The sequence below is a fragment of the Camellia sinensis genome, chromosome 10, assembly GCF_055761805.1.
Source record: "Camellia sinensis isolate YWXY chromosome 10, ASM5576180v1, whole genome shotgun sequence".
NCBI classification, from domain to species: domain Eukaryota; kingdom Viridiplantae; phylum Streptophyta; class Magnoliopsida; order Ericales; family Theaceae; genus Camellia; species Camellia sinensis.
In genome coordinates, this window is record NC_138970.1 from 46,051,269 (window position 1) to 46,123,357 (window position 72,089).

The window sequence follows — 72,089 nt, forward strand, 5'->3', positions numbered from 1 at the left end:
CGCTCGCGCTGAAGATAGTGTGGAACCAATCTGGATCAAGCCAGGGTCCTTCCCAGTACTTACGCTGACAAGCATGATTTCATTCATAAAAAGGCTTAGCATGCCTCTCTTTTTCTCAAAATGATCAAAATTTTGCAAAACCCGAGGAATTCCTTCCTCTTCGTTTTTATCACCGCAGTGCTCGAAAGAGGTTTTTGAAAAACTTAGGTTAATGCAATGAGTTTGGCGCGCAGGAGAGCAGGCGAGATGTACTGTCAGCCCAATCAAATTCTCTGGCACTTATACCGAAAGCAAGCATGAAGGTGAGATAGCAACAGCTGTTTCATTCAGATTTGTTGGTGTAACTGGCCCCTCGGCAGAAACAAACTCAAAAATAAAAACGGGTAATTATAAGACAAAACGGTGTTCAGGGCAACAACCCCGGAATCACCGGGTATTCTATACAAAGGGGACTGACTCCCTACAACAAGACAGACCTTTAAGCAAAAAAGACTGACTCAAGACAAAGAGACAGACTCAAAACAAAAGACTGACTCGATACCCAAGCCAGGATTTACAAAGCTAGCGTTCACAGCCACTCAAAAATGCGTGCCAGACGCCACATTCAAAATATTTTCAGTTGCCGCCCGCAGGTGGTTCACCTTCTGATTACATACTTGCAGTATCTGTGTCCTCAAAATCCAATAGCTGGGTGGTAACGGACTTGGCTGAGGTAGGCGGAAGGATAACCTCATTGTCAATTAAATCTTGCACCTCATAACGGAGGCGGAAACAATTGTCGGTTGCATGGCCTGTCTGCTGGTGGTACACGCAGTACTGAGCAGCATCATGCGTAGCGGGGAGATTCTTCGAGAGAGGCCGAGGCTCCAAGGGTTTAAGGTGTCCCCTCTCGGCAAGGATCTGAAGTGCCTTGGGCAAAGGCATGTAGAGAGCATGAAATGTCCTGCGCCCCCGGGGCAGGTACTTTGGAGTCTGAGCACTCTTACTAGCCGCACAAGCAAAAGGGTCGGCAGGCGCCACCTTAGCTTTCTGATCTTTCCTGGGTGCAGGAGCGGGAACAGGAGGAACTGTTCTGGCATGACGGGGCCTATCCCGATTTTCTGACTGGCTTGAACTACCCTCAGGTGGAGTGGGGAAAGCATCCTCCACAGTTTTTGCCACAACCGCGGATATCTGTTGCTTGTTCATCCCCCCGGCTTTCAAAGCCTCGACTGCCCACAGCAGTTGTTCAATGGGATCGGCATCTGCCTTCATTTTGTCTTTTCCTCTGGCCTCAGCCTGATCGAGGGTTTGGGTTGATGTTGATATGTCGTTGCCATAGTTGGAGGCCATCTCCAGTTGGCTAAGTTCAATCACAATTCACCCCAACAGCGGAGGTTCCTGGGGTACAAAACTCCCGGCATATGGTGCAGCTGGAGGTGAGGCTGACATTCCGTAGTCGAGATCTGCCACAGACCTCTGGAGATCACCTATCATCCCCATTAGCTCAAATGTAGTAGGCTCGCGAGCCTGGTATAGTTGGGGGGCCCAAACCGGGTGTGCAACAGGCGACCTGGGTGGATGTGACACATCAATGTTGGCCTCACTTCGTGGAGTGATCCCTTGCTCTAATGCAGCTGTCATAATCACGATCTCTTCCGAATTCTGCATCATCACAAGTCCTGCCTCAGCAACGGGGGATACTAGCTATTCTGTACCAGCTGTCCGAACTGAAAGAGACAACAAACAGCATTTCAGCCCAAACAGATCAAACACGGGTGTAGCTGAACAACTGTACTCTACTGCTGATCACTGTTCCCAGAAATCACTGTCCTAAAAACCGAACCTGATACCCGCAGATAACTGATTCTCATAACTGACACTGATGTCCTCAGGTCTGATACTCAATCTTGCAAACTGATATGCATTTTCCCTGTAGAAATACACTCTAAAAGCACATAGCAAGTAAAGAGAGCCAAAACACCCCTATGTTGGGGTAGGGTTTCCCTGTCCTATTTTGTCAGGAGCTAGGGTTTCACTATGCACGCAGCAGTTTTCAAACAACCTAACATCGGGTAAGCAACCTGTCCTAACTTGGAATGGTCACTACGGATCCGAATATGCACTAGGTCGAATGGTCAAAAGGGTGCCCCGGTAAAACCGGGGTTTGCATTCCCATACTGTCAGAGCCCATAACCGGTCAGCCTTATGGTCATGCCTTGACAAGGCAAGCCTCCAGCAAACCGTTCAGGAATGGCAGATGGCAAACACTGTGTTCCTAGGCGCACCAATGCACATGCAAATGCAAAGAGACACATAAACGAAATCAAAATGGGATATCACGAGTTCGAGTCAAGCTCTCTAATTTCCCCAGCAGAGTCGCCAGAAACTGTAGACGTCCCCCGAACGCCCCGGGAGGGTTGAGCTCCCGTTCTGTTCGTTTAATGGCGTTTCGCTACAGTTCGGACTCGATTTGTGTCACGGTTCTTAATCTGAACCAAAGAGTCCAAATCTGGCAAATCGTTTTGAGAAACAGATTTTTGAAAAGAAGTGCCAAATATGGACTGCTTTGCCAGATACAGAGTCGCCACCTAAATATTTTTTATGGGGGAATTTAGGAAACCCTGACTCGGTGCCGAAGGCCACATGTTCGTCATCACCGGAGTTGTCTCGGCTCGAGAGCTTAGGTACGATCGGGGAAGGTCAGCTATGAGCACCCCCTTTCGCCCGGTCCGAAGACCGGCCTCTACTAACCATGATATCCGATTTTGAAAACGTTACATGTTCTTATTCCATTTATTAGCCTAGAATTACTATGTTATGCGCACAGCAAACAAGTATAGACTAGATAGCCTAATTTGGAAACAAGCATTGCATATCCGTTTGTTTTGAAAAGCGCTTTGGAATTTGCTACTCGCAAGTAGGCTAAAACATGGATCTCAACGAGTCATTCCAACTCAAACAATCCAACCTTCACCCGCAGGCACTCAAACAATTTATAACACATAAGCATCTAGCCACATGGTAAGCATGCTATCAGGTTAACATTCACACGCATGCGAGATGCTAAAGCATAAATACTTACATCATACTCCGTGCCAAAACAATAAACTAGTTAGCAAACATGCGTGATCCTAGTTCATGTCAAGTTGACTAATGCAGCACATGCAAGATGCAATTAGAGTAGGCTCGGCTAACCTAAACATGGCATGTGAAATGCAACCAATTAATGCACGTATTCAATTTGGGATTGAAATACAAATGCAGTTAGAATGATATACCGAGCCCGGTGCATGCAAAGCAAATATATGAATGCACTCATGCATTACATGAGGTATGCTAATTTAAACGTGCCCTAATACTAACCATCAAAGCAGGTAAATAAAAGGGAAGAAAGAAGTGGGGATTGGAAGACATACACACCACTCACACACACTTATTACAGATTTGCCCTCGCCCGGAGGGACCAAATAAATAATACAAATTAATTAACTACGCAAGCTAATTAAATATTATAAATTTCCTAATCAGCTAACAAACTAATTAAGCTAGGAAAAGTAGTAAACTGCCTCGGGAGGAGAGCCAGATGCAGCGCGTGCTCGGGTCTTGCTCGGAAGTGCACCGCCATGCATAGTCTTCCTCTGTTTTCCCTGCTCTGCCCCTCTGAAGACTGCCAAAGTCTCAAGGATGCTTCTCTGGATACTGGGAACCATCACCGACTGAATAAAATTGCCACTGGTAGTGAATTATGGTCACTGGCACAGAATGAATCCATCGGCTGGTGAATTACTGCCGGTCGGCAATGTACACTGCCGGTCGGCAAAGAATGCCTGCAGAACCTGCAACTCACCGCAGCAGAGGACAGAACTTGCATGGCAATACAATTCAAACAATGTATGCACCAATTATGCCCTCTATCATGTTTGTAACTCGAAGGGGCATGTGTCTCGATTCTCGGACCGCCAATCACGCATTTCCATGCATGACGGCCCAAAGAATCAAGTGTGCAATTTTCATGTCAAATGAAATGCAAACCAAACAAACAAACCAAGGCCCAATTCCTATCACCAAGTCAAGGAATAAGGAATGCATGCAAGATGCAATGCAACCTAGGCATGCAAGCTAAGGATGCAACATGGCATGGCAAGACACTTATGCAAGCATACAAGCAAACATAAGGCAATGCAAATTGATGAAAAGGTGGACTTATACATGATTTCGGCAACTCTAAATAGGCCTAAAACAGTATCCAAAATGACCAAAACAAAGGACCAAACACATACACACATGCACATGTTAAGGGAGCCAACACTTAGGCACAAATTGGACAACTCTCAAGCACACTCGAGAATGGATATCATGGACAATTAGCATGCGACATAAGCTCTGAAAATCATGTTAAAACATGGTGCCAAACCAAGCAACAAGTGAAGCTAAACATGCAACAAATGGCCTGAGCATTCAAAGTAAACCAATGGAGTATTGAACTACACTTAAAAAGACCAAACATGGCATGAACTTATTGACCAAAAACAGAGTTTTAGCATATTAAGACAAGGCCTAGAAATCACTTAGATGGCATCCAAATGACCTAAATTCAAAGGCATGCATAAATGCCAAAACAACGAGCATGCTACCTAAGCTTTTAAAGCTTCAAAGAGGTGTCCAAAGCAAACATACAAGCATGCTATAAGGTCTGAAATTATGCTAAAAATGATGCCAAATCATTAGAATAAAGCAAATAGTGCATGCTACAAACTCACATACTTGAGGCCAACAAGCCAAAATGCAAAGGGGGGATATAATGCATGCCATGGCCGACCCAAACAACTATGGACAGACCTCTAGCATGGAAAAATAAGCACACAAGCTTCACAAAATGAGACCTAAAACATGCTCGAGCAAAGGCTAACAACCTAAGGCATATTAAGGCAATAACAAGGCATTACATGGTAGGTATGCTAAGCATGCATGGTGTACCAAAACCAACATACAACAAGGTTATATCATGGCATAATAAGCATGGAAAACAACCAAGACATGATCAATACACACTCTAACATGATGCTCTCTCAAGAGGCCAAAAAGGGTCCCTTTCAAGGACAACAAGGAGAGGGGGTGGCCCTCCCCTTTTGGAGGCTTCAAGGCACCATCTCTACCACTGAAATCCCTCAAGATTTCAGTGGTGAAGAGGCCCAAACACCAAAGTCTCGAAACTCGCTCAAAATGGGGCCTTTCAAGGCCTAAGAGGGGTCAAACAGCTCCAAATCACAAAACGCTCTAAACAAACAATTTAGAGGGCCTAAAAACAGAACTTTTTTGTATTATACACCAAGCTCAAAAACGAATTTAAGACAGGTTGAAATACAATGCAAGATTGGGGAATAAAGAGGCAAAATTGTTACCCTTGAAGACCCCTTTAACAATGGTGCTCCAACAGCTCCTTCTAGGTTGAAAATAGCTCCAAAACTTCAAAACCAACCTCTTAGAACCTCAGTAGCTAAGTGAAGGCGAAACACTATGTGTTTGTGTGCAATAGTAAGACACAAATGCACTTTAACACACACAAGAGGGAGATATAGAGATAGAAAGTGTATGGTTTCTAACCCTAGAACTCAAAACCCTAAAAATGGCTGTCTAAAAATATCTAAGGTCTCTCAAGTGTCTAACCCTAAAGCCAAGAGACAAGGCTCTCTCTTATAGAGCTTCTTGTCTTGTAAAGCTTACAAGACAAGCTTCCAAAGAGAGAGATCCCTCCATACACGTGTATGGAGGGGAGCCAAAAGCAAGACAGCTGTGATAAAATATCTACAAAAGCAGATGCACAGTAGTCGGCCGGCCAAAAATGTCATTTTGACAAAATTTAGTGCCGACCAGCAACAAATAGTGCCGACGGGCAACAAAAAGTGCCGATGGCAGAAAAAACCAGCCGGTGACCTCTAGCCACTGCCGGTGGTGTGTGGGGATGCCTCACAAGGCATTCGCTACCCCTTCAAGGCAAAACACAAGTGTTTGGTGCAAAACCAGACACAAAACGGTCAAGTTCGGAGATCCTGAGGCAAGGCGCGCGTAGCCGAGACCCCCAGGAACTCTAAACGAACACAAACATGGATGATCACCGAGTGTTCAAACGGTGACGTCCAAGTCTTGAGGACGGTCAAAAATGGGGTGTCTACAGTGTCTAATAATTAAAATTCTTGCTACACCATTAGTTTAGATCACCATGTATGGAATATGATGTAATATTCCAAAACAACTCAACAATTACCCAATATGTAAGTAGAAAAGTATGTAGAGTTTATAAACGAAATGATGCAGTTGCATTAATGCTTATTATTTTAAAATAACTTGCCCACTAAAATACCATTTAATTATAGAAATGTCACCACAATATTATTTTGGTGACAAATTCCATATATATATATATATATATTTGGGTTAATTAGTAATAAATCCAATATATATATATATATATATATATTTGGGTTAATTAGTAATAAATCCAATATAAGGAAGATATAAAATATTAGGTCCAAGAGATTTTTTTGTTACTGAGACGTCCATACTTTGTAAACTAGTTTGGTGAGAAATCCTAGAAAACATTTTGTTTCTAAGTTTACCTCTTGACTTCTTTTTTTTTATCTGTTTGAATTTTCGTTGACTATCTGTTGAAATTATTTTTAACTGTTAAATTCCTATTTATTAAAAAAAAAATTATCTGTTTAAATTTTTTATTTGTTGGATTTTTTTTTATTTGTTGAAATTTCTATCTGTTCAATTTTTTTATCTGTTCAAATTCCTATCTGTTCAATTTTTTTTAATTTTTTAAGTTTTCTATCTGTTCATTTTATATCTGTTCAAATAGATCTGTCTATCAACAACAACAATAACAACAGCAACAGCAACAACAACAAATGGAAAAAGATTCAGAGAAAAAGACAGCAAGAAATAGAGAAGGATATAAAGAGATGAAGGGGAAAGAGAGAGATTCTTGTGACTTGTTCTGAAAAATCTAGAAATCCCCTAGATATTGATTTGTGATTATGTATCAATTTTAAACAGTTAATAACAATCTCAATCAAACAATCAAAGACAAATCAACATAAAGATTTTACGTGGAAAAAATCATAATTAGAGCGCCTCCAATTGTGATAAAAAAACCATGGGCAAAAGTCACAAAACAATCCACGAAGAAAGCATAAAAGAATTACATAAGTGTACTCTCAATTATTTAGTGAATCCACGCCCAAATCAAACCAACCCCTATGTGCCTCTTTCAACCCCGTCTTCACCTCGGAATTATCTTGCCCAACGTTGATTCCACAACGCCGATGTCGAATCACAACGATGAGCCACTCTGGAATCCATCAAAATTTCAGGCCCGAATTCCATAAAATTCACCAAAGAACAACACTTTCTGTTGTATTGAACGAAGCAAACAATCCTTTGATGTATACTTTTCAAACCATGAGTTAAACTCAAACAAACATCAAAGAAACTAGAAAAAAAGCTCTAGATATAAACCCTAATAACCAAGAAGAAGATCCAGAAGCCATAAACCTAAAATCAGACTGAAACTTATATTTATAGAAAACAGGGCCGCGATGGTCGCTCGAGCGGAGGGTCTCTAACTCGAACGAAGAGACTAAAAACACGTGTTTTTCCAAGAGTCTTCGCTCGAGCCACCAAAGTGTCGCTCGAGCGAGAAATGCAACTTCTTAGTATTTTTACAGTTAGTGAAAACTTCTGGGACCAAGGATTCTTCGCTCGATCCCTGTCATAGTCAACGAAGTGGCAAACATGATAGAATTAACACCACAAACTTCTCTGCAGTGGCACAATTCGGATTGGATTCGCATCTAAAAACTTATAGCCTAACTGAAATAAAATTAAGATCGAATATAATTACAACTGAAAGGAGTTTTGTCAAACGAGATTGCTAAGAATAAAAACCTAACATGTTCAAATATATTTTAAAAAAAATAATTGAGAAACAAACTCATATCTAAAAATTAGAGAACAATCCTGAAATTTAACTAATTAAGGTCCAATGGTTACTTTTGTTTTCAATGTTCTTGCATTTAACTAATGAAGGTCCAATGGTCACTCTTGTTTTCAAAGAGTGATCTATTGGAAATAACAAGCCAATTTTTCTTGATTATCTGTTTCTTATACATACATATCTATAGCTTCCTCTTATCTGTACAAATCTGTGCAAACCAAACCTTAGTTGTTAAAAAAAAAATCCTATATGTTCAAATCTTTCTCTCTCTCTCTCTCTCTCTCTCTCTCTCTCTCTCTCTCGCTATTTGTGCAATCTGTTCATTTGTTTTATCATTATTATCAACAATAACAACAAAACAACAGCAACAAATCTTAATCTCATCTTCTCCAAACCCTATTATGTTCAATATTTTCTATCTATTTTTCAACATAACTTAGCCAAACCCAAATCCAAATCTATATCTGATCCATTTCTGCAGAATGAATCAAATCAAATTCCATCAAACCCTAATTTCGTCAGATTCTTCAATTTTCTTGAATTCAATAACACAGATATGCGCACACACACACACACATAAGGAGGAATAGAGAGAGAAAAAGAGAGAGAGAGAGAGAGAGAGAGAGAGAGAGAGAGACTTTTGTCTAGACCTCGCCAAAGTCGACTGCAACGTCATCGTAGTGGCTTGGCTCATCGACCAGCTCATGAATCTCGGGTAAAGATCTTGATCAGACCGCAACGACGTACAATCAAGCAGTGAGTTTCAATTATGAACTCAAAAAATTGACTAGTGAAGGAGATTGGACTCTGATCTGAGGCAGAATAAAGCTGAGGCCCCAAAGTCGTTGAGTGGTTGATGGTGAACAATCTTGGTTGGAGAAGATGGTGATGGCTGATCTTCTCAAAGATGGATTCATTAATTCATTGATTCGAAAGAATCGTAGAGAGTTGTGTGTGAGTCTAGGGCTTCAATTTCATCAAATCGACATCGGATATGAGCCGATCTACTCCGACGATGACCCCGACAGCGGTGAAATCGAGATTTGGTGGTGGTACTGGTTTTGTATCTTACGGCTAAAGCAGCGAATGAGAATGTGGTTGGAGTAGCGGAGGAGAGCGGATGAGGGTGGAAGAGCGGAGGAGGAGAGACATAGATTGTTAAATGTGTTATTTTAGTTTCTTTTAGTGTTTATCTTAGTTGTTTTGACGAAGTCTTTAGGAATTTAGCTACTTCATTCATGGCTGAGAAAGTGTTTTATTTTTTATTCTATTTTATAGGAGTTGTGGTTAGTGCTAATGTTAGTTGAGGAAGTGTGCTTCTGGAATTCTTATGTAAAGTCTATATAAACGCTTGATATCAATCAATAAATATAGAGAGCTTCATAATTCCAATACGTCCCTTTTACTTTTCTCGTAAACTGTGCCAATGTATCAGAGTATATCAGTGGTATCAGAGCCAAGTTAGTGGGTAAGAAAGCAAGAGAGAGAGTTCCCAAAAAGTTCCCAAAATCGTAAGTTCCCAAAACAGAGCAACAACTGTTTTCTCCTCTAATTTCTGTACAAGAAACGATGGCTTTAGAGACTAATTTTGTGCAGGCAGCAATCCTTCGCTTCGATGGTCACTATGACCATTGGAGCATGCTAATGGAAAACTTTTTGAGATCTAAAGAGTACTGGAAAGTCATTGAATCTGGTGTAGCAGCACCTGCAACTGGAGTGCCAATCACAGATGCACAAAAAACAGAGCTAGAAGGACAGAAATTAAAAGATTTGAAGGCAAAAAAGTACCTGTTTCAAGCCATTGATCGATCTATCCTGGAAACAATTCTTAGCAAAAAAAACTGCAAAGGATATTTGGGATTCAATGAAGAAAAAATATCAGCGCTTATCAAGAGTAAAGCGTGCACAACTTCATGCCTTGAGAAGGGATTTTGCGACTCTACAGATGAAAGATGGCGAGTTGTAGCTTGCTTTTCGTGCTCCTTTCGGATACGACTAGCCCTATAGTTCGGACTCCCGTGGTTCTGAATCTGATTTCACAAGTGCAATGTAAAATAGTGAAAACACAAAAAGAGTCGAAATCCAGCAATTCTTTTGGAAAATCGATGTTTGAATCAAATGCCAAAAATGGAATGTTTTGCCAAATTACAGAGTTGCCACCTAAATATTTTTTTTGAAAAATTTAGGAAATCTGAGACTCGTGCCAAAGGCCATTAGTCCGTCATCACCAAAATGTCTCAGCTCGGGAACTTAGGTACGAGAAGGGAAGGTCATGAATTGAGCACCCCACTCGCCCGATCAAAGATCAGCCTCTACTAATCATGATGTGTTTTTCATTTACATTATATGCTTTTGTCCCAGTTTTATTAGACTAGCATTACTATGTGACACACATAAGTATAGACTAATTTGTAAAGATTGGAACATTTTGATTTCATGTATGTTTGAAAATTATTTTTGATACTCGTCACTTGAAAATGTGAGTTTGTACATTAATCAATTTATCCCAATTCAAGCAATTAGCCTTTACCCACTGGCATTCAAACAGGTATATCATTTAAGCACTTAGCCTCATGGAAATATGCTTGGTATGGCAACACAAACATTCGATGCAAGATGCTAAAACTCAAAATTGCTCACCTAGTACTCCGAGTCAAAATAAAGAAAAATAATTAGAAAATATACATGCTCCTAACTAATGCAATATGACTAAATGCAACACATACAAGTTATGTAATTTTAATAGGCTCGGCTATGAACATGGCATATGATTCCATTCAAGACATGTGATGAATCATGTATTCAAGCAATGGATTTAAACATTTGAAAAGTATAATGAGCCGAACCTTGGCTGCATGCAAAACAATGGATGCAAAGCATAAAGATGCTAATTTGAAAAATGATGTTCTATACTAACCATCGTAAGGGAGAAAAACGTGGGGTTGGAAGACATACAACTTATTACATGTTGGTCCTCGCATGAGAGGGTGCAAATCAATGTCCGAGAATCCGAATTAAACTAATTATTACAAAGCCAAGTGAATGAATAAATAACTAATTAGCTTATTTATTACAACAAAATAAGCTAACTATCTAACTAATCATTACTACAACAATATTAATTACGATGATAATAATTACAACAATATTGAGATCATTAATTTACAATTTGCAATAGAAGCACAAGGATGGCATGCTCGTAGCGGTTTCAGAAGTAACTCTGTCTGCCTTCCTTGGAATTTGTCTTGTTTCACCTTCAGTTGCTGCCCTCTGCTTCTGCAAAACACATTGCCTTACCAAGCATTGATGGTCGGCTAGCCCCCAATGAAGCCCTGTCCGGGCCCAAATAAGGCCGGACGTGCCTTAATTTTATGCAAAATCCTATTTTTGTGCTCTGAAGTGAAAACAGTGTAGACAGAGTTATTCTGAACTCTGTTTGTCCCTTCTGCACTGCTCTCTCATAGTAAGCCTCAAGAGAAGAACAAAGTCATTTCCAAAACCATCAATGAGCAAATTGATTGCTTGATAAGTTAGGGCATGATTTTGGACAAAAATTAATGAATGCAATGAATCAATAACCACTCATCCCTCCTATCATGGAGTAAGCTCAAAGAAGGAGGTAGGAACGCTTCAAGGCTCATCGAAACATCGTGAATTGATGTAAGACGACCCTTGACACAATAGACTCAGCATAACGTTCGACCGAATCCAAGCAATATAACTTATTTTCTTTATGTGGGTTGGTTCATTTTAGCAATATTTAGACCTTTCCATTCTTTAGTCCATTAAGTCCAAGGTGATGATTACGTCCACTAAATGAGAAGCATGTCAAACGGGAAGTGATTCTCAACATGAAAGAGAGACTATGTGTAGACGTCCCCGAATGTACCGGGAGGGACGAGTCCCCCCTGTTCTGTTCATTTGGGCTCACTACAGTTCGGACTCAAATTGTCACGGTTCTAAATCTGAATCAAAGAGTCCAAATCCGGCAAATCGTTTTGAGAAAATAGATTCTTAGAAAAGAAGTGCCAAACATGGACTACTTTTCCAGATACAGAGTTGCCACCTAAATGTTTTATTTTGGGAAAATTTAAGAAACCCTGACTCGTTTGCCTAAGGCCACGTGTCCGTCATCACCAAAGTTGCCTCGGCTCGGGAACTTGGGTACGATTGGGGAAGGTCACTTCGTGAGCACCCCCGCTCGCCCGATCAAAGATCGGCCTCTACTAACCATGATATCTAATTTTGAAAACTTTATGCGTTCTTATTCCACTTATTAGCCTAGATTTACTATGTGATGCGCACAGCATACAAGTATAGACTGGGTCGCCTGAATTGGAACAAAACGTTTCATGTTTGTTTATTTTGAAAGTGGTTTGCTACTCGCAAGTAGGTTTAGAATGCAAATTTTGCCACCCTCGGGTGGGCTTTAGGAAAGATGGTTTTGCCACTATCTAGTGGGCTTAAGACTCACAGTCAATGATTTGTTCCAATCCAAATAACCCAACCTTCACCCACAGGCATTCAGGCAGTTATATCACATAAGCATATAGCCTCATGGTAAGCATGCTATCATGGCAGTCGCTCACACACATGCAAGGATGCTAAAGCATAAAAACTTACCGAGTACTCCAAGCCAAAACAGAAGCTAATTAGAAATCCATGAATGATCCTAATTATACAGGAATGCCTAATGCAACACATGCAAAAGTGCAACTATAGCAGGCTCGGCTATTCTAAACATGACATATGAAATGCTACAGCTAACATGTATTCAGCTTGGAATTGAAAATACAATGCAGTTAGTATGATGCACCGAGCCCGGTGCATGCAAAATAGATGAATGAATGCAAACATGCTGTCATACTGTATGCTAATTTAAATATGCCCTAATCTAACCATCATAAGCGGGTAAATAAAAGGGAGAAAGACGTGGGGTTGGAAGACATACATCACACACACGCACACTTATTACAACATTGCCCTCGCTCGAAGGGTCCGAATAAATAATACAGTCCCAAATGAATAAATAATACAGTCCCGAATAAATACAGAATCCTAATTAATTAACAAATTAATCTTGGAAAGCGATAAACTAGCATGCAAGCCATGGACTGCCTCGGCTCTGTTCCGGATGATGAATGATGTATGCTCGGGTTGCCTTGTGCGGAGAATCCCTCGCGATGCCCCGGTTTGCCTCTGTTTGCAATTGTTCTTGGAATGCGTGCCAAGCTCCGAAAGGCTGCTGATTCGTGATTTGCCGTGACAGAGAGCAACAAAGGGGCATGGCAAAGTATTTTCACATATGTATGTATGACTACTCTTCGGGGAGTGTAGTCTTCGATCCTCGTGCCACCAATCATGCACATCTGTAGACACCACATTTTTGACCGACCTTAAGACTCAGATGTCACTGATTGAGCGCTTGGTGATGTTGCATAATGTGCTCGTTCAGAAGTTTCAGAGTTGCGGCCGTGAGCCCTGCCTCCGGACTTCCGAACCCTCTTCTGTGCTTTGTCTCGGTTTGCGAACCAGACTCGGTTTTCTCTGTTTCTTTTCCTGAGGGGAGGGAGAGGTCCAGTAGACCATCTCTCAGTGGCCGTGGGCTGCATTTTGTGGCCGTAGGCCATTCTGCCCATTTCGGAGTCCGGTTTCCGGTTTTTCGGGACCGTTGGCCGTGTGCCTCGGTTCGGGACCGCCTAACCACCTCCGTTTGTTCTAATTTTTGACATACATCTTATTTAATCCCTTTTGAGGGACACTGGGGTCTGAGAAACCCACTTCGTGGCCGAATGCCACTTTCGGTGCTTAACAGCCCATTTTCGGGACCCCGAACTGCGCGTTTTGGCCCCCGAACATTCGTTTTGCAACGGTTTTCGTTCATTTTTGGCAGGTACCTCTGTTTTATCACCGGGGAGGTCATGGAAGGGTGGGAGGCCAGTAATTGTTGTAGCAACCAGTTATACATCCTCCGACGCCCTCCGGCGCCCGTTTTTCACACTTCCGGGCTAATGTTGAACACCTTGGGCCCATTTTCTCGAACTTTGAACCACATATTTGTGATGTACACACATGGGAGGACCCTAAAAAATGGTGGCCGGCCATTAATGCTACTTGACCCTTTTGACCCCCTCCTTCCGGGCTAATGTTGAACCCCTTGGGCCCATTTTCTTGAACTTTGAACCACATATTTGTGATGTACACACATGGGAGGACCCTAAAAGTTGGTGGCCGGCCAGTAATGCTACTTGACCCTTTTGACCCCCTCCTTCCGGGCTAATGTTGAACCCCTTGGGCCCATTTTCTTGAACTTTGAACCACAGGGTTGTGTTGTACACACATAGGAGGACACCATCAATTGGTGGCCGGCCAGAAAATCTGATTGACCCTTTTGACCCCTATCCGGCTGGCTAGGGGGTGTGGCCGGCCGGCCACCTGCAGCAAAAGTAATAGGCCGGCCGAGCTCCTTGCACTGTTCCCTTTACAGCTGTGGGGCTTTATCCCCCAGAAAAGATCTTTATCCGGGGAATATTTTGTGGGGGAAAGTTGCTCTCCTTTTCCCCCACCTTTGCACCCCCTTTTTGGCCTATATAACAAGTAAGCTATATCACATGTTGGGGTTAGAAAATTTGGTCTTCAAGCTTCCATACACAAAGCCATCTCTATACCTCTCATTTCCTTGAAAATTCCTAAGTCCCTAATCACCATTTCTTCTACGCCACCAAGCTCTACCACCACCACCTCATTTCCAGCAACAAGGAAGGTTTCTCAAAGGCCAAAGGAGCTGCAAATTGGTCCAAGAAGCAACAAATGTCTTAGTCTTCAAGGGTGAGTAACTTTTCTCCTCTTTGACCCTTTTTCTTGATCCATTTGTAAGCCTTTTATGCTTTTTGTTTCAAGCTCCGGAACTAACTGAAAAGGGCCCTCTTTTGAGCTCATCTTCACTTTTCATTAAGGGCTCAACCCTGTTTGAGCCCTCCATGATGCACTTGCTTCATTGATCCTCTTATATGTCATAATCTTGCATGCTATTTTTGGCCCATGAGTAATCTGTTTTTGAGCATGTTGTAAACTGATATTAGGCTTATTTTGAGCCCCTCTTCAACATTGAAGAAGGGCTCAACACCATTTGGGACTTCCATGTTGTACCTACCTTTATACTCCTCCTTTCTTCCCCATTCTTGCATGCAATGGCAGCCTACCATGCTTTTGTTTTTGGCCATTTTACAGTTCTGAAAAAGTGATTATTTTGGTCCATTATTCATATTTCATTTATGTCCTTTCATGGTTTGGGGCCTCCATATGCCACTTCATGTTATATCTCTCTTTTATTCCCCATTCTTGCATGTTTAGTTAGCCTACCATGCTTTTGTTTTTGGTCATTTTAAAGTTCTGAAAAAGTGCTTATTTTGGCCCATTCTACATGTTTTAGTAAGGGTCTTTGGCTGTTTGATGATTATTTTGCATACCTCATGTTATAGCCACTTTTGAGCCTCATTTTGCATCACATTTCTATCATGTTTGTATACTGATTTGAGGTTTTCCATATACTGTAAATATTCATATTTTTGGTCCCTCTTCAATGTTGTAGAAGGAAATTTTTCATTTTGGGTTTTGTTTATATCACTTGCTTCATTACCCCTCTCTTGGCCCCTATTCTTGCATGCCATTTTTTCCATACCTATGCTTGCTGTTTGGCCATGTTTATAACTGTGAAAGTGCCTTTCTCGGGACTGTGTAGCTTCTTTCTTTGCATTGCATGTCCATATTGTGCATGTTTGGCATAGCTATAGGCCATTTCGGGTGCCTAAATTCGCATTTCGGGACTATTTCATGCATTTGGTGTCATTTCGCCTCATTTCGGGACTGTTTTCCCCCATATCTTAGTGCTGAAATTCTATTAGAATGATTATCATGTTTTCATGTCATTTGCATCGCATTCTATCATCGCCTCGGTTTGCGTGCCCGTGTGCACGCATTTCGAGGCAATTCATTTTCATTCATCGGCATCCTATGTGAGTGTGGCTGAGGCTCACTCATGTTGGTATAAGCCCATATCACATTTTCATGTCATTCGCATTCTACCATCGCCTCGATTTGCGTGCCCGTGTGCACGCATTTCGAGGCACTTCATTTTCATCCGTCGGCATCCTATGTGAGTGTGGCTGAGGCTCACTCATGTTGGTATAAGCCCATATCATGTTTTCATGCCATTACATCGCATTCTACCATTGCCTCGGTTTGCGTGCCCGTGTGCACGCATTTCAAGGCACTTCATTTTCATCCGTCGGCATCCTATGTAAGTGTGGCTGAGGCTCACTCATGTTGGTATAAGCCCATGTTACATTTTCCATGTCATTTGCATCACATTCTGCCATTTTCTCGGTTTGCGTGCCCGTGTGCACGCATTTCGAGGCATCTCATTTTCACAGCATAGTGCATACTAGGTTGTATCTTAGATTGCATTCTGTTATTTTCTCGGTTTGCATGCCCGTGTGCACGCATTTCGAGGCATCTCATTTTCATAGCATAGTGCATACTAGGTTGTATCTTAGATTGCATTCTGTCATTTTCTCAGTTTGTGTGCCCGTGTGGACGCACTTCGAGGCATCTCATTTTCACAGCATAGTGCATACCAGGTTGTATCTTAGATTGCATTTTGTTATTTTCTCGGTTTGCGTGCCCGTGTGAACGCATTTTGAGGCATCTCACTTTCATAGCATGGTGTATGTTAGGATTGCATCTTAGTTGCATGTCATGCATATTGCATCGTGTTCGGGACAGGAGTTAGCCCGGGCACGGGAAACGAGGTGCATTTCGTACTCCGAGTGATGGAATGTGTCTCAATTTCCCAGTCACCGACACTCCGGATCATCCATGATGGAGTTAGGTTTTGTTGTGTTTTCATGTGCAATTCGACTCCCAGTCACCGACACTACATTAAATTGTGCAATTTGACTCCTCGGCCGTCATGTCTCGGTATGCGTGATTGGTGGCACGACGATCGAGACATGCATATATCTGTGCAAATACATTGCTATGCCCCTTTCCTGCTCTCTGTTGCAGCAAAACGAAGAATCAGCAACTTTTTGGGGCTTGGCACGCATTTCAAGAACAGGTGTAAACAGAGGCTAATTGGGGCATTCCGGTGGATTTCCGCGCAAGACAATCCGGACATGCATCATCCATCAGAAGCAAGGCAGTCCCTGGCTTGCATGCCAGTTTTACCGCTTTCTTAGTTAATTCATTAATTAATTAGAAATTTGTACATTATTCGGACTGTAATATTTTGGACTGTAATATTCTTTTATTCGGGACTGTATATTTATTCGGACCCTCCGAGTGAGGGCACAACTGTAATAAGTGTGTGTGAGTGTGATGTATGTCTTCCAACCCCACGTCTTTCTCCCTTTTATTTATCCACTTATGATGGTTAGATTAGGGCATGTTTAAATTAGCATACAGTATGACAGCATGTTTGCATCATTCATCTGTATTGCATGCACCGGGCTCGGCGCATCATACTAACTACATTGTATTTTTCAATTCTAAAATTGAATACATGATAGTTGTAGCATCTCATATGCCATATTTAGAATAGCCGAGCCTGCTATAGTTGCATTTTGCATGTGTTGCATTAGGCATTTCTGTATACTTAGGATTCATGCATGATTTCTAATGAGTTTCTGTTTTGGCTTGGAGTACTCGGTAAGCTTTATGCTTTAACATCCATGCATGCGTGTGAGTGACTGCCATGAATAGCATGCTTACCATGAGGCTATGTGCTTATATGATATAACTGCCTGAATGCCTGTGGGTGAAGGTTGGGTTACTTGAATTGGAATAAATCATCAACTATTTGTTTTAAGCCCATTAGATAGTGGCAAAACCATCTTTTCTAAGCCCACCCGAGGGTGGCAAAATCTGAATTTTAAGCCTACTTGCGAGTAGCAAACCATCTTTCAAAAAAACAAACATGAAATGTTTTGTTCCAATTCAGGCGACCCAGTCTATACTTGTATGCTGTGCGCATCACATAGTAACCTAGGCTAATAACCGGCATAAGAACACACAATGTTTTCAAAAATAGATACCATGGTTAGTAGAGGCTGATCTTTGATCGGGCGAGCGGGGGTGCTCACGAAGTGACCTTCCCCAATCGTACCCAAGTTCCCGAGCCGAGGCAACTTTGGTGATGACAGACACGTGGCCTTTGGCACCGAGTCAGGGTTTCCTAAATTTCCCATTAAAAAACATTTAGGTGGCGACTCTGTATCTGGCAAAGCAGTCCATGTTTGGCACTTCTTTCAAAAATCTTTTTTTTAAAACGATTTGCCGGATTTGGACTCTTTGGTTCAGACTTAGAACCGTGACTAGAAATCGAGTCCGAGCTGTAGCGAGGTCCCCCGCGGGCTGTCTACAGTTTCTAGCGACTCTGCTGGGGATTTAGAGAGCTTGACTCGAACTCATGATATCTGTTTTTGACTACACTTGTGTGATTCTTTGCATTGCATTTGCATTGGTGCGCCTAGGACACCGTGTTTGCCATCTGCTATTCCTGAACGGTTTGCCGGAGGCTTGTCTTGTCAAGGCATGACCATAAGGCTGACCGGTTGTGGGCTCTGCCAGCATGGGAACACAAACCCCGGTTTTACCGGGGCACCCTCTTTGACCATTCGACCTAGTGCTTATTCGGATCCATAGTGACCATTCCAAATTAGGACAGGTTGCTTACCCGTTTACAGGTTGTTTGAAACCGCTACGTGCGTAGTGAAACCCTAGTTCCTGACAAAATAGGACAGGGAAACCCTACCCCAATATAGGGGTGTTTTGGCTCTCACTTATCTGTTATGTGCTTTAGAGTGCGTCTCTACAGGAATGCATGTATCAGTATATGAGTTTGGGTATCAGGCCTGCGGGCATCAATTCAGTATTGTCAGTATCAGGCCTGCGGGCATCAGTTCAGTATATGAGTTTGAGTATCAAGCCTGCGGGCATCAGTTCAGTATTGTCAGCATCAGGCCTGCGGGCATCAGTTCAGTATTATGGGTATCAGGCCTGCAGGCATCAGCCAGTATTTGAGAATCAGCTATCTACGGATATCAGATTCTATTTTAGGGGACAGTGATACAGGGATAATAATCAGTGTTTGAGGACAGTGTGTTATTTAGCTTATTGACTGTGTGTTATTATCCCCGGCTGTGTGTCATGCATTTTATTTTAAGCCGTTATGCTGTCCGTTTATCTGTTTATTTATTTCCTTTTCGCTTTATTTATCTTTTGCTAGGTCAGTTTTTAGCACAATTGCTTCCAACCCAGCAGGCATTCCCCAAGCACTTTGGACACGAGGTCGTCGACTCCATCGATCTGAGGATCTAATCAACGGACAGCCAGTGTTCCATTCTCTACCCCCTGTTACCAGAAGGAAGCAGAAAAAGCGCAGTGTATCTGAACAGAGAGTGCCAGAACAGTGGTTTCCCCCATCAGTAGACAGTTGGGTTGAGATCCCCACTGAGACAGATCTGCCGATAGTTCAGATAAATCAAAACAGTATGACGGCACCAACAGGAGTTGAGGAAATGATGCGCCAAATGCAGGAAACCATGCAGGCCATGCAGCAGGATGTCGTTCGCCGAGATGAACTCGCTAAGCAGCAAGCTGAGATTATGACCCAACAGGCTGAGCTGATTACCAGACTGCAACAACAGAATACAGCATCTGCTTCACACCAAATTCCTCCTCCGGCAGGGCCCCCATTACCTGAGCAGACACCTGCTGTTCAGAACGCTCCTCCAAACACCCAAAATACTATGCCGACTATCCAAAACTTGCAAGAGGACACAAATCTTCCAACGGGGCCAGCTCCGCCCCCGCTTCCACCACAACTGTCCAAGGTCCATACATCCAATCACCCGGACTCTCCATTCGAGATCGAGGTTGATCATACAGCTCTGAAATTGAGCAAACTGGAGAAGCTCTTCAAGAAATCCCAAGGGGTCAAGGCTATGCCGGATATCGAAGATGGATATACCGAGGAGGCCGTAACACTCCCCGATAGGTTCAAAATGCCACAAATCGACCGCTTTGATGGGTCCGGTGACCCCATGGTCCATATCCGACTGTTTGCAGACATCTTCCGGCCAATGGGCCTAACACGACCACAGAAGCTTTCATTATTCGGCCGAACCCTGTCGGGTGTGGCCTCCCATTGGTACGCAAAGTTACAAGATGAAGTGAAGAAGAATTGGGATGAGATGGCTGAGGCCTTTGTCGCGCAATATTCATACAACACTCAGATCGAGATCACAACTCGTGATCTTGAAACGACAAGGCAAGAGCCCAAGGAAACTTTCTCGGACTTTGTGATCCGATGGAGGGCGAAGGCGTCAATGATGACCTTAAGGCCCACTGACAAAGATCAAATCCGGATGATTGTGCGCAATCTCCACCCGAAGTTGATGCAGAGAATGATTGTAGTCCCCTTCCCTACTTTCGCAGATTTACATGAGATTGGGGTGCAAATCGAAGACGCAATGAAACAAGGTCTGTTTGACCATGACAGAGAACAACCAAGGAGGACGTTCAACCGTAACAACAATGCGGGCCCGAGTGGCGCTGCAAATACGAGAGCCTCGGAAGTTAGTATGGTCACCACCACTCCCCCTCCCCCTCCAAGGCCCATGACTGCCACACCCTTCTCCGGCGCGTCCGGAAGCAACACACAAGCCAACAGATTCCAACCGCGAGGCCAAAGAACCTTTACCCCACTATATATGCCCCTGACCAAGGTTCTGGGAATATTGATCAGAAAAAATCATTTGAAACCCCTGGAACCAAAGCCATTACCGAATCCACTCCCCCCCTCTTATGACCCAGCAAAGTACTGCGCATATCACCAACAACATGGTCACGACACCGACCGTTGTTACAGATTGCGTCATGAGATCCAAGATCTTATTGACAAACAGGTGATCGCGCCTCCTGATAAACCCAACGTCACAACCAACCCTCTCCCACCACATAACCAACCTTCCCCTCCCAAAAGAATTAATTTTATCCAGACTGGGGTCGCATCTTACGATCCTAGCATCTATATTACGCCCACCCACCTACCCAAGCCGGAGGTGCTCCTTCCCGATTGCACTGATTTCTTGTGCATGGTGGACATCTCTAAAACCCAACCAGAACCGATGGTGGTGACCGTCGAAGATAGGGCAGGGCAGATTTTGGGAGAGAATGAGATTGTTGAATCTGAGACTGGACAGAGTTTTGTTGGGAGAGCCTATGATCCAAGCAAGTACATCCTATCAACGAGCCGAATTGGGCTAAGTGTAGAATTGCCAGAGACAGAAGAGCTATGCATGATCCGAGGGGATGGATCTGGGCTATGGGCAGATGATCTGACAGCCGTAGAGGAGGACTATGCCAACCTACAACTTCTCGATGACCAGGAACTGGGGGATGCGTCAATCAACTGGTACGATTATGAGGGATCAGCGGAGGCCACTGGATGGCTCGAAGATCAACCAGATGCAGTGGGGGAAGCCCAACCAGAACAGAGCCCAGCAGGGGTAGAAGTATCAGTTGTGGCCGGAATGGCCGAAAGTCAAGTTGTATCGCCGGAGAGCGCCGATGCTAAGAATTCCGCTCGAGACATGGGCATTATGGATACGGGAATTGTTGAACAAACAGCTGTACTGATGCAGCTGGAACAAGAAAAGTTCGAGGAGGCTGAGAGAATTAGGAAAGCTAAAGGCCCTAAGGGGACTGAAAGTGCTGCGTGCACGAAGATAGAGAATGCTGCGAGCATGTTGACAGGGAGCACTGCAAGTGCAACTAAACCGGAGCCAGACAGGTGTCTGTTGGCTGCCGATGGAATGTGGTGGGAAGACGATGACTTATGTCTTGCCCACACGGATGAAGACTGGGGAATAATCAACCGGATGACACTTGGTACCTCGATGAGGTTGACCACATGACGAGAAGTGGGCGGTACTTCAAACCCCCACACCTGGACCAACCCGAGGCATCCGGGAAGGATAGAGAAGCGGAGAAACAGAAGGAGAAGCAGATTGAAGATGAAGCTGTGTTGAAATAGTTAAAAAAGATACAAGCAGACATCTCCATCTGGGGACTGCTAATGGCATCACGAGTACATAGAGAAGCTGTCTTATCTGCTATGGACAAGTCCAAACTCTCCATAGACACCACGCCTGAACAGTTGGTTGGGCTGGTTTTTCCGGGAGGAGGTTCCCCGGCATTAACCTTTTCGGACAAGGAGCTACCGCCTGAGGGCACAAGTCATAACAAACCTCTCTATATTTCTGTGGAATGTAGAGATAAGTGGATACCGGTGGTACTTGTTGATACCGGGTCTGCAATTAATGTTTACCCAACCAGAACGGCATATGCAATCGGGTTAAAACCCGTGGACTTCGTCCCAACCACCCAAGTGATCAGAGCATACGACAATACCAGCAGAGAAGTGATGTGGACTGTTAAGATTCAAACCAAGGTTGGTCCAGGACAACACAGTATCGAATTTCATATCTTGGACGTTCCCGCAACCTTTAACTTACTTTTGGGGCGACCGTGGTTGCACCAGGTCAAAGCAGTCTCTTCCACTCTACATCAGATGCTAAAGTACCCCCACGGGAAAGGGGTAGCGATCTTTTTCGGGAATTCATCAATCCATCCGCCGCCGGAAGTGTCCACACCTGTCTTGGAGATTGAGCACGACACGGAGGATGTGTTTTTGTCGGGGTTCACTTTGGCCGAGGCTCAAGTGGTGCAGAATGTCATGGCTGTGAATGAGGGCATGTACGTTAGTGCACAATCTATCTACCTCATGAACAAGCTAAAACATACCCCCGGGATGGGATTAGGGAGAAGCGGCCGGAAGGGCGTCTCAGTGTTGGCCGAAGTGCCACACAACCCTCACGCCTTTGGACTGGGTTATCTGCCCACCAAAGAGGACTGGGTGAGAAAAGGAAAAGAAATGGCCGGAAGGGCCAGAGCAAAGAAGGCCGGGAAGCCATTTGAGTTAATGCACAGGCCCATCTGGGGTACCCTAAACGGACGCTTCGTCCGGGAGGGGGAAGATTTTCCATTCTGCGACTTCCCGGAGCCATGGCTAAACGCGGAGGGGAAGCGCGTGCCTGGTTTTGAAATCTTTTTCGACATACAATTATCTGGGGATGACGTTGCCGAAGCGCAGACAGACCCACCAACTGAGGTTGAGCAATGTGAAGTAGTGGATCCTAAGGGCACAGAGCTTGAAATGGGGGTAGCACTGGCAAGTCTACTATCAGATCCTCCGATCGGCCAAGAGTGCTTAGGGGATAACTCTTCGGTTTCTGTGATTGGAGATGAAATAGCTGCGGGCTTTCCAGCGCCGATCTTGGATGCATCTATCGCACCTTCTCTCATTTGGCAATATGAAGAAGGCTTTTTATCTAGCAGCTCCGGGTCAGGTAGTGAGCCGGAATCTGATTCCACCGAATCTTGTGTGTCGGAATTAGATTCCAGCTCGACTGAGTCTGAGTCCGGTATTCCAGGGGGTGATAACCCGGATGCCACAGTCCTGTCTAGGTCGTCATTTTCATTTTCTTTTGAGTCTGTTGTAACAGAGGAATCTGACGGCTTAGAAATATTTAATGAGAATGATGTGGATATGGTTTCTGAGTATTTTTCTGTGCCTTTGATTTATTGCTTAAATCAGGATTTTCAAAATTTTGATAAAAACGACGAGGAAGAAATTCCTCCGGTTTTACAACGATTTATTGATCAAGAGCAGGAAAGATTTGTTAAACCTTTAATGGATGAAATCACTACTGTGAATGTTGGTACTGAGAAGGACCCGCGGCTGGTCCAGATCGGGTCCACGTTGTCTTCGGAGGAGCGCGAGCGCTTAGTCGCTTTATTAAAATATTTCAAAGATGTTTTCGCGTGGTCCTACGAAGACATGCCTGGATTCGATCCTGAGATTGTACAGCACCAGATCCCTCTTGATCCCGAGGCCCGCCCTGTCAAACAGAAACTCAGAAGGATTCGCCCAGACTGGGCTCTCAAAATTAAGGAAGAGGTCACCAAGCAAATTGACGCAGGGTTCCTGCTGGTATCTGAATACCCAACTTGGTTGGCCAACATTGTTCCGGTGCCAAAAAAGGACGGCAGGATTCGGGTCTGTGTAGACTTCAGAGATTTGAACAGGGCCAGTCCGAAGGATGACTTTCCATTGCCACACATTGACGAATTGGTGGACTTCACGGCAGGACACGCTTTGCTTTCGTTTATGGATGGTTTCTCAGGCTATAATCAGATAGTAATGGCACCCGAAGACCGGGAGAAGACTGCGTTCACTACCCCGTAGGGGACATATTGTTATAGAGTGATGCCATTCGGGTTGAAAAATGCTGGAGCTACGTATCAACGGGCAGCAACTACAATATTGCATGATATGATCCATAAAGAGGTCGAGGTGTATGTGGACGACATGATTGTCAAGTCCAAAGATAGAGAGGGCCACTACACCGCCTTACAAAAATTCTTTCAAAGGATCAAAGAGTTTCGGCTGCGACTGAATCCCCAGAAATGCACGTTTGGTGTTACAGCAGGGAAGATGCTAGGGTTTCTGATTACACAAAGGGGCATCGAGGTCGACCCTTCCAAAATCAAGGCCATCTTAGAAATGCCACCACCAGAGACTGAAAAGGAGGTGCGAGGCTTTCTGGGTAAAGTGCAATTCATAAGACGGTTTATTTCTAAATTAACCTTGACTTGTGAACCACTTTTTGGTCTCCTGAAGAAAGGAAAGAAATTCCAATGGGACGGCCGATGTCAAGCAGCTTTTGAGCAGATCAAAGAGTATCTACAGAACCCACCCGTGTTGTCACCGCCAGAGCCGGGGAGACCGTTGATATTGTATCTTTCGGTAACTGAGACTACCATGGGCTGCATGCTCGCGCAGGAGTCAGAAGACAAAGTGGAAAGAGCCATCTACTATCTGAGCAAAAAGATGCTGGATTACGAGACCCGCTATACACCGCTGGAGAAGGCTTGCTTAGCCTTGGTATGGGCAACCAGGAAGCTGCGGCACTACCTGTTAGCCCACTCTGTAATGTTGGTTTCGCGTTTGGATCCCATCAAATATCTCTTCGAGAAACCAGCACTTACGGGTAGGCTAGCTCGTTGGCTGCTGTTGCTCTCCGAATTTGATTTGAAGTATGTAACGCGCAAGTCAGTAAAAGGGAGAGCGGTAGCAGAGTTCCTTGTCGACCACCCGGTTGAGGGGGATGAAGTAGTTGAGTATCTATTCCCAAATAAAGCCATTCTGCACGTCGAAGATGAAACATGGACGATGTACTTTGACGGAGCGTCAAACCAGTATGGGTATGGGATAGGGGTGTTGCTGATAGCGCCTGATGATTCCCGTATCCCTTTAGCATTCAAGCTCCGGTTCAAAGTTTCCAACAATGAAGCAGAGTATGAGGCATGTATTGCTGGCCTGGAAGCAGCCCTGGAACTAGGGGCAAGACGGTTGGACGTCATTGGGGACTTGAACCTTGTTGTGTCTCAAGCAAAAGGAGATTGGAAAGTCAAGGAGGAAAGGATGATAATCTACCACCAAACCTTGGATTTGTTAATTCCTCGGTTTGAGAAGCTAAATTTCACCCACCTCGTAAGAGAGAACAACAGGTTTGCAGATTCACTAGCAACTCTATCTTCCATGATAGACATCCCGTCCGGAGTCCGGATGCGTCCAGTCATTATTGATCAAAAGTTTGCGCCAGCATACGAGTCGATTTCCGCCATAGATGAGGTTCAAGACAGCAACCCCTGGTATTACGACACTGGAACTTCTTGGAAAAGGAGACATATCCACTAGGGGCAAATGCCAAAGATAAGAGGGCTATCAGAAGAATGGCTGCTCAGTTCATTATCTGTGGGGGAAAGCTATACAAAAGGGGTCATCTGGGAATGCATAAGCTCTGTGTAGAAGCTGAAGAGTCGAAACGCCTGATGGAAGCCATCCATGGGGGGGAGTGCGGTGCACACATGAATGGAGTAATGCTGGCCAGAAAGATCCTCAGACAGGGCTACTACTGGTCAACCATGGAGGAGGATTGTATAAGTTTTGTTCGGCGATGCCACAAGTGTCAAATTCATGCAAATCGCATGAACATCCCGCCGTCAAAACTGTACAACATGACTTCGCCATGGCCTTTTTCAGTCTGGGGAATTGATGTGATCGGAGCTGTTACCCCGAAGGGGTCAAACGGGCATGAGTTTATCCTAGTAGCGATAGATTATTTCACAAAGTGGGTCGAGGCCCAATCATACGCGGTGTTGAAGGCGTCGCACGTCGCAAAGTTCATCAGAAACAACATCATCTGTCGCTACGGGGTGCCAAACGAGATAATTTCAGATAATGGTTCCCACTTCAAGAAGGAAGTGATAGACTTGTTGGAAAAATACAATGTGGCTTTCCATAAGTCATCTACATACAGACCGCAGACCAACAGAGCGGTTGAGGCCGCCAACAAGAATATCAAGCATATACTATAGAAGATGGTGGGAACCTATCGGGATTGGCCAGACAAGCTGCCATTTGCTCTGTGGGGCTACAGGACTTCAATCAGAACTTCTACTGGAGCAACTCCATATTCATTGGTCTATGGAATGGAGGCTGTTCTACCCATTGAGATTGAGGTTCTGTCGTTACGAGTATTGGCTGAATGCCAGATAGCCGAAGCAGATTGGCAGCAAAGCAGATTCGAAGAACTCATGCTCTTTGATGAAAGAAGACTGAAAGCACTGTACCACATCCAAGGCTATCAACGCAGAATTGCCCGGGCTTTCAACAAGAAGGTTAAGTCCAAGAATCTGAAAGAAGGAGATTTGGTGCTCAAAGACAACCGAGCTCCCATCTACGACCCAAGGGGCAAGTTCAAACCAAATTGGACTGGTCCTTACATCATCAAAGCTATCTGGTCAGGTGGAGCTATGGTTCTGATGGATCTAGATGGTTTGGAGTTCTCACAACCGATCAATATGGACAAGTTGAAGAAATACTATCCTTGAGAGGCTCGCTAGGCCGAAAACCCGAAAGGGCGACCTAGGAAAAAGTCAGAGCACAAAAAATTAGAAAATATAAAAACTGAGCTCGCAAGGTTGAAAACCCGCAAAGGGCGGCCTTGGCAAAAGTTAGAGCGCAAAAGGAGAGTTAAAATACTCGAGTGAACCTGAGCCTGAACTACGTAAGGCTTGATTCCCATCTTTGGGATACGTAGGCAACTTCACCTTGAAGTTCAGCCATAAACTCTTCCTCGATCAACTCTGTCCATTTCGATCATCTCAGTCATCTTTGTCCATCAGCATTTATCGCGATCTCCGGTACAGTGCTGTTCAGACTATGGGCAACTTTCCGTTGCCGCGACGGTGCAAAGTTACTCAGACTAGGGGCAACTTTCCGTTGCTATGAAGTGCCGCGTTGTTCTTCAGACTAGGGGCAACTTTCCAGTTGCGGGGATCTGGGGTTGTGCATTTCAGTGACAGATCTTCGGCGTGTCCAGTTCTGATCCACATCGAAAATAGTTTTGAAAAGTTTTAATAAAAGTTGACTTTGTTCAAATCAATCTTTTTACGACTAAGACCATTTCTGGACCCTAAGCGGAAAATTTTCAGTACCACAACTGTCAATTTCATTGATTTCAAAACTAAGTTCTCCTGCTCTTGCATTACAATCGAGGTTGCTTTTTAGTACATTCATAACGAAAACTTGAAAACGCTAAATAAGCAATAAATTTGGGGCATAGTTGAATCAAGTATCTCTGCGTCCCCTCCCAGAGCTGGATGGAGCATCTGATGCCAAGCTAGGCCCAACCTGTGCCTCCTCATTAAGCCAATCCAAGCACTCATCGGACAAAGTGCAACTGAAAGTTGAAGCAGGGGCCAGGAGCTCTCTAGTCCTCCATGCCGTGGCATATCGGGCAAGCTGTGCACCCCGGACCGGGAAAGCAGCTGGGTACTCAATCCCCTCCGGTGGACAGGTCTGATCATGACCAAACTGACGCAGAAACCGGAACGGAAAATAGAATACGCAGTGGGTTAGACCAATCAATTGGATCCCAATCAGCCGAGACATACTATAGCTCATTGCCGGGAGGTTGAGCCAAGGACAACGCCAAGTAATGCTGTCTGCGGACAAATTGCACATCCAATCGAACCACCACCTTTCGTCAAGAGCATTGACTAGGCGCTGCCGAAAGAAGTAGCCTCGAGCTGAATAGGCCGGGCAAGAGTCCACAACCTACAACTTGTCCATTAACCATACCTAGGGGAGGGATGGAAAATGAGAGAATAAAGAACAGACAGATGTACGATGAGAGAAAAAGTAAGACAAGGGTTTTGTGAAAAAAAAAAACCGAGCCTGAGGGTCGAGTGATGTGAGCAAATATATATGTGAGGTCGGGTGGGAAACATTACCTGCAACAGCAGTGGACTCCCGGCAAACCTAGTCGCCTCCCGGCGATAGACAGAATCTAAGCCCATCAGTGTCTCGGCCAAGGTTATGGCAATACAGCTCTTTCCTTCTCTCAAACCTTGGGCGACTTCAATCAGGCGAATGCTAGCCCCGCCGAAGCCCGAGGAAAGCAGAAAGTGAGACAACAAACATAAGCAGAGGGCGTGTTGCCGGAAACCCTGCCAATAATGGTTGCTGTGGTCACCGGCGTCGGAAAAACGATGGATCAAACCGAGGATGTCCAGTTCCCCACTGCAGATCAGAGATCGAGCATCATGCGCCGTAAGCCCACACATCCGCCCTAAAGCCTGAGCATGGCCAAAATGGAGCTGGGGCAAGATCACTTCAGAGCATTCAGACTCCATCAAAACCTGAAAATCTTCGAAAGTGGGACACATCTCTTGGCCGCCAAAGCTAAAAACATGCGTCACTGGATTCCAGAACCTTGCCGCGGCATGGAGAAAAGGAAGCTGTAGCGGAGTACGGCTCAGCGTGAATAGTGCATTCAAGCCGAAACCCCGGAAATTCAGCTTTTCCGAGCCATCTAGAGAAGAGATCCAAGATGTGACATTTTCTGCAAGAAACGCCTCCATCTTTGTCTAAAACTAAGATGAAATGAATGTTCCCGAAGTTGAGGCTTTTATAGAAGGAAAAACACTATTCACGGGGACACGTGTCAAAAACTAGGAGGCTGCAGGACTGAGTGGCCGGCCGGCCACCTTTTCTGGCTGGCCAGCCATTTACTTTTTACAAAACTGGCCGGCCAGCTGTCTCTCTCCACAAAAATGGCCGGCCGGCTCCCAAAGGTGGCCGGCAATGCTGCAGTATATCCCCTTGGCCCTGTTTTACCCTTTTGAGGAGAGTTCCAAGTATTTCCATGCAACGGGAGAGTCAAAGGCCTTCATCTCCCTCCGTTTCGGATGCGTTCCGGTGCCCAGATCATCAGAAGTACACTCTGTTGTTGCTGAGTTTTGTTTATCGAGTTGTTGTTTTGCTTATCGAGTTGTTTGTCGAGCGGACGTGTTTCATGTTTTTGAGTCATTGCGCTCTGTTTAAGCAATCTTTGTTTAAGTCTTGTTTATTTGCGTTGTTAACGTTGTTGCATTTTGCTTATCGAGTTGTAAACTTCCTAAGGTTCTGTTATATCTTAGTAAGTTGAGTTGCTTAGTTTGTTGCATCGGTTCACTACCTGACTTGGTGATTACACAATGCACATTCCCATTCAATTTCTTTTTTGTGCGAAATAAATTGATGCGATACGATGCTAAAAGTTTAAAATACAAACACCTTTTCAAAAGCTATTTCATTCCATCATGCTTTACAACAAACAAAGGTACAAGTTTTACGAAAATAAAACTGCCTAACAATGTGCAAAGTGCTACAAACTACTAGCAAAAAGAAAAATAAAGCAGGAAATAGCAACATCAATGTCCTCGGGAGCGGGAACGAGAAGCACTCCTCATCCTCTTCTGCGGGACAACCTCCGCACCATCATCATCATCTGAGTCGGAGTTGTCATCCTCAGGATCCTCCTCAGCCTCGCCTCCATTCCCCGAGCCAAAACCGGAGCCCCCTTCCTCAGCAGATGCCTCTGACTGACGGTCGATAGCCTCCTCCTCCTCCTCAGCATCCTTCTCCTCCTCATCAGGCTCCACCTCCACAACGTGAGCCCTGCGTCTGCAGACAGGCCCTCCTCGAGCTCCTCGAAAAGGCCTAGATGGCCCGGCTCCTCGGGAAGGCCGAGATGGCCCCGCCCCCTGACCGGACCATGAAGGCATCTGAAAACAAAGAGTTCAATTCAAATACATCAGTCCAAATATATACATCAGATGCAGATACAAGCAAAGGCTACGTGAAGTGGGTGCATGTAAATACAGTGTACGAGTGGGGTGTGTATCAGATGTGCTCTACACAAGTAGTCTATCGATGCAGTAGAAATCAGCATGTCATCAGAAGTATGATAAATGCCAGAAAACTGAAGAGTACCTGAATGCCCGCAACAGACAACTGTGCCTCCCTACGCAGGACCATGCCCTCGAGTGTGGCCACCAGTCCAACCACCTCCTCCATGTACCCTCGCGGTGGCTGCAAATATGAGCTCATAGTCATCAGTGAACAAAAATGTCTAAACATCTGAATGATGAATGAAAACCAGTGGAGCATACCAGCGGTGAGTCAGGATCAATGGCGTATCGATCACTGGGCATCGGAGGCTCTAGCGGGATCGGGGTCGGAGAGATAGCCCCATACTGCCACGCCATCAACTCAGTCGGCATATCTGGCCATCCAGGATGAGGATAAGTCGACGGAACCGGAGGAACCGGTCTACTCCCACCTCTAGATGTACCAGCCCTGCTAGTAGAAGGGGCGTCTGCAGCCCGAGTCTGAGCCTGGCCCGAGGATGACATACCGGCAGGCCTCATCATCGGGATACGAGCTCCCGTCAATGGAGGCATCAAATATATGTGACGGTAAGTGGCGTAGTCCCCCTCCTCAATATGTAGTAAAGCATCACTACCCAGCATGGCGCCGACTACCTCCGAGTAAGAGAGCCTGTCAGCAGTCCGCATACTGGCTGGGGGTACTGCGGGAGGATCCTGAGAAAGATACCCCCATACCTGGCGCAGAAAGCGTTCCCCCAGGAACCATACCCTGCCAACCGGCCCTTCAAGCAGGACCCTATACTGGGAGATGTCTGACCCTCCGGTATACTGAAGTCGGAGACCATCACCCAGGGGCGCCCAAGGCTGCCATGTGATCTGCGGATGATAAATGCATAAACCAATCAGAAATCGAGAATATACAGAGCAAATCTAAGATGAAAATGAAAGGAACTGAAAGCTCAGAGGTACCTCTGAATGTCGCACAGTGTCAAAGTACTGTCGCAGGTAAAGGAGGGTCTCTCGAGGTCTCGGCCGGTGCGGGCCCTCGAACACCAATGAATATGGGGTCATGGGAATCCCTGCCACCTCCAGCTCTGGGGCTAATGATGGGAAGTATACATAGACCCATAGCTGAGAAAAGCAGTGCAGAATGTAAGTACGAAATGCTGAGAGCAAAATACAGACTGTAAAAGTGCGCTGTGAGTGCAATGTACAAGTAATGAGAAGCAGAAATGTAAATCAAGAGGATAGAAAAGTACCTCCCAGGCTCTCCAGTAGCCGCCAAGTAAATCGCCCCGCCCGCGGGAGGTCGCGCTCATATAAAAGTAAAGGGTAGCCAGGCCGGCGCCACCCCAGTCATATCGATGGACATGTGATAGGTCAACCAGAGCGCTCAGCAGGTATAACCCGACTGTGTTCCCTCTGTCGGCGAACAGGGTAGTCCCGAAGAGGAACATAAGGAAACCACGGGCATACTGCTCTGTCTCCTCGGGAGTCTCGGGCACCATCTCTGCCCGCCGAAAGTGGGAAGAGAACCAAGTGTATCGGACTCTCCCAGAAACCCTGTCAACAGGCGGGCGAGCCCCCAATAGATACATCCAAGCGGCCTCCCACTCGCCCATATCCTCATCGTAGGGGATGGACCAACCTCCGATGTCTAAGCCAGTCAACACAGCGAAGTCTAGGGGCGTCATGGTCATGTCCCCGGTAGCAGAGAAATGAAAGGAGTTGGTGGTGTCCCACCATCTCTCTACCAAGGCTGCCATCAGTGTCCTCCTGGCAGGACAACGTGACAACCCGACGCAGAAGGGCCCGAACCCTGCCAAGTCTACCAAGTCTCGGACACCCTCCGGGAGCTCAGCATACCAGGCCCGCGCGATGGTAGAACCATACCCCCGCACACTGCGGGAACCAACCTGTATTCAGAATGAATACATGTGCCAATGAGATGAATGGGCTGTGTGCCAATAAAATGAATGGGCTGTGTGCCAATAAAATGAATGGGCTGTGTGCCAATGAGATGAATGGGCTGTGTGCCAATAAAATGAATGGGCTGTGTGCCAATGGAATGAGCTGGGCTGTGTGCCAATGGGATGAAATGGGCTGTATGCCGATGAAGTGAAATAAGCTACATGCAAATTCTAGTGTGGGCTGCGTGTTCACTATTTAATCTGGGCTGCATGTTCAGAAAATTTAAAGTTTGGGCTGCGTGTTCAACTTTCTATCAGTGTGGGCTGCGTGTTCACTATTTAATCTGGGCTGCGTGTTCAGAAAATTTAAAGTTTGGGCTACGTGTTCAACTTTCTATCAGTGTGGGCTGCGTGTTCACTATTTAATCTGGGCTGCGTGTTCAGAAAATTTAAAGTTTGGGCTGCGTGTTCAACTTTCTATCAGTGTGGGCTGCGTGTTCACTATTTAATCTGGGCTGCGTGTTCAGAAAATTTAAAGTTTGGGCTGTGTGTTCAACCTTCTATCAGTGTGGGCTGCGTGTTCACTATTTAATCTGGGCTGCGTGTTCAGAAAATTTAAAGTTTGGGCTGGGTGTTCAACTTTCTATCAGTGTGGGCTGCGTGTTCACTATTTAATCTGGGCTGCGTGTTCAGAAAATTTAAAGTTTGGGCTGCGTGTTCAACTTTCTATCAGTGTGGGCTGCGTGTTCACTATTTAATCTGGGCTGCGTGTTCAGAAAATTTAAAGTTTAGGCTGCGTGTTCAACCTTCTATCAGTGTGGGCTGCGTGTTCACTATTTAATCTGGGCTACGTGTTCAAAAAATTTAAAATTTGGGCTGCGTGTTCAACCTTCTATCAGTGTGGGCTGCGTGTTCACTATTTAATCTGGGCTGCGTGTTCAGAAAATTTAAAGTTTGGGCTGCGTGTTCAACTTTGTATCAGTGTGGGCTGCGTGTTCACTATTTAATCTGGGCTGCGTGTTCAGAAAATTTAAAGTTTGGGCTGCATGTTCAACTTTCTATCAGTGTGGGCTGCGTGTTCACTATTTAATCTGGGCTGCGTGTTCAGAAAATTTAAAGTTTGGGCTGCGTGTTCAACTTTCTATCAGTGTGGGCTGCGTGTTCACTATTTAATCTGGGCTGCGTGTTTAGAAAATGTAAAGTTTGGGCTGCGTGTTCAACCTTCTATCAGTGTGGGCTGCGTGTTCGCTATTTAATCTGGGCTGCGTGTTCAGAAAATTTAAAGTTTGGGCTGCGTGTTCAACCTTCTATCAGTGTGGGCTGCGTGTTCACTATTTAATCTGGGCTGCGTGTTCAGAAAATTTAAAGTTTGGGCTGCGTGTTCAACTTTCTATCAGTGTGGGCTGCGTGTTCACTATTTAATCTGGGCTGCGTGTTCAGAAAATTTAAAGTTTGGGCTGCGTGTTCAACTTTCTATCAGTGTGGGCTGCGTGTTCAATATTTAATCTGGGCTGCGTGTTCAGAAAATTTAAAGTTTGGGCTGTGTGTTCAACTTTCTATCAGTGTGGGCTGCGTGTTCACTATTTAATCTGGGCTGCGTGTTCAGAAAATTTGAAGTTTGGGCTGCGTGTTCAGAAAATTTAAAGTTTTGGCTGCGTGTTCAACTTTCTATCAGTGTGGGCTGTGTGTTCACTATTTAATCTGGGCTGCGTGTTCCGAAAATTTAAAGTTTGGGCTGCGTGTTCAACCTTCTATCAGTGTGGGCTGCGTGTTCACTATTTAATCTGGGCTGCGTGTTCAGAGAATTTAAAGTTTGGGCTGTGTGTTCACTTTCGAATTCGGGCTGTGTGTTCGACAAATCAGTGTTTGAGCCGTGTGTTCGCCTCTTAACTAATGTGTACTGTGCGTTCACAATTAATTAATGAGCCGAGTGTTCAGAAATTCGAGTGTTGAAACTACATGTTCAGGATGCAAGCAAAGTACTATGTCATAAGCTAAACTGCATGTTCAAGCATGGCAAAGGTGCGAAAATGTACGAAAAATACAGAAAATGAGGAAAATACCTCTCGGGCCTCATGAGAGAGGTGATGCTCCGGCTCTCGGAGAAGCAGATCCCCGGGTGTTCGCTCGTCGAAGCTAGTAAAGTGACGGAAGACAGCACGAGGGAGGACATGTGCTGGCGGACGGTACCTCCCGGGAATAAAAGGTCGGGTACTCGGGGGTAGAGTCATGGGATCGAAATCATCTCCGGCACCTGGAAAACCTCCGCCGTGGGGAGAATTGCCCGCCATTTTCAAAAGATCTGCAAAGGGAGCAAAAATGAGCAAAATGAGCCAAAATTGCAAAAAGTCAACAAAAGTCAACTCTCGGGGAATGAAAAGTCAACAAAAGTCAACTCCCTAGAAAATCTTCCAAATATTGAGGCAAACTTACTTCAAGTGGCGAAAATGCGAAAAGAAGCTCCGAAACCGAAATTTAATCGCTTCAAAGTGCTTGAAACTGAATTTTTTTGCGAAAACAATTTGCACGGGGCGTTGGAAAACGCGTAGGAAACTCAGATCTGGAGAAGAAAAGTGTTGTAGGAGGCAAGAAAGGAAGGGGCCTCGGCTGCCTTTTATAGGCTCAAGGTCTTGGTTAAAGGAGCATCAAAAAGGAGGTGAAAAAGACCAAACTGCCCTCGGATCTGGGCATATGGCCGGCCAGCCCCCTTTTCTAGCCGGCCAGCCATTTCCTTTTTGGAAAACTGGCCGGCCAGCTATCTACTTTATGGAAAACCGGTTGGCCACCTCCCCTCTCCCATATAACCGGCCGGCCATGTCCCCCACATGCTCACCTAGCTCCCTGCAAATTTTGAGGAAGATCGGAGTTCCCGGGACCTGAAAAAGTTCAAGAAAAGTACACTTCCGGTCGCGAAATAGCTCCGCCGGGACTTCAGCTTCACGTTCTGACATATGTCTCATCATCATTCATCGAAATCGAAGTATATCCTTTTTGAATGAGTTATGGCCTTTCCGGGAAGCGGATCAGAGGCCGTGATCAAGTCGCCTTCGCCGAAACACGCGTTTCCGTACTCGTTGTTTCATAACAAACGGACACCCTGATTCATGCTCGTTTCGCACTATCATGCACATAACTTGCATTCTCATGAGCATACCTGCATTAACATGCACATTTCTTGATATTGGCATACCTCCATGTTTTAGCATGCGTTGTCACGCACGTTCCTTTCTCGCATCGCGATGCATACACTCACCGGCACTGCGTGTGTCGAACTTTCGGAATCACATTAAATATATGTTGGTAGCATGTTGTACTTGTTGCAATTTCTCTCTTTTGCAGGCACGATATTGTATGTACGGTTCAATTGAGGCTGGTGCGACCAGACGAATCGCGCAGGTATCGTATCTTCTCCGTGTGAGACGTGGCGGGGATTGAATAATCCTCCGCATTCTTAACTGCATGAAATGTAGTTGTTGCTTTGCATTCTTGCTTAAAACTGTTGCATCTATTTGCGAATACCTGCTTCATTACAGCTTGCTGCATTTGCATGATCATTGGGTTACCTCCGGCTTTTTGCATTATCATTTGCATTTTGCCCCCTGCCTGTGGGCATGCCTGCGGGCACATCTTTGTTTATCTTACCTGTTTGTCTAAGTCTTCGGCCTTGTCAAAAATGGGTCGTCTCTGGGCTTTGACATTCACTCCCGTCACTTATGACTTTCGAGTTCTGTCAAAGAGGGGCAACTGTAGACACCCCATTTTTGACCGACCTTAAGACTCAGATGTCACTGATTGAGCGCTTGGTGATGTTGCATAATGTGCTCGTTCAGAAGTTTCAGAGTTGCGGCCGTGAGCCCTGCCTCCGGACTTCCGAACCCTCTTCTGTGCTTTGTCTCGGTTTGCGAACCAGACTCGGTTTTCTCTGTTTCTTTTCCTGAGGGGAGGGAGAGGTCCAGTAGACCATCTCTCAGTGGCCGTGGGCTGCATTTTGTGGCCGTAGGCCATTCTGCCCATTTCGGAGTCTGGTTTTCGGTTTTTCGGGACCGTTGGCCGTGTGCCTCGGTTCGGGACCGCCTAACCACCTCCGTTTGTTCTAATCTTTGACATATATCTTATTTAATCCCTTTTGAGGGACACTGGGGTCTGAGAAACCCACTTCGTGGCCGAATGCCACTTTCGGTGCTTAACAGCCCATTTTCGGGACCCCGAACTGCGCGTTTTGGCCCCCGAACATTCGTTTTGCAACGGTTTTCGTTCATTTTTGGCAGGTACCTCTGTTTTATCACCGGGGAGGTCATGGAAGGGTGAGAGGCCAGTAATTGTTGCAGCAACCAGTTATACATCCTCCGACGCCCTCCGGCGCCCGTTTTTCACACTTCCGGGCTAATGTTGAACACCTTGGGCCCATTTTCTCGAACTTTGAACCACATATTTGTGATGTACACACATGGGAGGACCCTAAAAAATGGTGGCCGGCCATTAATGCTACTTGACCCTTTTGACCCCCTCCTTCCGGGCTAATGTTGAACCCCTTGGGCCCATTTTCTTGAACTTTGAACCACATATTTGTGATGTACACACATGGGAGGACCCTAAAAGTTGGTGGCCGGCCAGTAATGCTACTTGACCCTTTTGACCCCCTCCTTCCGGGCTAATGTTGAACCCCTTGGGCCCATTTTCTTGAACTTTGAACCACACGGTTGTGTTATACACACATAGGAGGACACCATCAATTGGTGGCCGGTCAGAAAATCTGATTGACCCTTTTGACCCCTAGCCGGCTGGCTAGGGGGTGTGGCCGGCCGGCCACCTGCAGCAAAAGTAATAGGCCGGCCGAGCTCCTTGCACTGTTCCCTTTACAGCTGTGGGGCTTTATCCCCCAGAAAAGATCTTTATCCGGGGAATATTTTGTGGGGGAAAGTTGCTCTCCTTTTCCCCCACCTTTGCACCCCCTTTTTGGCCTATATAACAAGTAAGCTATATCACATGTTGGGGTTAGAAAATTTGGTCTTCAAGCTTCCATACACAAAGCCATCTCTATACCTCTCATTTCCTTGAAAATTCCTAAGTCCCTAATCACCATTTCTTCTACGCCACCAAGCTCTACCACCACCACCTCATTTCCAGCAACAAGGAAGGTTTCTCAAAGGCCAAAGGAGCTGCAAATTGGTCCAAGAAGCAACAAAAGTCTTAGTCTTCAAGGGTGAGTAACTTTTCTCCTCTTTGACCCTTTTTCTTGATCCATTTGTAAGCCTTTTATGCTTTTTGTTTCAAACTCCGGAACTAACTGAAAAGGGCCCTCTTTTGAGCTCATCTTCACTTTTCATTAAGGGCTCAACCCTGTTTGAGCCCTCCATGATGCACTTGCTTCATTGATCCTCTTATATGTCATAATCTTGCATGCTATTTTTGGCCCATGAGTAATCTGTTTTTGAGCATGTTGTAAACTGATATTAGGCTTATTTTGAGCCCCTCTTCAACATTGAAGAAGGGCTCAACACCATTTGGGACTTCCATGTTGTACCTACCTTTATACTCCTCCTTTCTTCCCCATTCTTGCATGCAATGGCAGCCTACCATGCTTTTGTTTTTGGCCATTTTACAGTTCCGAAAAAGTGATTATTTTGGTCCATTATTCATATTTCATTTATGTCCTTTCATGGTTTGGGGCCTCCATATGCCACTTCATGTTATATCTCTCTTTTATTCCCCATTCTTGCATGTTTAGTTAGCCTACCATGCTTTTGTTTTTGGTCATTTTAAAGTTCTGAAAAAGTGCTTATTTTGGCCCATTCTACATGTTTTAGTAAGGGTCTTTGGCTGTTTGATGATTATTTTGCATACCTCATGTTATAGCCATTTTTGAGCCTCATTTTGCATCACATTTCTATCATGTTTGTATACTGATTTGAGGTTTTCCATATACTGTAAATATTCATATTTTTGGTCCCTCTTCAATGTTGTAGAAGGAAATTTTTCATTTTGGGTTTTGTTTATATCACTTGCTTCATTACCCCTCTCTTGGCCCCTATTCTTGCATGCCATTTTTGCCATACCTATGCTTGCTGTTTGGCCATGTTTATAACTGTGAAAGTGCCTTTTTCGGGACTGTCTAGCTTCTTTCTTTGCATTGCATGTCCATATTGTGCATGTTTGGCATAGCTATAGGCCATTTCGGGTGCCTAAATTCGCATTTCGGGACTATTTCATGCATTTGGTGTCATTTCGCCTCATTTCGGGACTGTTTTCCCCCATATCTTAGTGCTGAAATTCTATTAGAATGATTATCATGTTTTCATGTCATTTGCATCGCATTCTATCATCGCCTCGGTTTGCGTGCCCGTGTGCACGCATTTCGAGGCAATTCATTTTCATTCATCGGCATCCTATGTGAGTGTGGCTGAGGCTCACTCATGTTGGTATAAGCCCATATCACATTTTCATGTCATTTGCATTCTACCATCGCCTCGATTTGCGTGCCCGTGTGCACGCATTTCGAGGCACTTCATTTTCATCCGTCGGCATCCTATGTGAGTGTGGCTGAGGCTCACTCATGTTGGTATAAGCCCATATCATGTTTTCATGCCATTACATCGCATTCTACCATCGCCTCGGTTTGCGTGCCCGTGTGCACGCATTTCAAGGTACTTCATTTTCATCCGTCGGCATCCTATGTAAGTGTGGCTGAGGCTCACTCATGTTGGTATAAGCCCATGTTACATTTTCCATGTCACTTGCATCACATTCTGCCATTTTCTCGGTTTGCGTGCCCGTGTGTACGCATTTCGAGGCATCTCATTTTCACAGCATAGTGCATACTAGGTTGTATCTTAGATTGCATTCTGTCATTTTCTCGATTTGCATGCCCGTGTGCACGCATTTCGAGGCATCTCATTTTCACAGCATAGTGCATACTAGGTTGTATCTTAGATTGCATTCTGTCATTTTCTCAGTTTGCGTGCCCGTGTGCACGCACGTCGAGGCATCTCATTTTCATAGCATAGTGCATACCAGGTTGTATCTTAGATTGCATTCTGTCATTTTCTCGGTTTGCGTGCCCGTGTGCACGCATTTCAAGGCATTTCACTTTCATAGCATGGTGTATGTTAGGATTGCATCTTAGTTGCATGTCATGCATATTGCATCGTGTTCGGGATAGGAGTTAGCCCGGGCACGGGAAACGAGGTGCATTTCGTACTCCGTGTGACTGAATGTGTCTCAATTTCCCAGTCACCGACACTCCGGATCATCCATGATGGAGTTAGGTTTTGTTGTGTTTTCATGTGCATTCATCCTACATTAAATTGTGCAATTCGACTCCTCGGCCGTCATGTCTCGGTATGCGTGATTGGTGGCACGACGATCGAGACATGCATATATCTGTGCAAATACATTGCTATGCCCCTTTCCTGCTCTCTGTTGCAGCAAAACGAAGAATCAGCAACTTTTTGGGGCTTGGCACGCATTTCAAGAACAGGTGTAAACAGAGGCTAATTGGGGCATTCCGGTGGATTTCCGCGCAAGACAATCCGGACATGCATCATCCATCAGAAGCAAGGCAGTCCCTGGCTTGCATGCCAGTTTTACCGCTTTCTTAGTTAATTCATTAATTAATTAGAAATTTGTACATTATTCGGACTGTAATATTTTGGACTGTAATATTCTTTTATTCGGGACTGTATATTTATTCGGACCCTCCGAGTGAGGGCACAACTGTAATAAGTGTATGTGAGTGTGATGTATGTCTTCCAACCCCACGTTTTTCTCCCTTTTATTTATCCGCTTATGATGGTCAGATTAGGGCATGTTTAAATTAGCATACAGTATGACAGCATGTTTGCATCATTCATCTGTATTGCATGCACCGGGCTCGGCGCATCATACTAACTACATTGTATTTTTCAATTCTAAAATTGAATACATGATAGTTGTAGCATCTCATATGCCATGTTTAGAATAGCCGAGCCTGCTATAGTTGCATTTTGCATGTGTTGCATTAGGCATTTCTGTATACTTAGGATTCATGCATGATTTCTAATGAGTTTCTGTTTTGGCTTAGAGTACTCGGTAAGCTTTATGCTTTAACATCCTTGCATGCGTGTGAGTGACTGCCATGAATAGCATGCTTACCATGAGGCTATGTGCTTATATGATATAACTGCCTGAATGCCTGTGGGTGAAGGTTGGGTTACTTGAATTGGAATAAATCATCAACTATTTGTTTTAAGTCCACTAGATAGTGGCAAAACCATCTTTTCTAAGCCCACCCGAGGGTGGCAAAATCTGCATTTTAAGCCTACTTGCGAGTTGCAAACCATCTTTCAAAAAAACAAACATGAAATGTTTTGTTCCAATTCAGGCGACCCAGTCTATACTTGTATGCTGTGCGCATCACATAGTAACCTAGGCTAATAACCGGAATAAGAACACACAAGGTTTTCAAAAATAGATATCATGGTTAGTAGAGGCCGATCTTTGATCGGGCGAGCAGGGGTGCTCACGAAGTGACCTTCCCCAATCGTACCCAAGTTCCCGAGCCGAGGCAACTTTGGTGATGACGGACACGTGGCCTTTGGCACCGAGTCAGGGTTTCCTAAATTTCCCATTAAAAAACATTTAGGTGGCGACTCTGTATCTGGCAAAGCAGTCCATGTTTGGCACTTCTTTCAAAAATCTTTTTTTTAAAACGATTTGCCGGATTTGGACTCTTTGGTTCAGACTTAGAACCGTGACTAGAAATCGAGTCCGAGCTGTAGCGAGGTCCCCCGCGGGCTGTCTACAGTTTCTGGCGACTCTGCTGGGGATTTAGAGAGCTTGACTCGAACTCATGATATCTGTTTTTGACTACACTTGTGTGATTCTTTGCATTGCATTTGCATTGGTGCGCCTAGGACACCGTGTTTGCCATCTGCTATTCCTGGACGGTTTGCCGGAGGCTTGTCTTGTCAAGGCATGACCATAAGGCTGACCGGTTGTGGGCTCTGCCAGCATGGGAACACAAACCCCGGTTTTACCGGGGCACCCTCTTTGACCATTCGACCTAGTGCATATTCGGATCCATAGTGACCATTCCAAATTAGGACAGGTTGCTTACCCGTTTACAGGTTGTTTGAAACCGCTGCGTGCGTAGTGAAACCCTAGTTCCTGACAAAATAGGACAGGGAAACCCTACCCCAATATAGGGGTGTTTTGGCTCTCACTTATCTGTTATGTGCTTTAGAGTGCGTATCTACAGGAATGCATGTATCATTATATGAGTTTGGGTATCAGGCCTGCGGGCATCAGTTCAGTATTGTCAGTATCAGGCCTGCGGGCATCAGTTCAGTATATGAGTTTGAGTATCAAGCCTGCGGGCATCAGTTCAGTATTGTCAGCATCAGGCCTGCGGGCATCAGTTCAGTATTATGGGTATCAGGCCTGCAGGCATCAGCCAGTATTTGAGAATCAGCTATCTGCGGATATCAGATTCTATTTTAGGGGACAGTGATACAGGGATAATAATCAGTGTTTGAGAACAGTGTGTTATTCAGCTTATTGACTGTGTGTTATTATGCCCGGCTGTGTGTCATGCATTTTATTTTAAGCCGTTATGCTGTCCGTTTATCTGTTTATTTATTTCCTTTTCGCTTTATTTATCTTTTGCTAGGTCAGTTTTTAGCACAATTGCTTCCAACCCAGCAGGCATTCCCCAAGCACTTTGGACACGAGGTCGTCGACTCCATCGATCTGAGGATCTAATCAACGGACAGCCAGTGTTCCATTCTCTACCCCCTGTTACCAGAAGGAAGCAGAAAAAGCGCAGTGTATCTGAACAGAGAGCGCTAGAACAGTGGTTTCCCCCATCAGTAGACAGTTGGGTTGAGATCCCCACTGAGACAGATTTGCCGGTAGTTCAGATAAATCAAAACAGTATGACGGCACCAATAGGAGTTGAGGAAATGATGCGCCAAATGCAGGAAACCATGCGGGCCGTGCAGCAGGATGCCGTTCGCCGAGATGAACTCGCTAAGCAGCAAGCTGAGATTATGACCCAACAGGCTGAGCTGATTACCAGGCTGCAACAACAGAATACAGCATCTGCTTCACACCAAATTCCTCCTCCGGCAGGGCCCCCATTACCTGAGCAGACACCTGCTGTTCAGAACGCTCCTCCAAACACCCAGAATACTGTGCCGACTATCCAAAACTTGCAAGAGGACACAAATCTTCCAACGGGGCCAGCTCCGCCCCCGCTTCCACCACAACTGTCCAAGGTCCATACATCCAATCACCCGGACTCTCCATTCGAGATCGAGGTTGATCATACAGCTCTGAAATTGAGCAAACTGGAGAAGCTCTTCAAGAAATCCCAAGGGGTCAAGGCTATGCCGGATATCGAAGATGGATATACCGAGGAGGCCGTAACACTCCCCGATAGGTTCAAAATGCCACAAATCGACCGCTTTGATGGGTCTGGTGACCCCATGGTCCATATCCGACTGTTTGCAGACATCTTCCGGCCAATGGGCCTAACACGACCACAGAAGCTTTCATTATTCGGCCGAACCCTGTCGGGTGTGGCCTCCCATTGGTACGCAAAGTTACAAGATGAAGTGAAGAAAAATTGGGATGAGATGGCTGAGGCCTTTGTCGTGCAATATTCATACAACACTCAGATCGAGATCACAACTCGTGATCTTGAAACGACAAGGCAAGAGCCCAAGGAAACTTTCTCGGACTTTGTGATCCGATGGAGGGCGAAGGCGTCAATGATGACCTTAAGGCCCACTGACAAAGATCAAATCCGGATGATTGTGCGCAATCTCCACCCGAAGTTGATGCAGAGAATGATTGTAGTCCCCTTCCCTACTTTCGCAGATTTACATGAGATGGGGGTGCAAATCGAAGACGCAATGAAACAAGGTCTGTTTGACCATGACAGAGAACAACCAAGGAGGACGTTCAACCGTAACAACAATGCGGGCCCGAGTGGCGCTGCAAATACGAGAGCCTCGGAAGTTAGTATGGTCACCACCACTCCCCCTCCCCCTCCAAGGCCCATGACTGCCACACCCTTCTCCGGCGCGTCCGGAAGCAACACACAAGCCAACAGATTCCAACCGCGAGGCCAAAGAACCTTTACCCCACTATATATGCCCCTGACCAAGGTTCTGGGAATATTGATCAGAAAAAATCATTTGAAACCCCTGGAACCAAAGCCATTACCGAATCCACTCCCCCCCTCTTATGACCCAGCAAAGTACTGCGCATATCACCAACAACATGGTCACGACACCGACCGTTGTTACAGATTGCGTCATGAGATCCAAGATCTTATTGACAAACAGGTGATCGCGCCTCCTGATAAACCCAACGTCACAACCAACCCTCTCCCACCACATAACCAACCTTCCCCTCCCAAAAGAATTAATTTTATCCAGACTGGGGTCGCATCTTACGATCCTAGCATCTATATTACGCCCACCCACCTACCCAAGCCGGAGGTGCTCCTTCCCGATTGCACTGATTTCTTGTGCATGGTGGACATCTCTAAAACCCAACCAGAACCGATGGTGGTGACCGTCGAAGATAGGGCAGGGCAGATTTTGGGAGAGAATGAGATTGTTGAATCTGAGACTGGACAGAGTTTTGTTGGGAGAGCCTATGATCCAAGCAAGTACATCCTATCAACGAGCCGAATTGGGCTAAGTGTAGAATTGCCAGAGACAGAAGAGCTATGCATGATCCGAGGGGATGGATCTGGGCTATGGGCAGATGATCTGACAGCCGTAGAGGAGGACTATGCCAACCTGCAACTTCTCGATGACCAGGAACTGGGGGATGCGTCAATCAACTGGTACGATTATGAGGGATCAGCGGAGGCCACTGGATGGCTCGAAGATCAACCAGATGCAGTGGGGGAAGCCCAACCAGAACAGAGCCCAGCAGGGGTAGAAGTATCAGTTGTGGCCGGAATGGCCGAAAGTCAAGTTGTATCGCCGGAGAGCGCCGATGCTAAGAATTCCGCTCGAGACATGGGCATTATGGATACGGGAATTGTTGAACAAACAGCTGTACTGATGCAGCTGGAACAAGAAAAGTTCGAGGAGGCTGAGAGAATTAGGAAAGCTAAAGGCCCTAAGGGGACTGAAAGTGCTGCGTGCACGAAGATAGAGAATGCTGCGAGCATGTTGACAGGGAGCACTGCAAGTGCAACTAAACCGGAGCCAGACAGGTGTCTGTTGGGTGCCGATGGAATGTGGTGGGAAGACGATGACTTATGTCTTGCCCACACGGATGAAGACTGGGGAATAATCAACCGGATGACACTTGGTACCTCGATGAGGTTGACCACATGACGAGAAGTGGGCGGTACTTCAAACCCCCACACCTGGACCAACCCGAGGCATCCGGGAAGGATAGAGAAGCGGAGAAACAGAAGGAGAAGCAGATTGAAGATGAAGCTGTGTTGAAATAGTTAAAAAAGATACAAGCAGACATCTCCATCTGGGGACTGCTAATGGCATCACGAGTACATAGAGAAGCTGTCTTATCTGCTATGGACAAGTCCAAACTCTCCATAGACACCACGCCTGAACAGTTGGTTGGGCTGGTTTTTCCGGGAGGAGGTTCCCCGGCATTAACCTTTTCGGACAAGGAGCTACCGCCTGAGGGCACAAGTCATAACAAACCTCTCTATATTTCTGTGGAATGTAGAGATAAGTGGATACCGGTGGTACTTGTTGATACCGGGTCTGCAATTAATGTTTACCCAACCAGAACGGCATATGCAATCGGGTTAAAACCCGTGGACTTCGTCCCAACCACCCAAGTGATCAGAGCATACGATAATACCAGCAGAGAAGTGATGTGGACTGTTAAGATTCAAACCAAGGTTGGTCCAGGACAACACAGTATCGAATTTCATATCTTGGACGTTCCCGCAACCTTTAACTTACTTTTGGGGCGACCGTGGTTGCACCAGGTCAAAGCAGTCTCTTTCACTCTACATCAGATGCTAAAGTACCCCCACGGGAAAGGGGTAGCGATCTTTTTCGGGAATTCATCAATCCATCCGCCGCCGGAAGTGTCCACACCTGTCTTAGAGATTGAGCACGACACGGAGGATGTGTTTTTGTCGAGGTTCACTTTGGCCGAGGCTCAAGTGGTGCAGAATGTCATGGCTGTGAATGAGGGCATGTACGTTAGTGCACAATCTATCTACCTCATGAACAAGCTAAAACATACCCCCGGGATGGGATTAGGGAGAAGCGGCCGGAAGGGCGTCTCAGTGTTGGCCGAAGTGCCACACAACCCTCACGCCTTTGGACTGGGCTATCTGCCCACCAAAGAGGACTGGGTGAGAAAAGGAAAAGAAATGGCCGGAAGGGCCAGAGCAAAGAAGGCCGGGAAGCCATTTGAGTTAATGCACAGGCCCATCTGGGGTACCCTAAACGGACGCTTCGTCCGGGAGGGGGAAGATTTTCCATTCTACGACTTCCCGGAGCCATGGCTAAACGCGGAGGGGAAGCGCGTGCCTGGTTTTGAAATCTTTTTCGACATACAATTATCTGGGGATGACGTTGCCGAAGCGCAGACAGACCCACCAACTGAGGTTGAGCAATGTGAAGTAGTGGATCCTAAGGGCACAGAGCTTGAAATGGGGGTAGCACTGGCAAGTCTACTATCAGATCCTCCGATCGGCCAAGAGTGCTTAGGGGATAACTCTTCGGTTTCTGTGATTGGAGATGAAATAGCTGCGGGCTTTCCAGCGCCGATCTTGGATGCATCTATCGCACCTTCTCTCATTTGGCAATATGAAGAAGGCTTTTTATCTAGCAGCTCCAGGTCAGGTAGTGAGCCGGAATCTGATTCCACCGAATCTTGTGTGTCGGAATTAGATTCCAGCTCGACTGAGTCTGAGTCCGGTATTCCAGGGGGTGATAACCCGGATGCCACAGTCCTGTCTAGGTCGTCATTTTCATTTTCTTTTGAGTCTGTTGTAACAGAGGAATCTGACGGCTTAGAAATATTTAATGAGAATGATGTGGATGTGGTTTCTGAGTATTTTTCTGTGCCTTTGATTTATTGCTTAAATCAGGATTTTCAAAATTTTGATAAAAACGACGAGGAAGAAATTCCTCCGGTTTTACAACGATTAATTGATCAAGAGCAGGAAAGATTTGTTAAACCTTTAATGGATGAAATCACTACTGTGAATGTTGGTACTGAGAAGGACCCGCGGCTGGTCCAGATCGGGTCCACGTTGTCTTCGGAGGAGTGCGAGCGCTTAGTCGCTTTATTAAAATATTTCAAAGATGTTTTCGCGTGGTCCTACGAAGACATGCCTGGAATCGATCTTGAGATTGTACAGCACCAGATCCCTCTTGATCCCGAGGCCCGCGCTGTCAAACAGAAACTCAGAAGGATTCGCCCGGACTGGGCTCTCAAAATTAAGGAAGAGGTCACCAAGCAAATTGACGCAGGGTTCCTGCTGGTATCTGAATACCCAACTTGGTTGGCCAACATTGTTCCGGTGCCAAAAAAGGACGGCAGGATTCGGGTCTGTGTAGACTTCAGAGATTTGAACAGGGCCAGTCCGAAGGATGACTTTCCCTTGCCACACATTGACGAATTGGTGGACTTCACGGCAGGACACGCTTTGCTTTCGTTTATGGATGGTTTCTCAGGCTATAATCAGATAGTAATGGCACCCGAAGACCGGGAGAAGACTGCGTTCACTACCCCGTGGGGGACATATTGTTATAGAGTGATGCCATTCGGGTTAAAAAATGCTGGAGCTACGTATCAACGGGCAGCAACTACAATATTGCATGATATGATCCATAAAGAGGTCGAGGTGTATGTGGACGACATGATTGTCAAGTCCAAAGATAGAGAGGGCCACTACACCGCCTTACAAAAATTCTTTCAAAGGATCAAAGAGTTTCGGCTGCGACTGAATCCCCAGAAATGTACGTTTGGTGTTACAGTAGGGAAGATGCTAGGGTTTCTGATTACACAAAGGGGCATCGAGGTCGACCCTTCCAAAATCAAGGCCATCTTAGAAATGCCACCACCAGGGACTGAAAAGGAGGTGCGAGGCTTTCTGGGTAAAGTGCAATTCATAAGACGGTTTATTTCTAAATTAACCTTGACTTGTGAACCACTTTTTGGTCTCCTGAAGAAAGGAAAGAAATTCCAATGGGACGGCCGATGTCAAGCAGCTTTTGAGCAGATCAAAGAGTATCTACAGAACCCACCCGTGTTGTCACCGCCAGAGCCGGGGAGACCGTTGATATTGTATCTTTCGGTAACTGAGACTACCATGGGCTGCATGCTCGCGCAGGAGTCAGAAGACAAAGTGGAAAGAGCCATCTACTATCTGAGCAAAAAGATGCTGGATTACGAGACCCGCTATACACCGCTGGAGAAGGCTTGCTTAGCCTTGGTATGGGCAACCAGGAAGCTGCGGCACTACCTGTTAGCCCACTCTGTAATGTTGGTTTCGCGTTTGGATCCCATCAAATATCTCTTCGAGGGTAGGCTAGCTCGTTGGCTGCTGTTGCTCTCCGAATTTGATTTGAAGTATGTAACGCGCAAGTCAGTAAAAGGGAGAGCGGTAGCGGAGTTCCTTGTCGACCACCCGGTTGAGGGGGATGAAGCAGTTGAGTATCTATTCCCAGATGAAGCCATTCTGCACGTCGAAGATGAAACATGGACGATGTACTTTGACGGAGCGTCAAACCAGTATGGGTATGGGATAGGGGTGTTGCTGATAGCGCCTGATGATTCCCGTATCCCTTTAGCATTCAAGCTCCGGTTCAAAGTTTCCAACAATGAAGCAGAGTATGAGGCATGTATTGCTGGCCTGGAAGCAGCCCTGGAACTAGGGGCAAGACGGTTGGACGTCATTGGGGACTCGAACCTTGTTGTGTCTCAAGCAAAAGGAGATTGGAAAGTCAAGGAGGAAAGGATGATAATCTACCACCAAACCTTGGATTTGTTAATTCCTCGGTTTGAGAAGCTAAATTTCACCCACCTCGTAAGAGAGAACAACAGGTTTGCAGATTCACTAGCAACTCTATCTTCCATGATAGACATCCCGTCCGGAGTCCGGATGCGTCCAGTCATTATTGATCAAAAGTTTGCGCCAGCATACGAGTCGATTTCCGCCATAGATGAGGTTCAAGACAGCAACCCCTGGTATTACGACATCTGGAACTTCTTGGAAAAGGAGACATATCCACTTGGGGCAAATGCCAAGGATAAGAGGGCTATTAGAAGAATGGCTGCTCAGTTCATTATCTGCGGGGGAAAGCTGTACAAAAGGGGTCATCTGGGAATGCATAAGCTCTGTGTAGAAGCTGAAGAGTCGAAACGCCTGATGGAAGCCATCCATGGGGGGGAGTGCGGTGCACACATGAATGGAGTAATGCTGGCCAGAAAGATCCTCAGACAGGGCTACTACTGGTCAACCATGGAGGAGGATTGTATAAGTTTTGTTCGGCGATGCCACAAGTGTCAAATTCATGCAAATCGCATGAACATCCCGCCGTCAAAACTGTACAACATGACTTCGCCATGGCCTTTTTCAGTCTGGGGAATTGATGTGATCGGAGCTGTTACCCCGAAGGGGTCAAACGGGCATGAGTTTATCCTAGTAGCGATAGATTATTTCACAAAGTGGGTCGAGGCCCAATCATACGCGGTGTTGAAGGCGTCGCACGTCGCAAAGTTCATCAGAAACAACATCATCTGTCGCTACGGGGTGCCAAACGAGATAATTTCAGATAATGGTTCCCACTTCAAGAAGGAAGTGATAGACTTGTTGGAAAAATACAATGTGGCTTTCCATAAGTCATCTACATACAGACCGCAGACCAACAGAGCGGTTGAGGCCGCCAACAAGAATATCAAGCACATACTACAGAAGATGGTGGGAACCTATCGGGATTGGCCAGACAAGCTGCCATTTGCTCTGTGGGGCTACAGGACTTCAATCAGAACTTCTACTGGAGCAACTCCATATTCATTGGTCTATGGAATGGAGGCTGTTCTACCCATTGAGATTGAGGTTCTGTCGTTACGAGTATTGGCTGAATGCCAGATAGCCGAAGTAGATTGGCAGCAAAGCAGATTCGAAGAACTCATGCTCTTTGATGAAAGAAGACTGAAAGCACTGTACCACATCCAAGGCTATCAACGCAGAATTGCCCGGGCTTTCAACAAGAAGGTTAAGTCCAGGAATCTGAAAGAAGGAGATTTGGTGCTCAAAGACAACCGAGCTCCCATCCACGACCCAAGGGGCAAGTTCAAACCAAATTGGACTGGTCCTTACATCATCAAAGCTATCTGGTCAGGTGGAGCTGTGGTTCTGATGGATCTAGATGGCTTGGAGTTCTCACAACCGATCAATATGGACAAGTTGAAGAAATACTATCCTTGAGAGGCTCGCTAAGCCGAAAACCCGAAAGGGCGACCTAGGAAAAAGTCAGAGCACAAAAAATTAGAAAATATAAAAACTGAGCTCGCAAGGTTGAAAACCCGCAAAGGGCGGCCTTGGCAAAAGTTAGAGCGCAAAAGGAGAGTTAAAATACTCGAGTGAACCTGAGCCTGAACTACGTAAGGCTTGATTCCCATCTTTGGGATACGTAGGCAACTTCACCTTGAAGTTCAGCCATAAACTCTTCCTCAATCAACTCTGTCCATTTCGATCATCTCAGTCATCTTTGTCCATCAGCATTTATCGCGATCTCCGGTACAGTGCTGTTCAGACTAGGGGCAACTTTCCGTTGCCGCGACGGTGCAAAGTTACTCAGACTAGGGGCAACTTTCCGTTGCTATGAAGTGCCGCGTTGTTCTTCAGACTAGGGGCAACTTTCCAGTTGCGGGGATCTGGGGTTGTGCATTTCAGTGACAGATCTTCGGCGTGTCCAGTTCTGATCCACATCGAAAATAGTTTTGAAAAGTTTTAATAAAAGTTGACTTTGTTCAAATCAATCTTTTTACGACTAAGACCATTTCTGGACCCTAAGCGGAAAATTTTCAGTACCACAACTGTCAATTTCATTGATTTCAAAACTAAGTTCTCCTGCTCTTGCATTACAATCGAGGTTGCTTTTTAGTACATTCATAACGAAAACTTGAAAACGCTAAATAAGCAATAAATTTGGGGCATAGTTGAATCAAGTATCTCTGCGTCCCCTCCCAGAGCTGGACGGAGCATCTGATGCCAAGCTAGGCCCAAACTGTGCCTCCTCATTAAGCCAATCCAAGCACTCATCGGACAAAGTGCAACTGAAAGTTGAAGCAGGGGCCAGGAGCTCTCCAGTCCTCCATGCCGTGGCATATCGGGCAAGCTGTGCACCCCGGATCGGGAAAGCAGCTGGGTACTCAATCCCCTCCGGTGGACAGGTCTGATCATGACCAAACTGACACAGAAACCGGAACGGAAAATAGAATACGCAGTGGGTTAGACCAATCAATTGGATCCCAATCAGCCGAGACATACTATAGCTCATTGCCGGGAGGTTGAGCCAAGGACAACGCCAAGTAATGCTGTCTGCGGACAAATTGCACATCCAATCGAACCACCACCTTTCGTCAAGAGCATTGACTAGGCGCTGCCGAAAGAAGTAGCCTCGAGCTGAATAGGCCGGGCAAGAGTCCACAACCTGCAACTTGTCCTACCTAGGGGAGGGATGGAAAATGAGAGAATAAAGAACAGACAGATGTACGATGAGAGAAAAAGTAAGACAAGGGTTTTGTGAAAAAAAAAAACCGAGCCTGAGGGTTGAGTGATGTGAGCAAATATATATGTGAGGTCGGGTGGGAAACATTACCTGCAACAGCAGTGGACTCCCGGCAAACCTAGTCGCCTCCCGGCGATAGACAGAATATAAGCCCATCAGTGTCTCGCCCAAGGTTATGGCAATACAGCTCTTTCCTTCTCTCAAACCTTGGGCGACTTCAATCAGGTGAATGCTAGCCCCGCCGAAGCCCGAGGAAAGCAGAAAGTGAGACAACAAACATAAGCAGAGGGCGTGTTGCCGGAAACCCTGCCAATAATGGTTGCTGTGGTCACCGGCGTCAGAAAAACGATGGATCAAACCGAGGATGTCCAGTTCCCCACTGCAGATCAGAGATCGAGCATCATGCACCGTAAGCCCACACATCCGCCCTAAAGCCTGAGCATGGCCAAAACGGAGCTGGGGCAAGATCACTTCAGAGCATTCAGACTCCATCAAAACCTGAAAATCTTCGAAAGTGGGACACATCTCTTGGCCGCCAAAGCTAAAAACATGCGTCACTGGATTCCAGAACCTTGCCGCGGCATGGAGAAAAGGAAGCTGTAGCGGAGTACGGCTCAGCGTGAATAGTGCATTCAAGCCGAAACCCCAGAAATTCAGCTTTTCCGAGCCATCTAGAGAAGAGATCCAAGATGTGACATTTTCTGCAAGAAACGCCTCCATCTTTGTCTAAAACTAAGATGAAATGAATGTTCCCGAAGTTGAGGCTTTTATAGAAGGAAAAACACTATTCACGGGGACACGTGTCAAAAACTAGGAGGCTGCAGGACTGAGTGGCTGGCCGGCCACCTTTTCTGGCTGGCCAGCCATTTACTTTTTACAAAACTGGCCGGCCAGCTGTCTCTCTCCACAAAAATGGTCGGCCGGCTCCCAAAGGTGGCCGGCAATGCTGCAGTATATCCCCTTGGCCCTGTTTTACCCTTTTGAGGAGAGTTCCAAGTATTTCCATGCAACGGGAGAGTCAAAGGCCTTCATCTCCCTCCGTTTCGGATGCGTTCCGGTGCCCAGATCATCAGAAGTACACTCTGTTGTTGCTGAGTTTTGTTTATCGAGTTGTTGTTTTGCTTATCGAGTTGTTTGTCGAGCGGACGTGTTTCATGTTTTTGAGTCATTGCGCTCTGTTTAAGCAATCTTTGTTTAAGTCTTGTTTATTTGCGTTGTTAACGTTGTTGCATTTTGCTTATTGAGTTGTAAACTTCCTAAGGTTCTGTTATATCTTAGTAAGTTGAGTTGCTTAGTTTGTTGCGTCGGTTCACTACCTGACTTGGTGATTACACAATGCACATTCCCATTCAATTTCTTTTTTGTGCGAAATAAATTGATGCGATACGATGCTAAAAGTTTAAAATACAAACACCTTTTCAAAAGCTATTTCATTCCATCATGCTTTACAACAAACAAAGGTACAAGTTTTACGAAAATAAAACTGCCTAACAATGTGCAAAGTGCTACAAACTACTAGCAAAAAGAAAAATAAAGCAGGAAATAGCAACATCAATGTCCTCGGGAGCGGGAACGAGAAGCACTCCTCATCCTCTTCTACGGGACAACCTCCGCACCATCATCATCATCTGAGTCGGAGTTGTCATCCTCAGGATCCTCCTCAGCCTCGCCTCCATTCCCCGAGCCAAAACCGGAGCCCCCCTCCTCAGCAGATGTCTCTGACTGACGGTCGATAGCCTCCTCCTCCTCCTCAGCATCCTCCTCCTCCTCATCAGGCTCCACCTCCACAACGTGAGCCCTGCGTCTGCGGACAGGCCCTCCTCGAGCTCCTCGAAAAGACCTAGATGGCCCGGCTCCTCGGGAAGGCCGATATGGCCCCGCCCCCTGAAAAGGCCCAGATGGCCTAGCTCCCCAAGGAGGCCCGGGTGGCCGGCCTGCGGCTGACCGGACCATGAAGGCATCTGAAAACAAAGAGTTCAATTCAAATACATCAGTCCAAATATATACATCAGATGTAGATACAAGCAAAGGCTACGTGAAGTGGGTGCATGTAAATACAGTGTACGAGTGGGGTGTGTATCAGATGTGCTCTACACAAGTAGTCTATCGATGCAGTAGAAATCAGCATGTCATCAAAAGTATGATAAATGCCAGAAAACTGAAGAGTACCTGAATGCCCGCAACAGACAACTGTGCCTCCCTACGCAGGACCATGCCCTCGAGTGTGGCCACCAGTCCAACCACCTCCTCCATGTACCCTCGCGGTGGCTGCAAATATGAGCTCATAGTAATCAGTGAACAAAAATGTCTAAACATCTGAATGATGAATGAAAACCAGTGGAGCATACCAGCGGTGAGTCAGGATCAATGGCGTATCGATCACTGGGCATCGGAGGCTCTAGCGGGATCGGGGTCGGAGAGATAGCCCCATACTGCCACGCCATCAACTCAGTCGGCATATCTGGCCATCCAGGATGAGGATAAGTCGACGGAACCGGAGGAACCGGTCTACTCCCACCTCTAGATGTACCAGCCCTGCTAGTAGAAGGGGCGTCTGCAGCCCGAGTCTGAGCCTGGCCCGAGGATGACATACCGGCAGGCCTCATCATCGGGATACGAGCTCCCGTCAATGGAGGCATCAAATATATGTGACGGTAAGTGGCATAGTCCCCCTCCTCAATATGTAGTAAAGCATCACTACCCAGCATGGCGCCGACTACCTCTGAGTAAGAGAGCCTGTCAGCAGTCCGCATACTGGCTGGGGGTACTGCGGGAGGATCCTGAGAAAGATACCCCCATACCTGGCGCAGAAAGCGTTCCCCCAGGAACCATACCCTGCCAACCGGCCCTTCAAGCAGGACCCTATACTGGGAGATGTCTGACCCTCCGGTATACTGAAGTCGGAGACCATCACCCAGGGGCGCCCAAGGCTGCCATGTGATCTGCGGATGATAAATGCATAAACCAATCAGAAATCGAGAATATACAGAGCAAATCTAAGATGAAAATGAAAGGAACTGAAAGCTCAGAGGTACCTCTGAATGTCGCACAGTGTCAAAGTACTGTCGCAGGTAAAGGAGGGTCTCTCGAGGTCTCGGCCGGTGCGGGCCCTCGAACACCAATGAATATGGGGTCATGGGAATCCCTGCCACCTCCAGCTCTGGGGCTAATGATGGGAAGTATACATAGACCCATAGCTGAGAAAAGCAGTGCAGAATGTAAGTACGAAATGCTGAGAGCAAAATACAGACTGTAAAAGTGCGCTGTGAGTGCAATGTACAAGTAATGAGAAGCAGAAATGTAAATCAAGAGGATAGAAAAGTACCTCCCAGGCTCTCTAGTAGCCGCCAAGTAAATCGCCCCGCCCGCGGGAGGTCGCGCTCATATAAAAGTAAAGGGTAGCCAGGCCGGCGCCACCCCAGTCATATCGATGGACCTGTGATAGGTCAACCAGAGCGCTCAGCAGGTATAACCCGACTGTGTTCCCTCTGTCGGCGAACAGGGTAGTCCCGAAGAGGAACATAAGGAAACCACGGGCATACTGCTCTGTCTCCTCGGGAGTCTCGGGCACCATCTCTGCCCGCCGAAAGTGGGAAGAGAACCAAGTGTATCGGACTCTCCCAGAAACCCTGTCAACAGGCGGGCGAGCCCCCAATAGATACATCCAAGCGGCCTCCCACTCGCCCATATCCTCATCGTAGGGGATGGACCAACCTCCGATGTCTAAGCCAGTCAACACAGCGAAGTCTAGGGGCGTCATGGTCATGTCCCCGGTAGCAGAGAAATGAAAGGAGTTGGTGGTGTCCCACCATCTCTCTACCAAGGCTGCCATCAGTGTCCTCCTGGCAGGACAACGTGACAACCCGACGCAGAAGGGCCCGAACCCTGCCAAGTCTACCAAGTCTCGGACACCCTCCGGGAGCTCAGCATACCAGGCCCGCGCGATGGTAGAACCATACCCCCGCACACTGCGGGAACCAACCTGTATTCAGAATGAATACATGTGCCAATGAGATGAATGGGCTGTGTGCCAATAAAATGAATGGGCTGTGTGCCAATAAAATGAATGGGCTGTGTGCCAATAAGATGAATGGGCTGTGTGCCAATAAAATGAATGGGCTGTGTGCCAATGGAATGAGCTGGGCTGTGTGCCAATGGGATGAAATGGGCTGTATGCCGATGAAGTGAAATAAGCTACATGCAAATTCTAGTGTGGGCTGCGTGTTCACTATTTAATCTGGGCTGCATGTTCAGAAAATTTAAAGTTTGGGCTGCGTGTTCAACTTTCTATCAGTGTGGGCTGCGTGTTCACTATTTAATCTGGGCTGCGTGTTCAGAAAATTTAAAGTTTGGGCTGCGTGTTCAACTTTCTATCAGTGTGGGCTGCGTGTTCACTATTTAATCTGGGCTGTGTGTTCAGAAAATTTAAGGTTTGGGCTGCGTGTTCAACCTTCTATCAGTGTGGGCTGCGTGTTCACTATTTAATCTGGGCTGCGTGTTCAGAAAATTTAAAGTTTGGGCTGCGTGTTCAACTTTCTATCAGTGTGGGCTGCGTGTTCACTATTTAATCTGGGCTGCGTGTTCAGAAAATTTAAAGTTTGGGCTGTGTGTTCAACTTTCTATCAGTGTGGGCTGCGTGTTCACTATTTAATCTGGGCTGCGTGTTCAGAAAATTTAAAGTTTGGGCTGCGTGTTCAACTTTCTATCAGTGTGGGCTGCGTGTTCACTATTTAATATGGGCTGCGTGTTCAGAAAATTTAAAGTTTGGGCTGCGTGTTCAACCTTCTATCAGTGTGGGCTGCGTGTTCACTATTTAATCTGGGCTACCTGTTCAGAAAATTTAAAATTTGGGCTGCGTGTTCAACCTTCTATCAGTGTGGGCTGCGTGTTCACTATTTAATCTGGGCTGCGTGTTCAGAAAATTTAAAGTTTGGGCTGCATGTTCAACTTTCTATCAGTGTGGGCTGCGTGTTCACTATTTAATCTGGGTTGTGTGTTCAGAAAATTTAAAGTTTGGGCTGCGTGTTCAACTTTCTATCAGTGTGGGCGGCGTGTTCACTATTTCATCTGGGCTGCGTGTTCAGAAAATTTAAAGTTTGGGCTGCGTGTTCAACTTTCTATCAGTGTGGGCTGCGTGTTCACTATTTAATCTGGGCTGCGTGTTCAGAAAATTTAAAGTTTGGGCTGCGTGTTCAACTTTCTATCAGTGTGGGCTGCGTGTTCACTATTTAATCTGGGCTGCGTGTTCAGAAAATTTGAAGTTTGGGCTGCGTGTTCAACTTTCTATCAGTGTGGGCTGCGTGTTCGCTATTTAATCTGGGCTGCGTGTTCAGAAAATTTAAAGTTTGGGCTGCGTGTTCAACTTTCTATCAGTGTGGGCTGCGTGTTCACTATTTAATCTGGGCTGCGTGTTCCGAAAAGTTAAAGTTTGGGCTGCGTGTTCAACCTTCTATCAGTGTGGGCTGCGTGTTCACTATTTAATCTGGGCTGCGTGTTCAGAGAATTTAAAGTTTGGGCTGTGTGTTCACTTTCGAATTCGGGCTGTGTGTTCGACAAATCAGTGTTTGAGCTGTGTGTTCGCCTCTTAACTAATGTGTACTGTGCGTTCGCAATTAATTAATGAGCCGAGTGTTCAAAAATTCGAGTGTTGAAACTACATGTTCAGGATGCAAGCAAAGTACTATGTCATAAGCTAAACTGCATGTTCAAGCATGGCAAAGGTGCGAAAATGTACGAAAAATACAGAAAATGAGGAAAATACTTCTCGGGCCTCATGAGAGAGGTGATGCTCCGGCTCTCGGAGAAGCAGATCCCCGGGTGCTCGCTCGTCGAAGCTAGTAAAGTGACGGAAGACAGCACGAGGGAGGACATGTGCTGGCGGACGGTACCTCTCGGGAATAAAAGGTCGGGTACTCGGGGGTAGAGTCATGGGATCGAAATCATCTCCGGCACCTGGAAAACCTCCGCCGTGGGGAGAATTGCCCGCCATTTTCAAAAGATCTGCAAAGGGAGCAAAAATGACAAAATGAGCCAAAATTGCAAAAAGTCAACAAAAGTCAACTCTCGGGGAATGAAAAGTTAACAAAAGTCAACTCCCGAGAAAATCTTCCAAATATTGAGGCAAACTTACTTCAAGTGGCGAAAATGCGAAAAGAAGCTCCGAAACCGAAATTTAATCGCTTCAAAGTGCTTGAAACTGAATTTTTTTGCGAAAACAATTTGCACGGGGCGTTGGAAAACGCGTAGGAAACTCAGATCTGGAGAAGAAAAGTGTTGTAGGAGGCAAGAAAGGAAGGGGCCTCGGCTGCCTTTTATAGGCTCAAGGTCTTGGTTAAAGGAGCATCAAAAAGGAGGTGAAAAAGACCAAACTGCCCTCGGATCTGGGCATATGGCCGGCCGGCCCCCTTTTCTAGCCGGCCAGCCATTTCCTTTTGGGAAAACTGGCCAGCCAGCTATCTACTTTATGGAAAACCGGTTGGCCACCTCCCCTCTCCCATATAACCGGCCGGCCATGTCCCCCACATGCTCACCTAGCTCCCTGCAGATTTTGAGGAAGATCGGAGTTCCCGGGACTTGAAAAAGTTCAAGAAAAGTACACTTCCGGTCGCGAAATAGCTCCGCCGGGACTTCAGCTTCAAGTTCTGACATATGTCTCATCATCATTCATCGAAATCGAAGTATATCCTTTTTGAATGAGTTGTGGCCTTTCTGGGAAGCGGATCAGAGGCCGTGATCAAGTCGCCTTCGCCGAAACACGCGTTTCCGTACTCGTTGTTTCATAACAAACGGACACCCTGATTCATGCTCGTTTCGCACTATCATGCACATAACTTGCATTCTCATGAGCATACCTGCATTAACATGCACATTTCTTGATATTGGCATACCTCCATGTTTGAGCATGCGTTGTCACGCACGTTCCTTTCTCGCATCGCGATGCATACACTCACCGGCACTGCGTGTGTCGAACTTTCGGAATCACATTAAATATATGTTGGTAGCATGTTGTACTTGTTGCAATTTCTCTCTTTTGCAGGCAGGATATTGTATGTACGGTTCAATTGAGGCTGGTGCGACCAGACGAATCGCGCAGGTATCGTATCTTCTCCGTGTGAGACGTGGCGGGGATTGAATAATCCTCCGCATTCTTAACTGCATGAAATGTAGTTGTTGCTTTGCATTCTTGCTTAAAACTGTTGCATCTATTTGCGAATACCTGCTTCATTACAGCTTGCTGCATTTGCATGATCATTGGGTTACCTCCGGCTTTTTGCATTATCATTTGCATTTTGCCCCCTGCCTGTGGGCATGCCTGCGGGCACATCTTTGTTTATCTTACCTGTTTGTCTAAGTCTTCGGCCTTGTCAAAAATGGGTCGTCTCTGGGCTTTGACATTCACTCCCGTCACTTATGACTTTCGAGTTCTGTCAAAGAGGGGCAACTGTAGACACCCCATTTTTGACCGACCTTAAGACTCAGATGTCACTGATTGAGCGCTTGGTGATGTTGCATAATGTGCTCGTTCAGAAGTTTCAGAGTTGCGGCCGTGAGCCCTGCCTCCGGACTTCCGAACCCTCTTCTGTGCTTTGTCTCGGTTTGCGAACCAGACTCGGTTTTCTCTGTTTCTTTTCCTGAGGGGAGGGAGAGGTCCAGTAGACCATCTCTCAGTGGCCGTGGGCTGCATTTTGTGGCCGTAGGCCATTCTGCCCATTTCGGAGTCCGGTTTCCGGTTTTTCGGGACCGTTGGCCGTGTGCCTCGGTTCGGGACCGCCTAACCACCTCCGTTTGTTCTAATTTTTGACATACATCTTATTTAATCCCTTTTGAGGGACATTGGGGTCTGAGAAACCCACTTCGTGGCCGAATGCCACTTTCGGTGCTTAACAGCCCATTTTCGGGACCCCGAACTGCGCGTTTTGGCCCCCGAACATTCGTTTTGCAACGGTTTTCGTTCATTTTTGGCAGGTACCTCTGTTTTATCACCGGGGAGGTCATGGAAGGGTGAGAGGCCAGTAATTGTTGCAGCAACCAGTTATACATCCTCCGACGCCCTCCGGCGCCCGTTTTTCACACTTCCGGGCTAATGTTGAACACCTTGGGCCCATTTTCTCGAACTTTGAACCACATATTTGTGATGTACACACATGGGAGGACCCTAAAAAATGGTGGCCGGCCATTAATGCTACTTGACCCTTTTGACCCCCTCCTTCCGGGCTAATGTTGAACCCCTTGGGCCCATTTTCTTGAACTTTGAACCACATATTTGTGATGTACACACATGGGAGGACCCTAAAAGTTGGTGGCCGGCCAGTAATGCTACTTGACCCTTTTGACCCCCTCCTTCCGGGCTAATGTTGAACCCCTTGGGCCCATTTTCTTGAACTTTGAACCACAGGGTTGTGTTGTACACACATAGGAGGACACCATCAATTGGTGGCCGGCCAGAAAATCTGATTGACCCTTTTGACCCCTAGCCGGCTGGCTAGGGGGTGTGGCCGGCCGGCCACCTGCAGCAAAAGTAATAGGCCGGCCGAGCTCCTTGCACTGTTCCCTTTACAGCTGTGGGGCTTTATCCCCCAGAAAAGATCTTTATCCGGGGAATATTTTGTGGGGGAAAGTTGCTCTCCTTTTCCCCCACCTTTGCACCCCCTTTTTGGCCTATATAACAAGTAAGCTATATCACATGTTGGGGTTAGAAAATTTGGTCTTCAAGCTTCCATACACAAAGCCATCTCTATACCTCTCATTCCCTTGAAAATTCCTAAGTCCCTAATCACCATTTCTTCTACACCACCAAGCTCTACCACCACCACCTCATTTCTAGCAACAAGGAAGGTTTCTCAAAGTCCAAAGGAGCTGAAAATTGGTCCAAGAAGCAACAAAAGTCTTAGTCTTCAAGCGTGAGTAACTTTTCTCCTCTTTGACCCTTTTTCTTGATCCATTTGTAAGCCTTTTATGCTTTTTGTTTCAAGCTCCGGCCCTAACTGAAAAGGGCCCTCTTTTGAGCTCATCTTCACTTTTCATTAAGGGCTCAACCCTGTTTGAGCCCTCCATGATGCACTTGCTTCATTGATCCTCTTATATGTCATAATCTTGCATGCTATTTTTGGCCCATGAGTAATCTGTTTTTGAGCATGTTGTAAACTAATATTAGGCTTATTTTGAGCCCCTCTTCAACATTTAAGAAGTGCTCAACACCATTTGGGACTTCCATGTTGTACCTACCTTTATACTCCTCTTTTCTTCCCCATTCTTGCATGCAATGGCAGCCTACCATGCTTTTATTTTTGGCCATTTTACAGTTCTGAAAAAGTGGTTATTTTGGTTCATTCTTCATATTTCATTTAGGTCCTTTCATGGTTTGGGGCCTCCATATGCCACTTCATGTTATATCTCTCTTTTATTCCCCATTCTTGCATGTTTAGTTAGCCTACCATGCTTTTGTTTTTGGCCATTTTACAGTTCTGAAAAAGTGCTTATTTTGGCCCATTCTACATGTTTTATTAAGGGTATTTGGCTGTTTGATGATTATTTTGCATACCTCATGTTATAGCCACTTTTGAGCCTCATTTTGCATCACATTTCTATCATGTTTGTATACTGATTTGAGGTTTTCCATATACTGTAAATATTCATATTTTTGGTCCCTCTTAAATGTTGTAGAAGGAAATTTTTCAGTTTGGGTTTTGCTTATATCACTTGCTTCATTACCCCTCTCTTGGCCCCTATTCTTGCATGCCATTTTTGCCATACCTATGCTTGCTGTTTGGCCATGTTTATAACTGTGAAAGTGCCTTTTTCGGGACTGTCTAGCTTCTGTCTTTGCATTGCATGTCCATATTGTGCATGTTTGGCATAGCTATAGGCCATTTCGGGTGCCTAAATTCGCATTTCGGGGCTATCTCATGCATTTGGTGTCATTTCGCCTCATTTCGGGACTGTTTTCCCCCATATCATAGTGCTGAAATTCTATTAGAATGATTATCATGTTTTCATGTCATTTGCATCGCATTCTATCATCGCCTCGGTTTGCATGCCCGTGTGCACGCATTTCGAGGCAATTCATTTTCATTCATCGGCATCCTATGTGAGTGTAGCTGAGGCTCACTCATGTTGGTATAAGCCCATATCACATTTTCATGTCATTCGCATTCTACCATCGCCTCGGTTTGCGTGCCAGTGTGCACGCATTTCGAGGCACTTCATTTTCATCCGTCGGCATCCTATGTGAGTGTGGCTGAGGCTCACTCATGTTGGTATAAGCCCATATCATGTTTTCATGCCATTACATCGCATTCTACCATCGCCTCGATTTGTGTGCCCGTGTGCACGTATTTCAAGGCACTTCATTTTCATCCGTCGACATCCTATGTAAGTGTGGCTGAGGCTCACTCATGTTGGTATAAGCCCATGTTACATTTTCCATGTCATTTGCATCACATTCTGCCATTTTCTCGGTTTGCGTGCCCGTGTGCACGCATTTCGAGGCATCTCATTTTCACAGCATAGTGCATACTAGGTTGTATCTTAGATTGCATTCTGTCATTTTCTCGATTTGCATGCCCGTGTGCACGCATTTCGAGGCATCTCATTTTCACAGCATAGTGCATACTAGGTTGTATCTTAGATTGCATTCTGTCATTTTCTTAGTTTGCGTGCCCGTGTGCACGCACTTCGAGGCATCTCATTTTCATAGCATAGTGCATACCAGGTTGTATCTTAGATTGCATTCTGTCATTTTCTCAGTTTGCGTGCCCGTGTGCACGCATTTCGAGGCATCTCACTTTCATAGCATGGTGTATGTTAGGATTGCATCTTAGTTGCATGTCATGCATATTGCATCGTGTTCGGGATAGGAGTTAGCCCGGGCACGGGAAACGAGGTGCATTTCGTACTCCGAGTGACGGAATGTGTCTCAATTTCCCAGTCACCGACACTCCGGATCATCCATGATGGAGTTAGGTTTTGTTGTGTTTTCATGTGCATTCATCCTACATTAAATTGTGCAATTCGACTCCTCGGCCATCATGCCTCGGTATGCGTGATTGGTGGCACGAGGATCGAGACATGCATATATCTGTGCAAATACATTGCTATGCCCCTTTCCTGCTCTCTGTTGTAGCAAAACGAAGAATCAGCAACTTTTTGGGGCTTGGCACGCATTTCAAGAACAGGTGTAAACAGAGGCTAATTGGGGCATTCCGGTGGATTTCCGCGCAAGACAATCCGGACATGCATCATCCATCAGAAGCAAGGCAGTCCCTGGCTTGCATGCCAGTTTTACCGCTTTCTTAGTTAATTCATTAATTAATTAGAAATTTGTACATTATTCGGACTGTAATATTTTGGACTGTAATATTCTTTTATTCGGGACTGTATATTTATTCGGACCCTCCGAGTGAGGGCACAACTGTAATAAGTGTGTGTGAGTGTGATGTATGTCTTCCAACCCCACGTCTTTCTCCCTTTTATTTATCCGCTTATGATGGTTAGATTAGGGCATGTTTAAATTAGCATACAGTATGACAGCATGTTTGCATCATTCATCTGTATTGCATGCACCGGGCTCGGCGCATCATACTAACTACATTGTATTTTTCAATTCTAAAATTGAATACATGATAGTTGTAGCATCTCATATGCCATGTTTAGAATAGCCGAGCCTGCTATAGTTGCATTTTGCATGTGTTGCATTAGGCATTTCTGTATACTTAGGATTCATGCATGATTTCTAATGAGTTTCTGTTTTGGCTTGGAGTACTCGGTAAGCTTTATGCTTTAACATCCTTGCATGCGTGTGAGTGACTGCCATGAATAGCATGCTTACCATGAGGCTATGTGCTTATATGATATAACTGCCTGAATGCCTGTGGGTGAAAGTTGGGTTACCTGAATTGGAATAAATCATCAACTATTTGTTTTAAGTCCACTAGATAGTGGCAAAACCATCTTTTCTAAGCCCACCCGAGGGTGGCAAAATTTGCATTTTAAGCCTACTTGCGAGTAGCAAACCATCTTTCAAAAAAACAAACATGAAATGTTTTGTTCCAATTCAGGCGACCCAGTCTATACTTGTATGCTGTGCGCATCACATAGTAACCTAGGCTAATAACCGGAATAAGAACACACAATGTTTTCAAAAATAGATATCATGGTTAGTAGAGGCCGATCTTTGATCGGGCGAGCGGGGGTGCTCACGAAGTAACCTTCCCCAATCGTACCCAAGTTCCTGAGCCGAGGCAACTTTGGTGATGACGGACACGTGGGCTTTGGCACCGAGTCAGGGTTTCCTAAATTTCCCATTAAAAAAAATTTAGGTGGCGACTCTGTATCTGGCAAAGCAGTCCATGTTTGGCACTTCTTTCAAAAATCTTTTTTTTAAAACGATTTGCCGGATTTGGACTCTTTGGTTCAGACTTAGAACCGTGACTAGAAATCGAGTCCGAGCTGTAGCGAGGTCCCCCGCGGGCTGGTTACAATATCGATGCATGATGGCCGAGGAGTCGAATTGCACGACTCAATATGAAATGAATGCACATATAAACACAACAAGACCTAAACTCCATCATGGATAATCCGGAGTGTCGATGACTGGGAATTGAGACACGTTCCGTCACTCGAAGTACGAAACGTCCCTCGTTTCCCGTGCTCGGGCTAACTCCTATCCCAAACACAATGCAATATTCAGGACATGTATGAATGCGACTAATATACAACCTAGCATGCACGATACTATGAGACGGCATACACGATGCACAATATAACGAGGCATACACAATGCGCTAACCTACAACGTAGCACACACAATGCTATGAAATGAAATGGCATACACAATGCACAATGGACTTACACCAACATGAGTGGACCTCAGCCACACTCACATCAGTAGCCATAAGATGAAAAATGAGACCCTCGAAATGCGTGCACACATGCACGCAAACCGAGGACCGATCCTAAGGCATAAATGCCACTCTAACAAGGCATGGCAAGGCACGAAATATGGCATACAAACATGAAAGTTTCAGCACTGAAATGTGATGCAAAATGATCTCGAAACATGGAAACATGGCTCCCGATGCATGGAATAGCCCCGAAACACAAAACTAGGCATACGCATTGGCCTATAGCTATACAAAACATGCATTATTTTATCATGAAGCATGAAGAAAGATGCAAGGAAGTCCCAAAACATGCATATTTCCAGTTTATAACAAGCCTAAAAAATGAACACAAATAGGGCTAATCTATCATGCAAAAATGGCCCTAAAATAGAGATTAAACACAAAGGGACAGGAGCTGGCCCCAAATGGAAAATATCCCTTTAACAAAGTTGAAGAGGGGCTAAAAAAAAGGCACTTTTCAGTTTACATCAAGCCACGAAAATAATCACAAATAAGGCCAAACTATCATGCAAGAAAAGGCCTAAAATAGGGATTAAACACAAAGGGACAGCAGCTGGCCCCAAACAGAGGAGAGCTTCAACAATGTTGGAGAGGGGCTCAAAAAAAGAGGTTTTAAAGTTTATGAAAAGATTCAAAACATCTCACAAATAGGCCTAAAGTACTATGCAAAAATTGGCCTAAAAGAGAGATAGAGAAGCAAGTGATAGTAGGAGGCCTCAAACAGAGGAGAGCCCTTCAACAATGTTGAAGAGGGTCTCAAAACAAGCTATTTTACAGTTTATGGAAAAGTCCTAAACAACTCACAAATAGGCCAAAAATACTATGCAAAAATAAGGCCTAAAAGAGAGTTAAAGAAGCAAGCGATAGCTGCTGGCCTCAAACAGAGAAGGCCCTTCAACAATGTTAAAGAGGGGCTCAAAAAAAGCTATTTTACAGTTTATGGAAGAGTCCAAAACAGCTCACAAATAGGCCAAAAATACTATGCAAAAAAAGGCCTAAAAGAGGGTTTAAACACAAAGAGCAAGAAGGGAGCCTCAAACAACAAAAGACCCTTGATCAAACATGAAAAAGACCTCAAAACATGACTATTTACAGTTTGGGTCGGAGCCCAAAAGTGCAAGAAAAAGGGGCTAAAATATTGAGCAAAATAAGGCAAGAAAAAGGGAGAAGGAGACTTACCCTTGTAGCCTATGCCTTCAACAACTCTTGGACCAAGTTTGGTGGCTCTCAACCTCTGGAAAATAGCCTCAAATTGATGGAATAGAAGATGGAAGCTTTGTGCTATGAGGTGGTGTAGAAATGGTGTAGGAGCAAGGTGGTTTTGAGGGTTGGAATAGAGGGAGAGAGAGATTGAGTGCAAGGGTCTTAAACCAATTTTGGTAACCCCCAAAGATGCAGCTGAGGGGCTGATTATATAGGCAAACAATGGAGGAAAAAGGGGGAGAAATGAATTCAAATTTCCCTCCAAAAAAGGTCCCCCTCGGATACAGGATCTGGGGGGAAAAAAAGGTCACAGCTAGAAGGAACAGGGTGTGGGGGTCATGGCCGGCTAGGTTTTGGGGGTTCAGGTGGTCGGCCGATCACCTCTCATGGCCGGCCGACCAAGGGTCAAAGGGGTCAAGCAAAATTACTGGTCGGCCACCTCATATTTGTGGTCTCCCATGTGTGCACAACACAACTATGTGGTTGAAACCCAGAAAAAGTGAACCAGGAGAGAGAAAAGACCATTTTTTAGAGGGGGTCAAAAAGGTCAGGAACAATTACTGGTCGGCCACCAAATATTGGTGGTCTCCCAAGTATGTACATCACAAATATGGGGTTTAGGGTTCAAGAAAGTGGCTCCAGGGTGGTCAACAATGGCTTTCAAGTGAGGAAAACGGGCGTCGGAGAGAAATGAAGAAGTAAAGCTGGCTTTTTAGAACAATGGCTAGCCTCCCACCCTCCTACAAGCTTCCTAACTATGAAAATAAGGTCTCCACCAAAAATGAACCGAAACGGATGCAAAACGGAGGTTCGGGGACCGAAACGCGCAGCCTGAGGCCCCGAAAATGGGCTGTTAAGCACCGGAGGTGGTGTTTGACCACGAAGTTGGTCTCTCGGACTCCAGTGTCCCTCAAAAGGGGGGAAATGAGGTGTATACCAAAAAACGGAGCAAACGGAGGTGGTTAGGTGGTCCCGAACCGAGGCACACGGCTGTCGGCTCTGAAAAATCGAAAACCGAGCGCCAAACGGGAAAAATGGCCTACGACCACAAAACGTAGCCTACGGTCACTGAGAGATGATCTACAAGACTTCTCCCTCCCTTCGGGAAGAGAAAACAGAGAAAACAGAGCCTGGTTCGCAAACCGAGGCAAGGCATGAAAGAGTCCGGAAGTTCGGAGGCAAGGCTCGTAGCCAAGACTCTGAAACTTCTGAACGGGCACAATATGCAATATCACCGAGTGCTCAACTGGTGACGTCTGAGTCTTAAGGTCGGTCAAAAATGGGGTGTCTACAGTTGCCCCTCTTTGACAGAACTCGGAAGTCATAAGTGACAGGAGTGAATGTCAAAGCCCAGAGACGACCCATTTTTGACAAGGCCGAAGACTTAGACAAACAGAGATGTGCCCGTAGGCATGCCCGCAGGCAGGGGCAAAATGCAACCGACAATGCAAGAAGCCGAAGGTATCTCAATGATCATGCAAGTGCAGCAAGCTGTAATGAAGCACATATTCACAATAGATGCGACATTTTTAAGCAAGAATGCAAAGCAACAACTACATTTCATGCAGTTTAAGAATGTGGAGGATTATTCAATTCTCGCTACGCCTCACACGGAGAAGATACAATACCTGCGCGGTTCGTCTGGTCGCACCAGCCTCAAATGAACCGTACATACAATATCGTGCCTGCAAAAAGGAAGAAACTCGACAAGCACAACATATTTAACAACACATGTTCAAAGCGATATTAAACACAGACAATCACGGCGTCGATAGAAAGGTGCATCGCAATGCGAGGAGTAACGCGCGTGACAAAGCGGGTTTAGTACAAGGATTTGACAACACCTGTGAAACGTGCACAATAGTATGAGTGGTGTGCATGAGAATGCAAGTGACGTGCATAACAATGCAGAATAAATGCGAATTCGAAATGCAAATCTGTCGCAAAACGACGAGCAAAGAAATGCGAGTTTTCGATGAGGGTGACTCAATTGCTACCTTCGGTTTACCTCCCGGAGGGGTCGCAATGTGTTCAAAAAGGATACATCTCACTTTTGACGAGCAATGATGACAGACGCACTAAAAGTTGGAGTTGAAGTTCCGGTAGGGCGATTTCGCGACAAAAAGTGCATTTCTCTTGTACTTTTTCAGGTCTCGAGGACTCCAATCCTTCCCAAAATTTGTAGAGAGCTTGGTGGGCACTTGGGGAACACCACCGACCAGGTCTTACCCCAGGGAGAGGCCACCGACCAGTTCTTTGAAAAGGGGGTGGTCGGCCTGCCACAAAAGGTGGTCGGCCGACCACTTAGCCCAAATCCGGGGTAGTTTGGTCTTTTCACCCTCTTTTCTTTAAATGTGCTCATCCAAAGCACTTTTCCTCATAAGGGCAGCTCCGAAATTGCTCTCTCTCCCTTCCTAGAGCATTCTCCCTCTCAGATCTGCGCTCTATACGCGTTTTCCAATGCTCCACGCAAGTTGTTTTCGCGAAATCTTTCAGTTTCCATCACTTTGGACCGATTAAATTTTGATTTCGGTGCTTCTTTTCTCATTTTCACCACTTGAGGTAAGTTTGTCTCAACATTTGGAAGATTTTCTCGGGGGTTGACTTTTGTTGACTTTTTCATTTCCCGAGCGTTGACTTTTTCCAATTTTGTCTCATTTTGCTCATTTTTGCTCCTTTTTGCAGATTTCTTGAAATGGCGGGTCACTTTCCCCACGGCGGAGGTTCTCCAGGCGCCGGAGGCAAGCCTGACATCATGTCTTTGCATCCGAGGGTTCGCCCCTTTATTCCCGAGAGGTACGCCCCTCAGGCTCATATCCTCCCGCGGGCTATTTTTTATCACTTTACTGATTTTGATGATCGAGCGCCCGGGGATCTGCTTCTACGAGAGCCAGAGTCTCACCTCTCTCATGAGGCACGAGAGGTATTTATTACCCCTTTTTTACATTTCTGCAACGTATTCTGCATTTTTGTATGTTTCATGCCTCTTGCTATGCATATTTGCTCCTTTTAGCACATAGCTTGTTCTGACGCTTAGCCCATGATAGAGTATTCTGTTTGCATTTTGAACGCTTGATTTCTGATCACGTAGCCCATAACCTGATGGTGAACACACAGCACACACTTGTCGAGAGTAGAACACACAGCCCAAACTCTGAATTTCTAAACACGCAGTCCAAGTTGAAGTTGAACACACAGCACACACTCGTTGAGAGTAGAACACACAGCCCAAACTCTGAATTTCTGAACACGCAGCCCAAGTTGAGGTGAACACACGGCACACACTTGTTGAGAGTAGAACACGCAGCCCAAACTCTGAATTTCTGAACACGCAGCCCAAGTTGAGGTGAACAGACAGCACACACTAATTTGTTGAGAGTAGAACACACAGCCCCAACTCCGAATTTCTGAACACGCAGCCCAAGTTGAGGTGAACACATGGCACAGACTTGTTGAGAGTAGAACACACAGCCCAAACTCTGAATTTCTGAACACACAGCCCAAGTTGAGGTGAACACACAGCACACACTGATTGGTTGAGAGTATAACACACAGCCCAAACTCTGAATTTCTGAACACGCAGCCCAAGTTGAGGTGAACACACAGCACACACTTGTTGAAAGTAGAACACATAGCCCCAACTCCGAATTTCTGAACACGCAGCCCAAGTTGAGGTGAACACACAGCACACACTAATTTGTTGAGAGTGGAACACACAGCCCCAACTCTGAATTTCTGAATACGCAGCCCAAGTTGAGGTGAACACACAGCACACACTGATTGGTTGAGAGTAGAACACACAACCCAAACTCTGAATTTCTGAACACGCAGCCCAAGTTGTGGTGAACACACAGCACACACTAATTTGTTGAGAGTAGAACACACAGCCCCAACTCTGAATTTCTGAACACGCAGCCCAAGTTGAGGTGAACACACAGCACACACTAATTTGTTAAAAGTAGAACACACAGCCCCAACTCCAAATTTCTGAACACGCGGCCCAAGTTGAGGTGAACACACAGTACACACTAATTTGTTAAGAGTAGAACACACAGCCCCAACTCCAAATTTCTGAACACGCGACCCAAGTTGAGGTGAACACACAGCACACACTGATTGGGAGTTGAACACGCAGCCCGAACGCTTGAATTCTGATTTGATTTTGCATATAGCTTATACATTTCATTTGCACGCAGCTTGTATATCTCATTTGCACGCAGCTTGTTTATTTCATTCTGAAACTGAATATATGTATTCACTGTGAATGCAGGTGTCCTCCCGTGTTACACGGGGATACAGCTCCATTATTGCGAGAGAGTGGTATGCGGAGCTCCCAGAGGCCGTCTGCAATTGGGTCGACCTAATAGGATTCGGCCCCTTTTGTGCTGGGATATCTCGTCATCCAGCGAGTAGGACGTTGATGGACGCCCTGGTGGAGAGGTGGTAGGACACCACCAACTCTTTTCATTTCTCATCCGCTGGGGATATGACCATGACCCGTTTGATTTTGCCGTATTGACTGGCCTTGACGTGGGAGGTTGGGCGATCCCATATGACGAGGATATGGGCCAGTGGGAGGCTGCTTGGATCTTCTTACTGGGAGCTCGTCCACCGGTCGACCGATCCTCGGGCCGAGTCCAGTACACTTGGTTTTCTTCCCATTTTAGGCATACTGAGCCCGAGACTCTGGAGGAGATTACACAGTATGCCCGCGGGTTTCTGATGTTCCTCTTCGGGACCACTCTGTTCTCCGACAGGGGGAACACCGTTGGGCTATATTTGCTGGGTGCCCTGGCAGACCTCACACAGGTTAGTCAGTATGATGGGGGTGGCGCCAGCTTGGCTACCCTTTATTGCTATATGAGCGCAACCTCCCGCGGACGGGGGAACACAGTTGACAGCTATTGGAGAGCATGGGAGGTACCTTCTACCCTCTTGATTTTCATTTCTGCTTTCCATCATCTGCATATTGCACAAACGGCGCACCTTATATTCTGTACTTACATTCTGCCCCCAGCATTCTGTATTCAGATTCTACACTCAGCATTCTGTATTTTGATGGCTTTTGCCCTGTTTTCCACAGTTATGGGTCTTCGCGTACTTTCCGACACTAGCACCAGAGCTAGAGGTGGAGGTGCCCCTTATGACCCCTTACTCACTCGTTTTCGAGGGTCAGTGCCGGCCACGACCTCGGGAGATTCTTCTCTTCCTTACTTTGACACGGTTCGGTCGTCAGAGGTAATCCAAGACTCCCAATTCCCAATGTTTTCATCTTTGGTTTATTCCGTACATCTATGGTTTCTGATCAGTCTATGCCTTGGTTACCCGCAGATTACCTGGCAGCCCTGGTTGCCTTTAGGTGGGGACCTTCGATTTCAGTTTGCCGGAGGATGGGGCTCTTCCCGGTATAGGATCTTATTTGAGGGGCCAGTCGGTAGGGCCTGGTTCCTGGGGGAACGCTTCCTTCGTCAGACTATGGGCTTTCTTGAGCCGAATGTTCCCTCAGCACCTCCGGATGGTATGCGGCTTGCTGATAGGCTTACTCCCCAGGGTGTCATTGACGCTAGACTGGGCACCGATGCACTGCTGCATCTAGAGGACGGGGAGTATGCGACTTACCGTCACACCTACTTGATGCCTCCATTGACAGGTGTCCGCGCTCCCTCGAGGAGGTCCACCAATACGCCGTCTTTGAGTCGAGCCCGGGCTACAGGTGCCCCTTCTACTAGCAGGGTCGGTAGATCGAGAGGTGGAGCTGGACTGGTCCCCTCGAATCCTCTGACTTATCATCATGCTGGGTGGCCAGATATGCCGACCGAGTTGACAGGATGGCGGTACGGGACCTCCTACACGATTCCGATAGAGCCACCCATGCCTGACCATCGATATGTCATTGATCCCGACTCACCGCCGGTATGCCCCACTGTTTTTCATCTATCGTTCAAACACTTAGACATTCATTTATTCACTGATGATCATGAGCTTGTATCTGCAGCCACCCAGAGAGTACATGGAGGGGGTGATCGGATTGGTGGCCTCACTTGAGGGCATGGTCTTGCGGAGAGAGGCGCAGCTGTCTGTCATGGGTTTCCAGGTACTCTTTAGTTTTCCCACATTTATCGTACTTCTGACGACATGTTAACCTTGAACATTTTACTGCTTTGATTGATTGTATGTGTAGAGCATATCTGACACATCACATCCATATATTGTATCTGCATGCACCCTCACTTCATGTAGTTTGCTTGCATCTGTATCTGATACACACATTTTGAGCTGATGTATTCAAATTGCACTTTTTTATTTTCAGATGCCTCCAGTATATCCGCCACAGGCCGGGCCATCTCGACCTTCTCGGGGAGCCGGGCCATCTCGGCCTTCTCGTGGGGTTGGGAGAGGGGAGTCGTCCCGCAGACGCAGGGTACACATCATAGAGAAGGAGCCTGATGAGGACGAGGAGGAGGAGGAGGCTACAGATCGCCAGTCAGAGACCTCTGCTGACAGAGAGGAGGGTTCCGACCCTGGTTCCGGCAGTGGAGAGGAGGCTGAGGAGGGTCCTGAGGATGACAGCTCTGACTCAGATGGTGCCGGTGGTGCAGAGCCTGTTCCGCAGAAGAGGACGAAGAGGGCCTCTTATTCCTACTCTTGAGAGCATTGGTGCAGCTGTTTCCTGTTTTATTTATCTTTTTTACTAGTAGTTGTAGCACATTGTACATTATTAGGCAGTTTCATTTTTCTGTAAAACTTGTACCTTTGCTGTAAAATGTTGTAACAAAGGAATCATGAATGGAATGAAACAACTTTTGTATTTTATGTTCTCTGCATCGCAACGCATCATTTTGTAAGTAAAGAGATTGGACGGTAAATGTGCATTGTGTATGTGCCAAGTCAGGTAGCAAGCCGTCATGACAAACTAAACAACCTAATCTTACTGAGGAACAACAACAAAAAC

General features: G+C 45.9%; 1 protein-coding gene across 1 annotated transcript; it reads right to left on the minus strand.

The window, feature by feature from the left end:
- Positions 1 to 9,662: 9,662 nt before the first annotated feature.
- LOC145800352 (uncharacterized) lies at positions 9,663 to 54,257 on the minus strand. Its single transcript, XM_082890009.1, has 11 exons — positions 54,068 to 54,257; positions 53,381 to 53,974; positions 53,202 to 53,300; positions 52,967 to 52,993; positions 31,648 to 32,304; positions 31,358 to 31,519; positions 30,671 to 31,264; positions 30,492 to 30,590; positions 30,268 to 30,283; positions 9,770 to 9,822; positions 9,663 to 9,686 (listed from the first exon to the last, which is right to left on the minus strand). The coding sequence occupies exons 1-11, from the start codon at positions 54,167 to 54,169 to the stop codon at positions 9,663 to 9,665; spliced, it is 2,427 nt and encodes an 808-aa protein (XP_082746135.1). The 5' UTR covers positions 54,170 to 54,257.
- Positions 54,258 to 72,089: the final 17,832 nt, after the last annotated feature.

Coding starts and splice junctions, on each gene's coding strand:
- LOC145800352 (XM_082890009.1), bottom strand. CDS start 54,169: ATGACCCCATATTCATTGGTGTTCGAGGGCCCGCACCGGCCGAGACCT. Junction 32,305..52,966: donor CATGGTCCGGTCAGCCGCAG/GCCGGCCACCCG, acceptor TTCTGAATACAG/GTTGGTTCCCGCAGTGTGCG. Junction 30,591..30,670: donor TTGATCCTGACTCACCGCTG/GTATGCTCCACT, acceptor TCATATTTGCAG/CCACCGCGAGGGTACATGGA.